Below are 55,928 nucleotides of genomic sequence, written 5' to 3' on the forward strand. Positions count from 1 at the left end.
CGTCTGCTTTTGAGTCTTCACTACTTTGCTTTTGCACTCTACGTTCGCACCTCGAAATAGCGATGATGGTGAAACAGCTTAGTGACGCCACTTTGTATTCCCGAAAAAAATCTGACTGTCCCGCACCAAGTAGCACACCGGCTCATGATACTTAGCGGGCCCGTGGTGACTGAAGTGAAGCGTTGAGCTTTCGCACTAGGTAAGAGTAAGAAACTCTATGGGTGCAGCAGTTAAGCGATGTGCCACTGCCCCGGCAGGTGGCCAGAGAAATCCGTGGGCCTTTTGATATCCAAGTTGCACTCCCCTGAGATGTGCAGCTGGCACCACAGACAAACAGCACGGCTCAGGCCCTCACAGCGCACGTGGACACGGCAGAATGTGTTCACAGATACGTATTCTCCTTAGCAGTCGTCTACAATCACGGCAGTCCCTTATCATTGGCAACAAAATTTCCGGGGTGGCCGAAGAAGCTGCCATAGATTTTGCCATTACACTCACCACTGCCAAATACATAAGCAGCGACTCTAAAACCGCGATTCGAAATTTTGTGCAAAAGCAAGGGTCCACACTGCGGCCATCAAGAGCTTACGAAACTTCGCTTACACCCGCCAGATCCCACATGGCCCAACTACAGTGAACTAGAATATTCTAGGTCACTGTAGCCCAACGTTACTAGAACCAGCTTCAATTTAAAAACCCCGGAGCGCCGCGCGGCGCCGCCGCTGTCTTGCGCGGTGAGTGGCGTTACAGTCGAACCAGGCTTAAAGCCCCTCAATAACCAGGCTTTATCGTGCCGACGCGCGCGCGAGTTCAAAGCGCTGGCTTGACGCCGTGGAACCCTAGCGGCTCCAGAAATAATGAATTTAGTATTACTATTTCCTTAACGTTTTCTTTTTTTAGTTCGATGAGTTAACAGATTCCATTCATGTGGGCGGCCTGGTGCGCAAAGTTGCCACTGCCTCTAATAATGGTGGCGGGAAGGATAGAAAACGAACCACTTTATTATCCCTGCCTGCGAGCTACGTTGAAAGCGTGCGGGTGGCCGTGTGTAAGAGGAGTCCTTTTCATGCTTGAAGGTCCCTCTCTCTCCATGTTACTATGCACACTCAGTCAATGGACGACTAAATCGCGCGCTCAAAGACCCTTTCCGCGCGGACCGGGTATTTTCAGAAAATTCTGAAAAAAGGCAGTGCGCGGTGTGAAGACCTTGAAGGGAAAAAAGAAGACGTACGCAGCACGCTCCTCCACATTTGACCACGCTTCCATCCCTCTCCAAGTTGCCGCGCTTACTGTTTACAGCGCAATGCAACATCAACTTTCCTGGCAGCACGTGAAGTGCAATTAGTGTAGTGAAAATTATTGCAGGGCAATCGTACTCGCTACAAGTTGTCCAAACATACATGACTTGATGTTGTAGCATAACGTCTGCATTTAATTGATGTTAATTAATTACGCTAATCAATAGAAAGGTGCAATTATATTCCTCATAAGCTATCCAACGACATAGGATTTCATGCTGTTGAATGAAGTTAATTTTTTAATCGCGGATAACTAATTAACGACACCTAAATATGTCCTGCAGTCATGCAGTCTAGCGCAAGTATACATTACATGAGCAATCAAACAATATATGACTTAATGATGTAACGTAAAGTATATTCACAATTAAAAAAAAATAAATATAATAAATTTAGAACACAAATAGCGTAAAATATTGTCACAATTACACTAATTAGTAGGTTACAACTGAGAGCTACAATTATTCCAGTGCAATCATATCGGCACAAGCTCTACACAGCCACTGCGGACAAATTGTGTAAGCACATTCCGTGCACAGCTGGTAAGAAACAAGTAATGCTGCTTATAAAAATTGCTTATTGATCATTTTTTCTCACATTACTTAACCAACAACTGGGAATAGTCCCTATTGATTCTGCCGAATTGCACGACCGGCAGTTTTTCGTGCTTATATGTTCATACTTCACTATCGCAATTGCCAAGTGTGGCGGAGAAAACGAGGTTGAATTTTAAAGCGTGATGTAGAAGGTTTTCAACATATGGACAGTTTGTCTTAACTAAAATGTGCAGAAACATCCAGTTGCTCAAAAGCAGGCCTTCTGGCGATTGATCGTTACCACAAATCGCGCAAAATTTACCAGAAAAGTATCGTCTTCCCGGTTGGCGAAAATAAGCCAAACATCCCGCGTGCGCTGCTGTATACACCTTAAAGACTTGAGCTACATGGGAGCGAAAAAGGGAGCGATGCGACAAGGCGGCGCGACGAAAGCGATCATCGTTCTCTCTGTCGCCTACTTGGGAAGATACACATGCACGCGTCAGCGCGAACATACGGCAATGCGAAATGGCGACGACGCTGTGTGTTGCTGGTACGCATCCTTCTATGTAGTACACCGCAAAACTATTTGCAAATGCAACAACAGTCATAACAATTGCAAGAATTGATTTACCTTGCGACCGCATGCGAAACAAAGTGCATTTACAGCTCACCGTATTGAGTTTGAGGCGCTTAACAAGTGCTAACTTATACAAGTGCATGTCACGTGAGTTTTTTTTTCGGGAGGGGTTGAGATTAGACATTCGTTAAATCCAATTGCACCATTGTTGGTACAAAGCTAGAAATTTACGCGGCAAAACACATTCATAAGACAACACTGCAAAAAAAAGAAAAAAAAAAGCGTGCGAAATGAACGGCAGTGGCGTACGCTGAGCGTACATCACTGCTGCGTATCCACTTCATGATTGCCCATGCAATTCCGGGCGAAGGAGCGAAATTTTCTATTTCGGCAGATCCAAGCGACGAGCCAAGCGACACATGCATTTCTGTATGCGCGACGCGTGTCGCCCTAGCGCTCGCGTTAGTTTTTGCATACATGCATGTAGTTCAGCCTTAAGAATGGTTGCTTGCAAAACTTTACATTAGTTCCTAACCTTTTTGCGACTACCAAGGTCGCAGCTGCCGAAAAATAAAAATCCACGTTCGCATTATTGCTTTAGACAAATTAATACTTCGGAAATTCTGCCCATCGCCTACCGCGCGCCAGCTTTCGCTGCTAGGGCGCCTCGATACGGCGGCGCGTTACATCGAGGCACCCTATTCGCTGCCGCTCCACAGCGTCAGTCAGGAGCCAGTTTCGACCGCCGCGCCACCTACCCCGGGAAGCCACCGAGCGCCGCCCGCGATGTACAGCGAGGCGGGGAGTTTTCAAACTGAAGCTGGTTCTAGCAATGTTGACATGGTCTGCGTCCCCGCCCATTCGGACCATCCTGAAAACGAGACGGCGCCCAAATGTGCCTGAGGTTTCGACGCTAACTGGGAAGTGCGCTACCCCGAGCTCAGGCTGGCCAAAAAGCGAGTGAATCCTACGAACTAAATATCACCACCCTATGCAATAAAAACTGACAAATCTTTCCAGAGTCCCGTAGATCTCTAAGTAAAGCACACCAAGTCAGCTGGCGCAGCTCCAAACGGAAACTTTCTTTAATCCGTAGAGAGAGAGACTCTTTAATGAAAAAACAGATAATTTTGCCGGCGTTTAGATTTCGCTGGCATGCTACTCTGTGTGGGTAGGGGAATTCGGGAGGGAAAGATTGAAAAAAGAATGGTGAGGGAAATAATAGAATTGAAGGGGGAGATAAAACACGGCCATTAAATACGTGTTAAGGTGCTTCGTGGAGTAATGATATAAAATCAAATAATGAAATGCATGATCCGACAAATGTGCTCATAGAGTTCACAGCTTGCAAAATGCCTGAGGGAAACATGCGATGTAAATTCAGAGTTTGTCAAGGAGTCCAATGTCTTTCAAATATGTAAATAAAAAGTTCATCGCGAGTCTCTGTTGCCTATAGGGCAGGCTAAGGGACCTAAAACACTGTTCATTGTTAAAGGCAGTGGGGAGAGCTTCTCCATGCTCGTCAGTGCACGCAGTGCACTCAAGTAGGATATGTTCCCCAGTTTCAATCGAGCCACAGTTGTCACAATACGGGCTGTTCATTTCACCGAAACGGTAGCGCAAATCATTTGTGTATGCACAGTTTAGACGAAGTCGGTGGTAAAGAGTTTCTAGTTGGTGAGGATATTTCGGAGGAAGTCTTGATTTTAGATGTGGGTCAATAGAATATAGAAATTGATAGTGATGCGTCGGCAAGCTCCGAAGTCGGTACTTTTTTTCGGAAGCAAATCTTTTAGCCAGTTGGGATGCATCAGATTTCGTGAAGAAGGTCCTAATGTTATCCGTAATTAATCCGTAGATTTACTCCAAATGCTACTCGGGCACCAAAGGGCAGACATGCAACTCATCTTGTACTCCTGTAATCAAGGCAAGCCTCCGGATGGTCTGTAGCTCTCTACCCAATCGCAGTGGGAGGCCGCGCTGCTCACTTGAGACTCAAAGGTTCAACTCTGAGTCACAGAGCGGACCGCGAAGAGGTCGTTGAACGACATCGGTTGGCCACCTGGCGTTTAGCTTAGAAGAGGAATCAACCGCGGGGATGGGAACCCCTCCCCAATGTTGTATCGTTTGTATCAGTTTTAGACGTTGTATCATACTTGAGTAGAACGGCAAGAATGGACAGCCGAGTTGTGAGGAAAACAGTGAACACGCCGCTTTATTTCACTGTATTGTTTATGCCCGAAGGTAGAAAGAGGTTAGTTTTGCACGTTATCTGTGTGCCTTTCACTGTCACGTGCTTTTCCCTTGCCCTCTGTGTGCACTATAACCCCTTTCCACCTTCGGGTATAAATAACACCGTGGAATAAATCAGCGTGTTAACTGTTTTCCTCACAATGTGGCTGTCCATTCTTTTGATTCCATTCGAGAACGATACAACGTCTGAAACCTCTTCCCCAATAAAGGTTTGCTACTCTTACTCCTCCTGTAATGCTAGTGCATTAAAACTCACTCGAAAACCAAAGCGTAATGACCCACAGACGACGGCTCCTAGCTGCCCTCAAGGGAGATCAGAAAGGCGTTTAAACTGGCCAGCGTTTTTTGCTGGTTTATGCTGGTTACACCAGTCAGTGATGATGGGCGCGTACACGAATATAATGGCGCTTTGGCCACATAGCGTGCATTCATGCCATAGTAATTTCAAGCCAAATACTCGGCGAAAATCATGCGCCCACGCTCTCATCCCTTGAAGAGGTCGCGCAGTCATGGAGGCTGCGCGCCTTCGTGTAGCTAGCGCTTGGACTCAGATCTACGTACCCGTAGCCGGTGCCAACCTCTTCAGGACTTTCTGAAGTTTACAGCTTTGTTTCAGTCGCACTCACCTTCGCATAGAAAGTTCGTAATTTTTTAGAGATTTCTTAACTTCAAAATTGTGTCCGCTCGGTCCTCCCCCATCTCCTTCAAGAAACTTTTGGCATGTCTTTTGTCAGGAAAATTAACTGCGATTGACTGACTATTGGTTGATTGATTGGTTAATAGACTCACTGAGTGAAATCAAACACTGCCTCCAGTCTTATCGTTCCTCTCTTCTGGAAATAACTCCATACCAGCAAGCTCACCCTGTATTGGGGGTTCAGCTTGACTAAAACGTAAAATTTTACTAACACGAAGCTAACATCAAAGAAAAACTACGTTTGAGATCAGCAGGCTTATAACAGCACCATACTGTGTCAGCCTTTCGCCACTAGTTTATTCACTCCTACATTATTTATTGCCCTACCGATTGAGGCAGTGCATCGCGTATGGTATTCAGATCCATTTCAAGCTGTTCAAAATCAAGTTGTCTCAATACTAATTTTAAGTCCTTTTAACCAAGGTGTTAATATAATTCTGGCTAACGGGTTTTCGTCAAGTTTACAACTGTAAAGAAGCCACAATTTTGTTTATTTAAACATATGAACAGCAAGGCTTATAATACATTGCAGAACAGTCGTATCTTCTGAAGACAATCACCACTGCGTTTTGCTACATCATATTTGCATCGTATCTACACCACGTACTAGTTGCACTAAGCCAATTCTTAAAATTTCGTCCACATCATTAGGCAATGAACCTGAAAATATCACTGCGGTTCTTAATTTTTCGACAGGAGATAATTGCGGCCGTGGTAGTGTCGCCTTGGAACATAGTTTTTTTTTTTTTTCATTTTTGTTTCAGAGCTGGCACTTTCTTTCTGTGCCTAAGGTGGTGCCCAGTGTCCTTATTGGAAAGCATGCTTCTTACCCTGTTAGGCTTCTTTCGATGACTTCATCGTTTGCAACACAGCAGATTATTTATCCGCACAATGAAATAAAACAGCGCAAGGAACGAGACGAAACACGAAGGAAAGGAAACAAAGACACAGGCGCTGACTAAAAACTGAAATGTTATTCCGAAACAGGACACATATATAAGGTACAAAGAGGGGGGGGGGGGGGGGGGGGCAAATGCGATCCTGCACAATCGCCGAAACAGTGTAGTCACGTCCAAGAGTAAAAACGTACCTCAATATACTTATGTTTTCCACTACCTACAGCGGGACCTCGTGCACCCTATGCTTGCCGCCCTCGTTATCATTAAACATCAGGACAGCCAATTTGTCCTTCCTAAACTTGACAAATAATCTGTCTCCCTCTGTGTTGCAGATGTCTATCAATTCCTGTATATCTTCTCCATTGTCAGCCATTAAAACTAGATCCACGCACATCAGCGCTGGTGATGGCCGTTCAGTTTATTCACTCTGTATTAAAAAAAAAAAAAGGGGGGGGGGGGGGGGAAGGTTAAAGCCGTGTTTGCTCCTCTTCAGATTGGTCTCTAATCCTTGCGGGTACAAGAAGAACACTAAAAGGTGATAGAAGACATCTTTGCATAAGCCGCTGCAGTGTCACTACAAGCTTCAATACATTTTTCCACTCTATGAACAACTGGTTACCTTTAAAAATATCTTTTATAAGATCAGTTACTCCATTTCAGAAACCAAATGCGTACAGAATGTCCCACAAGTCCTCTTGAACTACATTATTGTGACTCCCTTTACATCCAGAAAAGCTACCCATAGGGGCCGGTGTTCCGTTCTCAGCTGTTTAAATAGACTGCGTCAATGAGAACAGATTTTCCTCTAACCGCCTTTGCTTCAGGCACCAATTTTGTAGCTCTCCTAGAACCAACACCTTCGTTTTCGACCTGCGTCTTCAGTGCGTCCTTTATAACCTGCATGACCACCCTGTTAGCCACTGATGTCACTGTTATGGGACGGCAGTTGTTTACGCCAGCCAATTGACCACATTTACTCCTCCTATTTAGTCTCCATTCATTGCGGGCTTTGCCATGGCCGCCCGACGTGACATACAGCCTCCTATAGTGGAGACCAGTGTATTTAGCCATTTTAGCCTAGCCCCTCCCTTTTCCGATGCCATTTCTAGAAAACTGCATTTTTTGTTATTTTTAAAGCGAGAGCTTTACTCAGTGCAAAAGTCGAGCACTTGCAGACTGCGCCTTTTTGACCATTAGCTCAACCTGAATATCAAAGCTTCGAGTCAAGCCATAGCAACACAAGTGTGGTATCGTTATACAGCCAATATCATGTATAACTTAGCTTTACTAATTACACGTCGTAATCAATTACAATGCAATAAGAAAATGTAATTAAGAACTGAATATTATAATACAACGATAAGTCACATATCGTTCATAGCATATATGTTGAGTATAACTGCTCTGCACTAATTGCCAGTCTTAATTCACCAACATCATCAGCTTGAATACACACTGCAGGGTCAAGGCCTCTCCCATGTCCCTCCAATTGACCCGGTTCCGTGCCAGCTTCGTACATCTGATTCCCGCAAACTTTGTAATCTCATCCGTCCAGCTAACTTTCTCCCGCTCCCTGCTACGCCTGCCTTCCTTTGGAATCCAATCTGTCATCCTTAGAGACCACTGTATGAAAGAGAATTGAACAAGGGCCACTGGTTATCTTACTCGCATTACATGACCAGTCATGCCCATCTATTCTGGTTGATTTTTACTAGAATATCACTAACTTGTGTTTGTTCCCTGACCATACAGTACGTAGCTCTCTGAATGGGAACCCAAGGTGGTCGAAGTTTCCGGAACCGTTCCCTACAGCGCCCTCACCGCATGAGTCGCTTTAGGACGGTAAACACTATAAGCTAAACCAAATATAAATCCGCGACTACTCAACAGCCCATACGACGCGCACTCTCAAAACAAGCGCATTGCGAAAGCGTACAGAAACTGGCGGGGAGACGCAGTTGACAGCTGCCCACCTACGCTTCGCAGAGTTCCCGACATTCTATTGTGTGAACATTAAAATGTCCCACATTAACTCTGTCCTGGTCATAGTATTGCAGTAAAATATTGATGTAATGATAACGTCAGTGATTCCGTAATGGTATAATATTCCAGACTAGGATCAGCGAAACGTTTTTTTACCCTCACACGCAGGCTGCTAGAGCCCTCTTTCTCACTACACCAGGCACCATCTGTCGTGCTCGCGCGGCCCAAAGACTGCGGGTGGCGCGGGTGTTTCGCTAGAACTAAAGCTAGAACATGTGTTTGAGCAAGGGTTTTTCAATTCTGTCCTTAACGCGGTCTACCACCCATGTATGTAGGTGTGTACTGTGCATTGCTACTCACATTGTCCCCTGTTCTTAGAGAGTACTACAGCAATTTTAAGTACACTGTTCCCCCGTTAACGCGATATTAGAGGGTAATCCACCATGCAGGCTACGAACTAGAAATCGCCTTGTATACGCACAAATGTACTGGTGTTTTTTTTTTCTTTTTTTTTTTTTTGTGGCTGCCTTTCGGATGTGATAAATGCACCTATGTTTATTTTTAACTTATTTTGGGCATGGGGATATAGATTTGTTTTCTTACTTCATGGTGGGAGATGTAATCGACGAGCTCCGTGCTGAAGATTTCTTAGGCAAAACGAGTGTTTTCGGTCACCAGTGGTTCGTCTTTGGCTTTCTTTTACCGTTCCTTTACGGGAATGTAAGCTCGACCGTCAGCAATCCAAATTGTTATCCCCGTATTTCAGAGAGAAGTCGGCACGGAAAACACCTGAGCGTAGTAGCTTCCTGCTATTAGTATGTGCCTGAAACCCAATAAATAAACACGATTTCATTATCACGATTTCACTATGACGCTTGCTCAAACGGCTGCTCAGCGTTCTCATACACACCAATAGCTTTGAATTAAAATATACTCGTCTTCTGGCTGCAGAAGTCGCGAGAGCTGACTACTCTGTTAATATTTGTTCAAGACTTAATACAAATAGCGAAACGATGTTGCTCCCCACAGCGATGGATCAGTGGTTAGGGCTTTTGACTGTCGAGCCCGAAGACGTGGGTTCGATCACGGCAGCGACAACCACGCTTCGGTGAAGGCGAAGCAGAAGGCTCCTGTGTAATGTGCGATGTCAACGCACGTAATCCCAGCTGGTCGAAATATCCGGAGCACTCCACTACGACGTATACCTCAGCCGATGCCACTTTGGGACGCTAAACTCCATTTACCAAGCGAAAACTTATAGTTATTATGCTCGAACTAGCATACCTTTGCTGCTGTTTCATTCTTTGGAATGTACGACAATGTACGTGCAGGATTTAAAAATATATATATGATGCGTGACATGCAGGTGCAACAGTTTGATAAGCGCTATATAATTTCCATGACATAAAAAGAAACGATCGTAAAGCGGCGATATTGATAAATAAAGCGCAACAAGAGTTGCCTGCGATTAGCTCGACAACTCAGATGGGCACACAGCTATAATTTGTTGATGTGACTGGCGCACCACCAAGTAAACGACAACACCGCCTAATTAGTAAGGTTCGCCATGTCTGACAGGAAGGGTGAAGAGAGCGTTGGAAGTGCAGTTACGTGTGAGCCGTACTCAAGAGTAATGCTTGCAATTGTTCAAAAGCGTTTTCTAGGATGTGGGGGCCCCAAACGGCACCATCAGCACGGCTGTGTGCTGAGTACCAACACAATTAACGTGAATGTCAAACTAAATCCCATAACGCGTCAATATTAACTCTACGACACCACAATTAAACTAATTGCTCCACCACAACCGTGCAGTGAAATTATACTTGGCAATATTCTACAGCACCAGAAGGCTAGCTAATCGTGGCTACAGTGCAGGTGTGGCCACTGAGATAGCGCATCCCCACAGTCTCCGAGGAAACGGCCGCGCGGCGGCGCGCCAGTCGGCAGAAAATGGCCGCGACCCAGAACGGCTAAAAAAATCTGGTCTATATTCTGCTGCACAGTGAACTGGTGCGTGTTGGCTCTGGAACTTTGGCGGCATAGCCAAAAAAAAGTTGTCCCGAGTATAGCTTGCTTCACATACTCCCCTCCGTACCTTCTTCGCCGTGAGCGCGTGCTTGTCCCTGAACCAAGAAGACACCACGTGGCAGCTATGATGCCAGTCATCCGCCGCTGCTGAAATCAAGGTAACCGTGCGCTCGCCTCTGCCTAGTCACGTGACAACCGCGACGTCACTCAATCGCTGCAACGCTGGAGCCGTGGCGCTCGCTCTGTCTGATAGCCTCCACTGCCTCAGCCGGTGTTAACGGATCGCAACAGCTCTCGACAATTTAACGGCAGCAGTCGTCATGGATGATCCAGGCGAGACGCCTCGTGAACTGTTTGCGTCTCAGAGGTTAAGAAGATGACAGGCCGAATCCGATCATCTGGTGGGCGTAGATCGCCGAGAGGATGCCGCAAAGAGACGAGCAGAGGCGGGTCGAGCGAAACGTATACCGCCGTTTTCGCTTTGGTTACTTAGGTTTTACCATGTAGATGGTAAAAACAAAAATAACTATAATTAGTTAACAGCTGCATTTAGTCCAGTGCATTTATCCACGACATAAGCTGTCCAACGAAAGACAACAATATTGTAGCGTAGAATTTATTGATAACAATGAACAAACTCAATATGAGTAATTGCGACACGTAGTTATTACATATCTATTCTTGATATCAAATTATATAACGCATGTGGTGCTGTTATACTCCACGTGATCTACACAACGATATAACACTTGTGCTGCTAAAGCTTGACCCGGATATTCAATATTGGCACAACTGAAGGTGACGCTCACTAAAAGAGCTGAAATTCGTGCAAAGGTGAATTAAACTACATTTTCGCAAAGCCGTTAAAGATTTCTTGTTGGCTTAGGTTAAAATTAATGGGCAAAATAGACTCAGAAATAAGTACAGCGCTGAGTGCGCGTTTGTCTCTTTTCCATCGTCGCCTGCATATGCGCTATAATTATGATATTTGTTTTTCAAGACTTTTCTGGTTAAACTTTAAGGTCGGCCTTCTTATTAAAATTCGAAACTCCACGCTGTAAATGCACGACAGTGGCGTATATAGAAATAGAGCAACAGCCCCTCTAACCAAAAGATATTGCATTTAAAAACCGCGAAAAACCCCGACATATTTTCATCGAAAGTACTAAAGTCATTCCTTGAACTAAACGAGCCACCCCTCTATCCATCCGCTCCTGATTCAAAAATATGAGCGCGGAAAAAGCCTATGCGAATGATCTATAGCTACTCTTTCTTGCCTATGCCAATAGGGCCGCCGCGCTCTCGACCAGGTTTTTCACCTCCGCTCCGCACATGCGCCGGTATAGGTGGCCTCCACTCCAGCATTTCTATTATAACTTGCCGGCTAGGGCCGCATCCGGCAGCGAACCTCTGATGTCACGCCCATCATACCTGCTCCTTCTCTTTGCTTCGCACACATTCCAGAGCGGTTCCACAGCTAAATGCTCGACTGGTAGCCGAATATAGCTCTCGCTACAGAATTGCAGACCAGTCTGCGCACCAGAGAAATTGGAACTTCTGGTTATCAAAGCCGAGAAAGACACCCCCCCACCCCCCCTTCCCCAAGAAAAAGAGGTGAAATTCTTGATCCGGAAATATTTCTTGAGGAAGTTTATCCATCAAGTCGACTCAATCCTCATTCTTGGCCTAAACATTCCGAAAGATGGCTCATGCAGGGTCCGCAACGCTCCTGAAACTTCGGGCTACTGTTACTCAAGTGGCACATCGTACGCCGCGCAGCCAGCAGAAGACAAGGTATAAAACAACTAGATACCATTCGCATCATCCAGGCTCTCAGATCCCAACCCGCATAATGTACGGGGCAACGAATTTGTATTTAAAGAAATCAGAGGGTAACAAGCTTTCTCATCCGTAAGCAAATCCATCAGAATCGTCATTGGCATATTCGAACGCGCATCTACGCAGCGCCTCCTGCACCTATGCTTGCCGAGGCCCATAAAGTTAACCTATTGGAACGTTTAAAACTAACAGAAGTATGACGAAGTTGAAGAAAAAAAAAACAAAGGATACAGAGAAGACGTGGAAGCAAAATGCACCCAGCAGCGCCTCCTGGATGAAATCTGTTCACACATCACCATAGCCTCCCATCCCATGAAATATGCATCTATACATACATAGACGGGCGCCAGCAAAGCGCCAGCCCTTAGCAAAGCGCACGGAACAGATAAGGAAACCAGGTAAATTGGCGCAGCAAGATACCCGGGAAGACAAATTCACTCTATTAACGTCATGGATTATACATTTACAGAGAAGACCCTTGCAACTATTCTAACAAATCACACTGACGAACCAAAAGAGGCTTCCATCGCCTTAGCCCTCTCGACGTGTAAAGTGCGTACATCATCCTCACTGATTCACAGTCTGCATGCAGAAACTACCAACACGAAAGAATTTTCAGCATCGAACTTGATATCATTCGTCGCAGCACATCACAACACCTCCCAGGCGCCTACATCATATTGACTCCGGGATACACCAACTTGGAAATGATATGCAAACCGGGCACGGTAGTAGCAGCTAGAGGGTTTTTGGAGAACCCAGGACGTACCCAAGAAATGTACTCACATTTTCCTGCATTACAGATTTGACAGAAGAAAATGTCCCCACTCCAACCGAAACTAACTAGAGAAAAGCAGGTTACACTCAGAAAAACCAACAGTCACGTCCACGGCACCTTATTACACAGCATTTTTCCCATCTACAGATATGAATGCACATTCTGTAACGTGCCAAAGACCCCACAGTTTATGGTATGGGGATGCAAGGGACCACATGGTACCATAACCACCAAGGACGTAACAGAAGAGCAATGGGAGACCCAGCTGTTAAGCCCCAGCGCGGATGATGAGCGTAGTCTGGTCGACCGGACTCAGGGAATGGCTCGAGTACACGGCTTTCTGAGGAGACTTTCCATGTAGGGCAAATATTTCACTCTAAATTAAACTTTATCCCTCCCCCCTCTAGCCCGTACATTTACAAGAAACACTGCCCCTGGAGGAGACAAAGTCACCTACGCCATGATTAGGAACTTAAGCACCGAACATCTGCAAGACCTAACGAAGTACATCAACGAAGAACTGCGGGAGAAGGGACAGGTCCCATCAGCTTGGAGACACGCGGTGGTGGTGGTGAACTCTTTTATTGCGCCCAAAAACAGGGCGCTGGAAAGCCACCGGCTGTGGAGAGTCTCCGTCCTATCTCCCTCACTTCTTGCCTGGGAAAACTCTATGAAAAAGTAGTCCACCTCAGGCTCCAAAATTACATCGACGAAAACAGCATCTTTCCTTCCTACATGCTGGGCTTCCGCAAGGGACTCTGCACGCAAGATGCTTTCCTCCGGATTAGGGAAGAAGTCATCAACACCATACCCCGAAAAGGCGAAAATTTCATTCTGGCACTAGATCTCAAAGGAGCATTCGACAACATTGGCCACCAAACCATATTGCATGAATTAAACAATATCAACTGCGGGGAGAAAAATCTTCAAATACGTGAAGGCTTTCCTCTCAGATCGCACAGCCACCATAGGAATTGGAGAGATCCGATCATCAAAAGTACCCATGCCGAACAAAGGTACACCGCAGGGTTCTATAATCTCTCCAATGCTATTTAACACAGCAATGATAAATTTAGCAAAAAAACTGTTGACCCGCACTGATATTGGCTTCACTTTATACGCGGACGACATCACCATCTGGGCTACTCAGGGATCCTTGGCGCAAAAAGAAGAAGCTCTGCAAGCCGCTATAGACCTAGTCGAGGAATTTGCCGGGGAGAGCGGTCTTCAATGCTCCCCAGAAAAATCCGAACTTATCAGGCTACACAGAAGAAATTACAAGTCCCCAGGAGAAATTCAGCTCTCTCTAGGAGACCAGACAATTCAAGAGAAGGACGAGATCAGAGTTTTGGGGCTGTGGTTGCAAAGCAATTTGAGAGTGGATTATACAATCAAAACACTCAAAACCACAGTCAACCAAATTTCCAGAATGATTAGAAGGGTGACCTGGCACCGGAAAGGGATGAGGGAGGAGGACACCCTCCGCCTTGTACAAGCCCTAGTCGTTAGCAGGATTACCTACGGGCTCCAATATCACGAAATAGAATCACTGATAAAAGGGCCATTGACACTATCATAAGAGGAGCCTATAAAACGGCCCTAAACGTCCCGCCAACAACATCAACGGAACGTCTTTGGGCACTCGGAGGGCACAACAACTTCGAGGAGCTCAAGGAGGCGGTTCTAGAGAGTCAGAAACAACGCCTAACAACAACGCAGGCGGGTAGGGAAATCCTGTCAAAACTAGGGCTATGGCAGGCACTAAGAACTTCTGAGATCAAATCACAAATTCCGACATCCACAAGAAACAACATCTATGTGAACCCGATACCCAAGCACATGCACCATGAGTTACAGAAGGGTCGAAGGAAAGCCAGAGTCAAATCATTGGAAAAACAATTGTCTAAAGACGCGGAAGTTGTCTACGTGGACATAGGGGCTTACGGCGAGCCTGGCAAGTTCACAATAGCTGCAGTTGACCACCAGAAGAGGCCAATTATTCAGGCTTCCATCTATGCCAAGGATCCTGCGGAAGCGGAATCACTGGCAATAGCCGTAACCATAAAAACACAAGACCACCAAAAGAAGTCATCACACGTAGTGACGGACTCCCAACCAGCCTGCAGGGACTACCTGGCCGGAAAACCTCACAGAAGAGCGTGTGCAATATTACGTTCCATCTCCCAGACGCACACAATTACATGGACACCTGGACACGAAGGCCTAGAAGGAAATGAGGTAGCGAATGATCTATCCCGAGCTCTCACAAACCGGGCGGATCCCCATCCCTACCCCACCCCTCTCCTAGGACCCTACAGCGACAGGCTGGAACACCTACGGTTAGAAAGAAGAATTTTCTCACCACCACACAAACAACTTCCTCCCTCGGACGCTATAGACTGGAGAAAAATACAAACAAACACATTCCCTAATCTTCACATTTTAAATAAGATAAGCCCAACAAAATACAAGAATTACTGTCCTTGGTGCGGTTTCAAGCCCCACACTCTATCACATCTCTTGGGAATGCCAGGAGAAACCTGACCCAACGTTACTAGTGCCATGCCCGACACACGAGCAGTGGGAGGCGGCCCTGACCAGCGACAACCTGGACCAGCAAGCCTGGATTATCCAGCTAGACCGCAAGTCAGCTGCTGCCAGCGGAGCCCTGGACTAGGGGCACCGACCACCCAGCTCCTGCGAATTCTTACTGATTATTATGCTCATTAAAAGTTTTCTCTATCTCTCTTGCTAAAATTAAAGAAAAAACGCAACTCCTTCTAGGAGCGCAACCCAGAATCAACCCTTCCTAGTGCCGCCATTTTTAATAAACTGAAGCGCTTTCTTTGTGTCTTGGAAATAGCCAATAAGTGAGTTGATATGCAAGCTTTACCAGAAAGAATATTTGGTCTAGCGCAAGGCAGTATGGGTACCGTATTGTGCTAGCCCCAGCAAAGAAAACGGAAATAAACGACTGGTTTCCTTAGTTAACAACTTCCTTTCCCTCCTTTCCTGAGATAGTCATTTCTGTGGTTGGTGGGAGGCTCCTGTTTGCAATATGCCATCTGAAATTGCCAACGTGTGAATAAATGTAGCGACCTATATAAATGAGACGAATTAAGACCAAATATTAGAATATTATTTTAAAATAAGTTTACTAAATATAGGATTTCAATTAAAAAATTAAAATGTAGAAAGTAACTCCGCTCTTCATTTCACCCCTTTCTCTTCCTCGAACGTAACTCTCCATGGAAGCACTGCTTGTTTTACTCCGTTTGCGCTGAGGAACAGCTGCCATGCACTCAGCACAAAAGCGCCTATTCTTATCCCTGTCCCACCTAGACTCTAAGTTAAGGCACCACTCTAAATTTATATTTTCTTTCGAGTGTTTGAGTAGTAAGCGTCGAGGGCAATACTCATATGGAATAAACAATTCTTACTGAACTCCTGTCTGGAACCAACGGCAGAAGCCAGCGAATAAGTGTAGCACAGTTCATCGATCTGTCAGTAACAAAATTTCGGTTGCTACATATGAGTGCCATTGTCCCGAGGTGTACCTCTGCATCCTCTACACTCTCTCTTCGGGTGATTCCTTTTGAGTGTGTTACTAAGGGTACATTTGTAGCGTGCTGCTGAACACATATCTAGCCTGCTACAGCACCCGCACTCTCTATACTTTCTATAGATGCGCGGGATGAATAACTCTGCTTATAACTCCGTTCGCAACACACTTTATTTTACCCGGTATTCTAGTGAAGTGCCGCGACGTGGGAATTCGCACCATATGGTAAGAGCGGATAGAGATAATTTTAATGTATTTGATCACAAGCTGAGGGGTAAAGGTCGAGCTTGATTGAAGCCACCCTCGAAGCAGAAAGGATTTCGTAGCTCCAGAATCAGTTCAGGCGTCGCTGCCCATGGTCTGCAGGCCTGAGCCCTGGCACGTGGATGAGCGTGAGTCCGACCGCGATGCCGGCGGCGTGGCCCAGGAGCCAGGAGCGGGCTGTGTACATGTACAGGTGGGCTACCTCGGTGATGAGGCCAAACCAATGCGGCACGGCCATCTGGAACGAGGCGAAGTCGTAGTCGGCCTCCGGTCGCTCCTTGTACAGCAGCATCTTGAGCGTGAGCAGTGCACCCGTGAAGCCGCTGAAGCAGCTGTCACGTAGCGACGGAGGCAGCAGAGGCTCGAGCAGCTTGAGCGAGTGGCGTGAAAGGATCCAAGTAATCAGGCAGTGTGCCGAGTTCACGCTGAGGGTCACAAACAGAACGAGCAGCAGGAAGTTGTCGTGGCCGTACCGGGGCTCCAACTGGCGGCCAAGGCTGAGCAGCGAGAGCACCACGTAGACGAGGTGGTAGGAGCTGAAGGTGTACAGTGACGGCAAAAGCAGCTGCAGCCAGCGTCTCTGCTCGAATACCGCCCGGAAGCTGACGCAAGGGTCCATGCCGGGCCAGAAGAAGTGGGTTGCGAGAAGCATGCCCATAAGGCTGTATGTGGCTGGCAGGAAGGGCGCCTTGAAGAACGACCGAGCTCCGATGGCCTGCCTGGCACTGCGCAAAAGTACCGCGCATGGTTTGAGCACAAACAACAAAGTTTTTTCGGCAGCTTTTATTCAGCACGCGGAACGCATTAACCAAGAAAATGAAGTTCTATTTGTGAATCATTCTGCTTTTTACGTTTAACATACCAGACAGCAACTAAAACGACGACTGACTGAAGAAAATGAGTGTGCTTAATGGCCCACTTGCGAATAACGCTGTCATGGGCCAAGTGTAGGTTTGGTTTTGTTTGGGGAGGTTTCCCTTTCCATAGCAGCTCGGGCTATGAGGAGCGGCGTAGTGGAGGGCTCCAGATAATATCCACCACGTCGGGTTCCTTAAGGCGCACTGACATTGCGAAGTACGCGGACGCCTTGCATTTCGCCTCATTCAAAAGGCAGCCGCAGAAACCAGGATCGCACCTGGGTTCCTCGACTCACTAGTAGAGCGTCCTAACCATTGAGTCACCGCGGAAGGGCCGAAACGTAGGTTAAGTGTACTTGTTTTGCGTAAGAAAGAAAACAAACTTTTTAAATAATATAACTGTTTGACTGGTGGTTAACATGTTAGTTGGCTTTGTTTTGCGAGAATAAGATGGCGTATAAGGTGCGTTCCCAATGCGAAGACAACATAAAACCACTTCTATGAAATGTTTTCCTCCGTTCTCCTAAGATAAACTTTACCAGGAGTACCTTGTTATTTACTTCTTTATACCATGCAGTCTGCCGTTTATCTCTTAATTTGTTATGTGCTAACTTCATGTAACCTCTATAGGGCATATCCACTTTCTCAATTTCCTTGTTGTGAGCTTGTGTAGCGCACATACTATCTCTCACTGCCAATCTGACGTGGATCGGGACCCAGCAAAGTTTTACGTTAGTACTTATGATTTTGACAGCGCTTAAAGTCAGAGGGGTCTCGGGGGTCTGAGATCCCCCCACCAGTATTTAAGGGGGTCTGAGATCCCCTGAACTTCAACGTATAAGGACTGCACGAGTACGAAGCAGGCTGTCATTTTTTAATTTTTGTTTTTTAAACCATTTCTTCTAAATTGTTTCCGCAGTTTCTATGAGGTTCAATAAGAACCACTAAGATATTTTCTAAATACCGACAGAGAACAAATCCCCCCTCCCCCCCCCCCCACCAGCTTTGTAAAATGATGTGCAAAGCAGGCCACCAGTCGCTTTCTATCTCTATGTCTATTTTTATTTACACCTGTGTTCGAATCACTATAGAGACCCCCCTCCCGTGGAGCCATACTTTAAGCACCGGGTGTGGCTCTATTTATATCATTAATGATATGTTCAAGTAACGGTTGCATTTACACAGTTAAATGCTGGGAGCACGAGAATCAGTGTAAACAATTCTCTTCTCACTTGGCTCATATTTAACTTTTCCGGCAACGACACAAATGCATTGAGGGTAGACAGCACAAAAAAGACGAGGACACAAGAGGTACACAAACGAGCTCTGTCTACCCTCAATGGATTAACAACTTTCCCAAGCGTCTGTTTTAGACACAGATGACACGGCATGAGTCAGTAAAAATTACTGCGTACTACGGAATGCTTTCTGTTTTTTTTTTTCTTCAATGTTTTGTGCTGCTGCGCTTCCAAGATCAAAACTGTGACTGTGAATTAGTTGTAATCATGCTGAGATGGAATGTTGCCTCGGTTTCTGTGCTACACAAGCTATGATTCTGGCAGTTAAAAGTATAGAAACCGAAAAATTGCAGTGCCATTTAGGCCTTGTAGGCTGCCAGTGAAGGCACCCAGGGTCGCTATGTGCCATTTATTGTGGCCATTAATAAGCTCTAAGTAGCTCTAAAGCTCATACCTTTCAGTGAAACTATAATTTTATTGACTATATAACTCGCACTTATTTTTAATTCTAATTTGGACTCGTGGCTCATTGCACGTTCAAGTCGCTTCTTGTGCGGGAGCATGACTGCATTATACTTGACGTAAGGCAAGAAATTTAAATCTTTAAAATCTTGAAACCTGTGGCTGAGAAAAAGTGAATGACAAGGCCACAGTTCCATGACTTTGTCACGTGAAGCCTAAAGTTGTAATTAATTATCTGAATTTTGGACACTGAGTAAGCAAGGCAGCCAAGTTCGTCGGCCTTAATTGTATCAGTCTTGTAGATTTTTATAATTTATTAAAATACGTGATTACATTTTGTGAAGTGTTGTCAGTAATCGCTTACTAATAATCTGTTAAAAAACAAGCAGCAACAAGCGGTACAACGTTGGGAACTGAACTCGGTAGGAAATACTTGTTCATCACTGAATTCCCTCGTCTCATAGAGGCAAGGTTCGAGTTGCAGAGAAGCCTGGCACGCGAGGGCGTCCGCATATGCAAGCCCGAACGGCCTTGCAGTTGTCAAACCCCGTATTCCGCGCTTCGTATTTCGTATTTCCCCACGACCGCACAATGGAATGTCACGTTTAGTGAGCATGGACTTCGTCCAAGCTAAAAAGCGAAGCGCGGAGCTTTGCGTAGCTTCGAAGGAGCGTGCAATGTCTTCTTATCTTAAAGCAGGGCACATTCCTTTCGCGTACATGAATATACTATTCAGTGTTGCTAATGGTGTGTTCACAAGGAAACGTGAATAAAGTACCAGCATTGTTCTGTAACAAACTATAGATAGCCTTCTCGTCCTTTTATATCTGTGCTTACTCTAAAAAAATGATGGGCGAAAAATAACTTAATATAAATCGATCACTTCTCTGTAATTTATCACTTTCCTGTTTTACATTTCAGATGAAGTAACTGCAGCTGCAATCAGTTATTTTTTTTTTCTGTGACGTGCACAAGACTGATACTGTACTAGCTATGAGCCGTTCCGGGAAGACCTCGTGAATAGCGTAAATGTTTAAGCTACCAGTACCTGGCAATCCCTTCTGCCAAGAAGAGCCCGACCAGGAGGCCGCTGAGCATAGTAGTCAGGCTCCGTGCCGCGGCCAGATGGAGGGCGATCAGCTCCAGCCAAGCGATTTTGGGCGGTGGCAGCTCCACCTCGACCGCGCCCCAGCGGAACGTGGTGAAGTCATGGCGCTGCTCGTTGATGACCTTGAGGGCGACCAGCACGCCCGAGAAGGTGTACATGCACGCGGTGTCGTACTCGTCACTGTTCAGCACCAGACTGGCCGCAAGGTTGAGCAGGGTGTTGGTCACGCCTACCAGCAAAACCAGCTTGGCCATTGCTACGGCAAAGATCGGCGTGCCGATGGACATCTCGAGCCGAGATCCCTTCCATAGCAAAGACCCCAAGTTCACGACTAGCTGCCAACGGTCCTCGTGGTGGAACGCAGCCGACACGACGCGGCTCCAGTGGCCGTCCTCCAGAATAGTGGCGAGGCTCGCACAGCGGCTTTGGTCATGCCGGTACGCAGCCTGCCAGTGCAGGTGCAGCTGCAAGGCAGCCATCATCACCGTGGCCAAGGGCCAGTGGCGGCAGGGTGTCTCCCTGATCGCCGCCGCAGCCGCATCGCCGTCTGTCGCGCCTTCGCCGACTCCACCAGTCTGCTCTTCTGGCGACGGGGGGCTCGGCGTCAAGGGAGGCGTCGGTGTTAATAGGGGCTTCGACGACGACATCACGGCGGCCGCTCCTTCAGCCTGGCGCCTCTTTCTCCTCTTTGCCGACTGATTTGTGGCGCGTGCCACACGGCACACGACTGAAGGTCCAAAAGTGTGCGGCCAGCACACTAATAAGGGAGCGAAAACTACCACTCGCTTCCAGTTGAAACGATGAAGAGGCTAACGATTTTTAATCGCTAACGATTTTTAGTCAGGACATTAATGACCTAATCACATTGGTTCTTGAAAATAATCTAATGGCGTAATCCAACCTGCGATATTGAGCAGCTCTCCCGGGATATCCGAAGCACGATATCTGAACTGAAGACCTCAATTCGAACCCCCCTTCGCTCCTCAGTTTTCCGAGGCAACAATATTAGCTCCGCATCGCCGACTGAAATATGAAACAAGGAAAGGAAGGCGAATAATTCTCAACCCTCTGGTCAAAGTCGTAGAAACGTTTTACAGCCCAACTCCACACATTCCCGTTTTTTGGGGCGTCTGAACTATGATTTCCCGTCGTCGTCGTGTACCTATAGCCGCCATGCTTGCCGCTCTCTGCCTAACATTTGTGGCCGTTACGTTTGACACAAAAGCGAAAATCAACCACGCAGTTCTAAGTAGCGCTTTTAAAGTTATATTCGCTTCGATTTTGCCCTCATCTCGGAAGGGCGATGCGCTTTTACTATATCAGTTGTATTAGCCCATTTCGCTAGCTTTGGTATTATCGTCGCTGAGCCCCATTGCACAGGATAAATATAGGCAACTATATATGTATGTGGAAAGCAGATGACACGGGAACAAAGCCCTTAGTTTTGGTCCTCCGACGAAGGCCAACCTGGGCAACTGAAATGGAACCGGAGGCCGCATCGCACACTTCGATGAAGAGTACACTTTTGGTCAGCCATATTCGTGCCCAACTGTTCACAAGCTGCTATAGGGCTTTGTTATTTTATATCAAATTTAGTTAGAAGTTAGCGCTTGCCCGTGTCCTCTCTTGTCCCGGTCTTCCGCGCTTTGCGTTCGCTATGTACTACCAACCAGCCCGGACCTCACTTCACTATGCTAGGTCTGTTTGTTTTGTGGTAGTTCAGTGACAATGATGGATGAGATCATTATCAGTGCCAACCATGCGTGGCGTCCTCATTGAGCTAACGTCCTATGGGGACCAAAAGTGGAACTGTATGAAATGCAATTTTAGTGGATCACCTTTAAAGCTGATACCGGCAGGCGACCATTATGCGAAGCATGGACCTATGACCATCGCTTGAAAGCTACCAACGTGGCACAAATATAAGCTCCCAAATTATGTAACAGAAATGTACATCGGCAGTCTAGTCGGAGTTGTGCTGAAACGTAGAAAAATAAAATTGGCTTGCGAAATTTTAACACAACCTCAAAAGTGTTCACAAAGTTACTGCATGAATCTTTGCCTTATCACATTCTAACTGGAATGACAGGTTCGCTCAGGTTTGTCATATGCTCAAAAATATCAGAATGGATACTCATAAACAATGAAAACAATAAAAAAAATGCTTAGTGTGTTTAATCAGCTCATTTAATGGTCCGTCACACTAGCACGACACGACGCCGATTCGGTCGGCCAACATCATGTATTCGTGATGTGTGTGTCTATGTCTCACTGCGCCGACGGAAACAGTCAGCCGACAGTCGGCGTCGGCGCCGTTTCGCTTGCAAGACGGCTCTCGGCCGACGGTCGCCCAGCTCCTATGTCACACTAGCCACACAACGTGACAAACCTGCTTCCGACTCAGCCCTCTCGTTCTTTGGTATTATACTGTTCTTCTTAATATTTTTTTTTCTGTCGGGCGAAATTCTCGTTGTTAGAGTTATTCTTTTTTTTTTTACTTGGCTTAATCCCATTATTGTTAAGTATCATAGTTAGGGATGCTTTATTTCTTAATTCTGTTGCATAAATTCGACTATACCAAAACAAGCGCTTCACCACACGTATGAGCCGATATTGAATGCTGCTCAGTATTTCAAAGCAGTGGTTGCTGGGTCAGAAAAGCTGTGTTCGAAAAATAAAAGCAGTTCGTGCAAATATTGCCAGTAGCTATTAAAAAAAAACAAAAAAAAAAACAGAAAAATAAAAAAAAATATTACTTTGTATGGGGAATCGCACCTGCCCTCCTGTTTTATAGCCAACTGCGATAACCAGTGCACCACGGAAGCTATAAGCGTAACCACAAGTTAAACCTCACTTTAATATGACATCATCACCCTTCATTCACACCCTAACTTTCCTTTAACTTCCTCCTCCCTCCTTCCCCAGTGTGTAGTAGCAGGCCAGGGTCTCTTTACCACCGGCCGACCTCTTCACCTTTCTTCTCCTTAAATTACTCTCTCTCTCGAATTTTTGAGACGTCGAGATATGGTTTTATCTGATAAGCTGTCTCTGTGAAAATTCCGAAGAAAATAGGGGCGGTAGGAGTTTACTGCTTAACTCCAGACTGTCAAACTTGGTGAGAGTAAATTGCTGATATTTTGAATCAAGCCATGCAGGGCAGTAGCAGAAAACCTTCATCAGATTGCACAGGGCCGTCCGCGGGACCAAACGGCTGCTGTTCGTTCTGTGAGTTCTGCTCTCTTCGCGCACATAATTCTTGAAACGCATGAAATTCTGGCGCAAAAATTTCTTACGTGATGCGTAACGTAGCGTTGAGGTTGGCTTTCGAAGCAGCGACGCATATAATTCCAAAACGACTAGATGTTATGAATTTAAACATACTCCGATCGAAGTGCAGGAGGATGAGCGGCTCTACTATTATTATTTGAAACTTTATTGCCGCCGATACAGGAGGCTCTCCTACTCCCCCACCCAGCTACGCAGACACGAATAGGGGCTGGGATTCCGCGACTAGAAGCGCGCAAGGATACATTGATTCTTCGCGTACTCAGCCGCCAGGCGGACGACTTCTTTTTGGGTATCAAGGGTTTCGCTTTGGAGAAGGGATTCCCAAGCTTCCGTGTCATGAATGTTGGCCACTGGCCCAGGAAAAAAGGGGCATTGCCAGATTATGTGATCTTCCGCAGTGTTTACAGTTTTCGTGTTGTATGTAATCTACTTTTAAATGGTGCAGCCATACCTGGTTGGGGTAATTTCCGGCCTGTAGTCTGCGAAGACGTTGTTTAGCTCTTTATGTGGAGTGGAGAATGTTTTTCTGTTTAGTTTGTAGTATTCACAGGCGGCTCTAGATTGGTTCCAGGAAAATAATCGCTTCTTCGTCATTTCTTTGTCACCTGCTTTGTTCATTTTGCACTGTTCTGTGATTGGACCTCGAGGAACAACGAGCCCTCGTCGAAAGAGCACGGGCAGCGGCTTTTACCAACGGTGTCCCGGACGCGTATTGACAAACCATATCCCGTAGGAGCACTCGAGCAGACGACGCTCTGACGCGCAAGCACGTGACACAACGTCACTTCCGTGAGTAGCAGCGACGTTGTTTCCCCCTAGCGCCTTGTGATGAGACTCCTCATGGTTTCAGTTTCGTTTCGCGCAGGGCTCGCATTTACGTTTTTTCCCCACTGGTGTTTGTCAAAGGTACGCATGTTTCGGTCTCGTTTTCGAGCAGGGCTCGTATTTCCGCGCGGCTGTCAGCTGAAGTTCACGTAAAAGTCACGCAAATTGCCGTCGGCTAAAAGTTCGGTCACGCGATCACGTTAATTTCGGTCCAGTGACCACTGTGCGGGCATTTTCCTCTGGTGTTCTGTAAACGTCGGTCGGTTACCGGTTACGTGTCACGTAAATTTCAGTCCAGTGGTCACTTGCGAGGCTGTTCTTGTTCTGGTATGTTCTGGAATCGTCGCTCGGCTCGGCTACACCCCGAAGTTCGCACTTCTCCCCATCCGCATAGCTCTGCGCAGTTCGTCCGGTGCTTCTGGGTTGTACGCCCGTGCACATGGTTCATCCGTTGCGCGCTGCGCTAGCCGGGGTGATTTTGTGCTTGGCGACCTTGTGCGTCAATTGCGGATAACTAGAGATGATGGAAAAGCTCCCAGAGCCGCTTGAGCTCGCAAAAGATGAGCTCGCGTCAAAAGGGCACGAATCGGTGTATCGCGCGAACCTGGCAAACGAGGCAGCCGTCAACGAATGGCTGGAAGCCTACAGCGTTGAAACCAACAAGTCTTGGAGCGTGGAAAAGGTTCAAAAGGATGGAGAAAGGTACGTACATTGCCGATCAGCCCGTATTGCTCTTAGCAGTATATTTCAATCATTGTCAAATAATTTATACTCGGCTAGCGCTATATGTGGGCTGGATTTTAGTCAGTTTAATAAAAAGCGGAGCTACGCTTCTCGCTTATACTGGAGTCGAAAGTACACGAACGCAATATATTAGGCGATAGTTTCCATGTAGACCTATGCAGTTAGCTGGCAAGCTCAAGAGAAGAGACTTTTGAAGGAAGTCATCACCTCGAAGCTTAATGACTAATTGTAGAAATGATGACACAAAGTGCTAGTCACATGCCATCAATCTGAAAACTTTCCCTTGTAAACGTTCGTAAAATCAGTTTACAAAAAAAAAAATCTTAGCCAAAGAACTTATACTCAGTGAACATCCAGTGAATATCTGCCGCAAATGTTAATAATACATCATTATAGTATACATTATAATGTCCACGTTGAAGAGAGTAGAAAGTGGACATGTACCGAATACCCACATATGCCCACACATCTCTTGATGAGATATTAAATGATATTCTGTAGATATGTAGCCAACATCTTTTTAGGGGTTGTGAGCTGTGTAGTAAGAGTACAGCACTTTATAAGAGCAATCAGAGCAATTGCTGAAAAATGCCAAAGAACATAATTGTTTATCCAAGGTAAAAATTTCCTACTGGTTTCTTGCTAGGATCCTACTAGTTCCAGTAGTACTGGTTTATTAACACATTCCTCATAGCCACTGGAATCTGTAGTGGCTGGGTCTCCCTGCAGAAGGTCGGTTGGGTGCATTGGTTCTGGTGGGCCTGTTGACCTATGAAAATCTTGGTGCAGCAGCTGCCTAGGGCCGCACTATCAAAAAGAAGACAAGGGCAAAGGTTTCATAAGTATGAATCATACTTTATTATTTTCCATGTCTACAAAAGTTCTGCAATCTGCATGGACACTTTTGTCTTGCTGTCTGGTACTGCTGCAGGTGTTCCAGCTTCGATCAGATGTTGCAATGAAGTTAGCTGCACAGAAAGATTTTTTCAGAAAACCATGCTAGCAACACCACACTACTTTAACAGTCAAACCATTCCATATGTGACACACCACAAATTGTTAGTGCTGTGCTTCGCATGTCTATACAGCTGCTTACAGTGCAATCCATCATGTTTCTGTCTAGTTTGAGCTTTTTCAGAATCAGTGCGTGGCGAGCCTGTGTATGCATTTGGACCAGAATATGAGAGTGAAAGTGTGTAGCTGCGCGGGGTATGTGTGCAATGACAACTGGTCCATGTGGAGAACATGCACTTCATGATGCGAGACGAGTGCAATCCACTGTGTGCGTGGTCTCCTCTGTAACTCGAACCAATTCACTGCACTACAACATTGTCATCAACCATTTGTATCATCATTCTCCTTTTATTTCCCTTTTCTCCCTTATCTAGTGTTGAGCAGCACGCTAGGGTCATATTGCTGCTGGCCGAACTCTCCACCTTTCTTTTCACTGAATTATTTTCATCGCTATCTTGCTTATTCACTGTGCTTTGGGCCTCCTTACAAACACAAATGTGGCTATTTGCAATTCAAAGTAGTTTCTTTGATGGCTTCATGGCTGCCCAGTGTCATTTGTAGAACTGAAGTCACATCTGCCACTTTTTCCTGCCAAATGTTGAAGGCATTTGCCAGTAAAACAAACTGCTTCTGCATAAATGGTTTACAATGTATTGCTTGCCGTGCATTTACTAAACAGCAAAGGCATTGTTTCACCTCAATTTAGAAGCAGTGCATTTCAGTTTTGTTTAGTATAGTGTCCTAATTTGACTTAGGCTCTGCAGGATTCTGTAGTGTAGGTCTCCAGCTCATTTCTGACCAATATTTTTTTTTTTTAACATGCACTGACATCACACAGTAAATGGGTGCCTTACATTTTCCTCTATCAAAACATGGTCGCTATGGCTGGGATCGAACTCGGGTTCCTCAAATTTAAATGCCTAAATCTAGTTGTTTCATACTATTCCCTAGACGACTTTCATCGGGGTAGCCTTGTAGTACCTAATTTACTATAGCCACAAGTCCTTGTAGTACCTAATTTTCTATAAACACACTTGTGACACATGATGATGACATTAACCAGCATTTCTTGAAAAGTTGGATTGCTAGCTGACCAGTGTGCAAACCATAAGGGAGTGATGTCAAAATACTCTGGTTCTCCCCTCTTCACGTGTTGATATAATTTGTGAGCTTAATGCTTTAATTTTGTAGCAATGCTTCCTTCTTCAAAAAAATTGGTAGGCATAATGGTGCAAGTACAATATGTCACCTAATTCAGAAGCTTTTGAAGCGGCTGTAAGATAGTTTGGAATTCAAGTTAGCCAAGGTCACTTTGAGATGTATACAAGGAATAAACAGTTGTCGTGAAAGCCAGCACTTATTTATTTGACTCAATATTGAGCTGCACCATCCTGCGTAAGCATGTTATGAGGTGCCCACGACTGCAAAAATAAACACTCTTGTTTTTTGCCATGACAATTGAGCAGAATACCGATCACATACATAAAGAGTTACAAAAAACAAATTACACAGCATGCTATGCCACTGCCTCTGCTTAACAGGTGCAGTTAAGTTAGCTACTGCGCTCAACAAATGCCTATTCAACGCAGTGCTCTCAAACAAGCGTGAGTACTTTAAGAGGGTGGAAATTCTGGCTGGTTGGTGCATGATCTGTGGCTAAAAACAGCGCTAACACGAGACGAAGCAGACGAAACAGCATCGTGTCCCCTCTGCTTCGTCTCTTGTCAGCGCTGTTTTTAGCCACAGAAGCGTGAGTACTTGGTTATCGAATTCACCTAATATCCCACTACTTTCAGAATCAATAGTTTGACGTCGCCAGATTATGGGCTTCAGAAAAGGGCGGTTGCCGCTATGAACAAGACGCCGTAATCATGCGTGCGTTCACAAAACGAGAACATGTTTTCATTTCAAGGATTATTACCGCTTATTTCAGAAAACTGGCTCCGCTGTCCCAGCATGCTGCCATATAGAAACATTTCCGTATTTTTTTTACGCCATCTTTCTTTGGCGTAAAAAAAAAATAGAAACAAGCAAAAAAAAACTTAAAGGAAGTGACGTCGTGTCACGTGCTTGCGCGTCAGAGCGTCGTCTGCTCGAGTGCTCCTACGGGATATCGTTTGTCAATACGCGTCCCGGACTAGGGGCCCGATCAGCGTTCCCTTAATCTAAGCCAATGTGGCTTTCAATAAGCGTTTTCGTCATCATCATCACTGTTCTGTGCATTTCGGAAATGCGGAAAGGTAGCTCGCATTGGTCGGCGGCTCCGACGCGCAATGCAAATCTACAGTTTACTCGCCCCGACTGGAAAATGCTGCCGTTAACATCCCTCACGTATTCGGCGGTCCTACGTATTTTGGCGATTCGCGCTCACGTGTAGGTGAGGAATTATGCGTCAATTATATTTTTTATGCATATTAGGGCTGAAAGGTATTCGCTGTCGACGTGGTGTTGGCTTCGCGTTTCGAGAATGTTTTTGCTCGGCGGCCGACCTCACGAAGACTAGGTCACCGACAGTCGACAGGCTGGTTTTGTCGGTGTCCCCGGACTCGAAACCTGTCACACTGCTAAGACGTCTGGTTTTCTGTCGTGTTGGTGTCGTTGGATCGGTCTCGTGTGACAGCTTAGCTTGCAGCAGACATAGTCTGCCGACCAGTTGGCCGACCGTCGGCGTCGTGTCGTGCTAGTGTGACAGGCCCATTCTCAGTCACGTCATTCGCCAAAACAGAAGCGCAGAAGTAAGACAACGCGGCTAAATTAATCTTTATTCCTGCTGTCCGGGAAAGAAAATAAAATAGGCGGTTTAAAAATGAGCTCCAATAAACTCGTTGGAACCATCCTGAGAGTTTATTTTGTTAGGGAGATTTACAATCTAGGGGTTCACTCCGAAACCAAAAATCAACCAGAAAGATAGTTTCATTGCTTAGTGAAAAGTTCATTTTCCCGTCAGCAAACCAAGGCAAAGTCTTGGAATTCGTCGCGCCCGCGCGCAGGAGCTAGTCACATATTTTTGCTATGATGCATGCCCGACATTGACATGTAAAAGTGTAAATCAGTTTATAGGAAAGGAAAGGCTCAGTATCTGCCATACTTCTTCACTGGCACCTGAACCGCGCCACAAGGAAAGGAAAAAGGCGGAATTTAAAGATGAAACAGAGAAGAGGTGCCGTTGTGGAGGGCTCCGGAGTAATTTCGACCACCTGGGATTCTTTAACGTGCACCGACATCGCACAACACACGGACGCCTCTTCGTTTCGCCTCCATCAAAACTCGGTCGTCGCGGTCGGGTTCGAACCCAGGTACTGCGGTTCAGTAGCCGAACGTCTTAACACTTTGCTGGCATTTGCTGAGAACCTATACTCCAGAAATTTCTTTTTTTGTCGGCTTAGCTTACGTGCAATATATCCTGGCCATTTTCAAGCGTCGATGCGAATTTTATTTTACTTTTGGCATAACAATAAGCATTTAACTGAAACCTAAAGTAAAATTTTCTACAAAATGAGGTTTGCTGCCTGCACAGTTTTTGCTATGAGATTTCACTGTACAAGTGAAGCACCAAAAGTATTTCTGCTGGAATAGTGATCAAAGCGATTGCTACAAATTTGCGACTACGCGTTCTTAACATCTACTTTAAGGTCTATGAAAAATATTGACACTAATACCAATGTACAGGCATAAAAAGATGAAAATATTTTTGCTGATGTCAGTTGGTACTGCCGCGTTTTTGTATACTTATTAATTTATTGACCACGATGGACTTCACTTTGATCATTTTTAAATAAATCGTCACTTCAAAACCTTCTCTACATTTCCAGTATATGATTAATGTCAACTAGCCATTCCAAGTGCGAGCTGTTCTTGTTTGATTATTTGGTAGTGCGGCTACCTCGGACAGTCGATCCTCCCTGGTTGAAGCCTGAAACTACAATGAATTTTTCCTGAGCTGTGAATTTCGTTTACGTTCGTTTAGCTAGAACGTATAGATTCGTGTAGATGGACGTCAAAGTGGTGGTTACTCCGATCACAGAAATATACGTTTCGCTGTGATGAATTCCCTTGAAAGATGTACTTCCACGTTTGTTGTTGGCGCTTTGAAATCTATAAACGGCAGCAAAAATGATAAATGTATTTGCGCGTGCGATTTGAAGTGCCGCGAAATGATTGTGCAGCTTCCTCCGTAATTTACACGGCGCCAGTTTTGAGGCCTAAACGAGAACAATAAGAGAGAAGAAAAAAGAAGCGCTGTTTCAGGATCACAAATATATGGTCCAAAATCGGCTTAAAACAGCCGGTTTGTCTTAACTATAGTTTTATTTTATACTTACATTATCGCCACGTGCGCCTCGCGTAGTGTCCTGCTCGCGGCTCCAAGGGCACGTAGTTTAGACCAACGTATAATATTTGCCCGTTCATTTTATCGCAGCACAATCAACCATTTCGGCGTATACGTTTGTATTACAGCGTCATCTAGAAAATTTATCCCCCTCCCCCCTCGGTCAAGCTCTTGTTCTGAGGTTGAAAAAAGAGAAACGCTGTTTTTCGCAACTGATAAATGAAATGTGTGCAAGGCTTCAGTAGCTTAGCACAGCTTATCATACCTTTTTGTCAATTCCAGATGCAAGGTCTTACAGACTGTTGGAGACATTGGTGTAGAAGGGAGGATTCACATGGAAGAAAAAAAAACTGCAACACCGGAACGATAGCAGTAAAGAGTTATTTTATTGACTAAGAAATGTCACTATCAAACGTGATCACGAAAGATGTGGTTGCAAACTCAATAACGCACGTAAAAACACTCATTCGCACAGACACAAAAATACAAGGGCGAGAGAGCGCAACTTCTACTTCATCTTGAAACAAATCAGGAATATTAGCAGCACAGTTTTCTTTTTTTTTTTCCTTGAGATGAATGCTAATCATTTACAATCTGTAACGCCCGTTTTAAAATATAGATATAAGGTGGAGCAGAAATGGTGTGAGACGGAATAAAACATTTTATTTTGTATTGAATCTCGTAGCCGCTCTAACTACGATTCGCAAAGACTATCGGTGACAATGGGGAATGTGAAAAAGATTACTGCTGAAGACGTTTGTGCATGTCGCACGAGGACAAACTCTACAAAGTTGGAAGGGTGCGCATTCACTCCGAGACAGTCTTGTTGTAGGACAAAAAAAAACTGCTTAAAATATATTAAATAATCAAGAATAAAACATGCCCAACGGTAAAGAAATGCTGCAAGAAAGTAACAACCTTTCCTTTCATTATTTGGTTAAGTCGAAAAAAAAAACAAAAACAGGCATACACAAAGCCGCGAAGATACGCGCATGAACTGTATTTATACTGAAACCAGCCATATGGGTTATGTACAAGTATTTACAGCCTAGTAATTCGCGAAAAATTCACCTGAGTGACAATGTGACGACGACACACGTGCGCGTGTTGAAAGGCGCCACTCCATAGAGAAACAAATTGCAGGCGCACTCGGCAATGAGGTACAGAACAATGCAGGTTCCTCGCATTCGAACAGCGCCGAGGTGCCGCCAGACACTCACAGGGTCAGATCGGTGGTGTGAAACGTGCGCTGAGGATGTAACGTGTCCCTCCGCCTTTGCCCTAACCTTCTAGGCTGCTCAAGGCGCGGAGCAGCCTAAAGTCGGCGCGGAAATATTTGCAGGGAGCTGCAAATGCCGCTCACGGTGTATCCACGTCGGCTAACGTTAAGGTGTTATTCGACAGCCGAGTGCCGGGCGGGCAGCGCTTGTTCGACACAGGCACCACCTCGATCCCTGTCAGAAAGCACGATCATTTAAGCTGCGACGTTGTAACCAGAGAAACCATCAGCAGCTCGTGTTGGCGGCTAAGAAGCGCCTGTGTGGAGAAACTCCAGCGCCTGTCATCTCCCTCTCTTGACTCTCGCCTTTCGCACTCTTTTACATTTCACTATCGCACGTCATTCAACAGACCAGTTTGCCTTGGCTCATATTACTTGAAGCTACAACGAGCGAGCTGTGGCGGATTAGTGACAGTCCTTCCCCCACCCCGATCCCCGTATCAGGCCACCTAAATATACCGCAGCGTTTCCGCGCCATTATCGGCGGCGCCCTGGAAAATTTTCCCAGTGACTGTATGGGGCGGACCCTAGGCGAGCCGCCGGCCGAGCATCGAGGCCTTAGGAGCGTCCGGGAGGTCACCACCAGCCATCGTAGTCACCGTGTCCACCGTAGCCGAATCCGCCCAAGCCGTGGCCATATTCAGCGAAGAAGCCGTGTCCGTGTCCGTGTCCGTGGCCATGACCAAATCCGTGATCGGCGTAACCGAAGTCAACCAGGCCGTGCTGGTGGTGGTGCTCGTGGTGCGTGTGCACGGGGTATCTGCGAGTCGCGAAAGTGGGGACACCGTTAGCCGCCAGAGGTCGCTAGCGTCTCGGAGTGAATGCGCCACTGAAACGCCTGCGTGCTTAGAATACATTAGTGTGGGCCACGTGAGTAATAGCCCTGTTCATGGTCTGGCGCGCGTTTTCGGTGTTTCTCCAAGTCTACGCTTGACACATTTTGATGGCACTCTTAGAACGGTGGTGGTCGGATTATGGTTTGAGCGCATGAATAGAAAAATCGTATAATAGACCTTCAAGGTGCAAGCTGTGCGCTTCGCGACTCATTTGAAACCACTGCTTTTTCTTTCCTCTACTTTGATATCTTCCCGCCATGCACCAAATTGACTCGAATGCTATGCTAATCTGGAACAATCTTCCTTCTCCAATCCCGTTGCTATCCAATCCTCCCATTATCCGTCCCCCTCTTACCTAGCGTGCAGGGCCTCACTGGCTTCGAAACAGCTGAGGGGCCAGAGTCACAAAGTTCAGGACTTTAGTGATCTTTGATTTTTCTCTCTTTCTCCTCTCTCCGTCTCCGATTTGTTACAAATACTTTCGCCTAGTGGGCCAAGCTGCAGAATGCGTTGAAGCTTCAGAACATTACGGCCAGAAATAACACCAACGCTTAGCACAGCTCCCCCCGCATGCCATTAAACTCATCCTACTGCACCAGCCAAATGCACCACACTTATACACGACTGAGAATCGACAACTTCATTGATCTCCAACACAGCATTCATTTGCAAGGCGCCCGTGCGCAGTTCGATGTCAGGACGCATTAGAGAGCCTGAGGTGGTCGCAGTTATCCGGAGCCTTCAACTACGGCGTACCTCACCACCTCAGTTGCTTTGGCATATTAAACTTCATTAACCAAACTAATCGGATCATTTTCAATACAGCGCACAAGTAGAGCAACGCACCTAAGGGTGCGCTCTGGACTAATTTCGACCATTAGGTTTTCCTTCTCATCGCGCAATGCGCGAACGATCTTTTTTAATTGCGCCTCCCTCAGTTATGGCCACTGCAGCGTGGGTTTGATCCCGCGACCTTTCAACCGCCAGCATCCGATCGCCAAACACATTAAGCCGCCGGCAGGAGTAGAATGCCATCTGGAATTATTTGCCAGTGCTTCTGCGTGCATTATAGAGCGCGCTACAGAGACTACATTTGCAAATGTTAATTAGCTAGTCTTGTACAATAAAGTGCCGTACGAATGCAACTACTCTTTAATTGTCGCTAGACCACCACTTCCCCGCTTGTTCACATAGTTCCTTTGAGATGGTGGCAGCGGAAGCTCTTTAAGGAAGTTAATCTTTGAGATCGGTGCATACAAGAATAGGAAAATGGGTTAGGGACGACGTGTGGAGAGAAGAGCTTCTATGTATAACTTTCCGGTACTCGTTAAGCCATTCACGAAAGCCTACAGCCCGCAAGGAGTGCGTCAAAAATAGTTGGGCTATGCAGGCCGGTTTCCCGCTCTTGATGCGGCACTTTTCGGAACCGGCGATAAGGTGCACTTCGCGCTTACGATTACAGAGCGGGTTCTATTTTAACGCTCCGCGGAAGCAGGTGAAGTACGGAGGGGTAAGCAAGGACCACCGTTTAGCCTGCGTGTCATACGTTATGATTTCAGAAACTCACTTTTTTGGAACGAGCTGGTGGAAATACCACGAATTTGATCCCTTGCCGTGACTTAGTGGCTGGGGCTTCGTCTACTGAGTCCAAGGTCGCGGGGTCGAACCCACGGGGTCGAACGGCGGCAGCTTTTAATAACGGTGTAAGGGAAATACGCCTGTCTGCTGGTGGAAAGGAACGCAGATGCCCGAGATTACCCTGGAACCTTCCACCAAAGGCATTTCTCCATATACAAAAATTTTGTACAAATTAGGGGAAAGTGTCCCTAAACGTAATTTTCTCACATATATTTTACAACTTCACAATAACAGCCTGTACATACGCGAGTCCTTTCTCGATTGGCTCGCAGTTGTTTGCGATTTATTTTCGCAAACACACCCCATTGATTTTGTATGAAAGTACTAACTGCTCTTTGAGAGTACGATACAAGCTCGCGAAGCATAATTTTACTACACGTTGGAAGCTTCAACCCTTCCTATCACGATGTTCGCAAAAGTAACTCACAATATTCTACAGTGGCCTCATAATGATGCGCAGCTCATTAGTTTTCTATAGCCGTTTTAAGTACTCGGTGCCTGCACAGGAAAAGAAAGATTGGCAGGTGTTATCTTTGTTAGAGATTTTAGTGCAAGAGCGCGGGAAGAAGCTGCAGTTTAAGTTGTACACGTAATGTCATCTGAGAGCCGCCGGCGGAGTTGTAACCCTGTGCTTTGTTATCCGCTGCAGCTCAGCGGTGCGCTTGATCTCGGAGGCCACGAGTTTAACCTTACTTGTGGCGCCGTCTGGATTCCGCCCTCTCACATAGAGGATATTAAACCTGATTTTAACGAGCGACAGCACCTGCTGCGGTGACTCAGTGGTTATGACGCCCGACTACTGAATCCGAGTACCTGGGTTTTGGACACTACTGTTTCTAATCCGCTTCGATGCTTTTTTTTTTTTTTGTCTTACTGTGAAAGTACCACAAGAGGTCATGGTTAGTCAATGTTCACTAATGGCCTCCGTCACTCTCTCCGTTGGCTGACGAACTCAAAGACTGGTTAGGGAGACTCGCAGGTTTGAGCCGCTATACAAGACTGACTTTGATTTGTCCGCGCGAGGCCACGTAGTTGTAACCTCCCGAAACATATCAGCCAATCAGAGTGACGGCACAAAAATTGGACAAGATTCTTGGTCTGTGGTGGGGAGCGTATGAATGCTTTCGCAACAAAAACTACATAAGCATACCGTATCGTAATTTAGACCATATCTATATGAGTATGTTTATAACAATACCTTGCAATATTCCACAGCTACTTGATAATTATTTTGAAAACCGCTGCCCCTTGGCTTTCTGTTGCGGTTCTAATCACAGTACATAAGCACAGGATAGCCTTTAAGAGCAAGGTTTTGCTACTCACCGAAATCTTAGACAATTCCCATCAACATATGCACAACAGTATATCTTACAATATCCCACACTTGCCTCACAATTACATGGTGTCCAGGAAGCTGGAGTTCACATAGCCCGCGTACAGTTTCGGAGAGTTAAACCCCACAAATCATATCCAATGTCAATAATTTTCTAGCTGCATACGAGACAAATGATTCTCAGCACATGTTCCTTTATTCTGTGCAGGAAACTTCGCCTGCAATCGGAGCAGTTTGATTGCCGAGCTTTTTTTCTGTCGTAGACTATACGAAATTAAAAACAGCGACAAAAATTTTCCTCTGAAAAATGAATAATAAACGCTTTTCCTGTTGCCGGTCGCCTGAAAATTTACCTGAGATAGGAAGGAAACCCAATTTGAAGGAAACCCAACGGACATAAAAATAAAGAGGAGAAACCAAACGTGGCTGCCTTATCTTTGTCCAGCGATAGCTCCATGACTTAATCAATTTGAAAACGCCGAAAACTCATCAAATATAATGAGCAGTGGTGCTATATTTGCCTCAATACATTTATCGTTCGCGCCGGCCGCATGTTACAGGTACCGTTTCCCGAAATAGCTGCAAACACGATGTTACTATTTTCAGTGGCTCGCTCCGATGTTCTCTTCCTTATCCGAGAATGTAAATGAAAACGCAGAGCATTTAACGCGAGGAAATAAAAAAAAAAAAAACACGCCATAGAACACGCAGCTTGCAGCTGAACGCAAGGGGAAAGCCGCGACAGCAACGCTTTCGCCCGGGGCCACGACGGGCCGCTTCTCACGCTCACTTCCGAACGCGGAAAGCTGGCTTCCCCAGTGGTACGCGCTGCCGGTGGCGAAGAGAGCTTACCGGAAAGGCATCGTGGGAAGGCCGCGCCCGCCCGATTCCACTGCCATTCCTTTCTCGCCTAGGAAGCTAGTGACATGCTTGCAAGCGATGTCCCCGCAGGGAAAGGGACCTTGATGCGGTTCGTCGGCCAACGGCGAATGATTTCGCACACCGCGTTTTTTTTTTTTTTTTTTTTTTTGACACTGTATTTACTGTATTCCTACTCCCATCCCCTCCGTCCGCTGCCCCTCTTCCCTTCCCAACCCTATTTCTCAGCTAACTTGTTACTAAAGCTGGTTTTACATTTTTTTTTGTCTTAAAGAGGCACGGAAATAAAAATAGTAAAAATTACCACCCTGCTAATATCCTATCACGGCGTTACGCGGCGTACTCGAGAATTTACTACAATGTTTGTCGGGCCTTTGTCAGTTCTCCCGTACCAAAGTTATTGCAAATGAGAGAAGAAATAATGTGGAGCAAAGCCGCAACAGCAATTGCGAAAATGCTCGACTTTAGCAAACAACGTTGCGTAGATTATCGCCATTTCAACTCCTAAAAGGAGCGCGAAGGGTCACTATTCTAAAGCAACCGTTAAAATTGCTCTGCAGCGACAGAAGCTGAATTTTTATCGGCCTTTTAGCAAAACAATTTTTATTCAAAGATATACTCTTATACCAGCAAAAAGTCGTACATATACTTTTTATAATCTTATGAACTGTTTAGTGTGACTAGCTTGTTTTGGCTGCCTCACACAGAATCTTGAGCTAGTTATGATTTGGGCTAGTTGGTAATGCAGTGACAGATGTAAAAATACATTTTACGAAACAAGGACGAAAATAAAATACCGAAGGTCTCGAGCATTACATTGTATACACTCCTCGCGGTCGATATTGTGCTTACGTGCCCCTTTACAAATGATAAAATAGCGCGTTTTAGAATCCAGGTGGCATGCAGCACATTAGTAGGCGCGTGTGCGGAGTGTTATATAGAAATTTATATCAGTTGTTTTGTTTGGTTCTGCAGGAATTAAAGAGTACCGAGCACAGAGTATGCGAAAGCTACGTGCCGATAACAGTTCGTGGAAAGTCCGTTCAGGGAAACGTAGTCATTTGTTAGCATGTTAGGTGCAAGCAACCCTTGGAAAGTTCCAATTGATTTGAAAGAGGGTGAGTATTGCACCAATTTACCATTTTTCGCCATTTGGGAAGTGTGCGATAGCGTACTTAAAGGGGGGTGATCCTTTAACGTTTTTTATTATGTGTGCGCGTTTTAAAGCACTCCTCAGAATATTCTGTCGCTACTGCGCAGTCTGTGCTTGCTCAATAGAGAGGGATTCATATTTCGAACGGCTTTTTATTCTCCTTCATTGCCATGCACACTTAATATTAAACACATATCTAGCTGTTGTATGCATCGCTTTCCCAAAAGCCATATGCATTTTTCTTTTCTTTGAACACTCTTCACAGTGTCAGAATGGAAGAACAAGATGACTCTCAAAGCTCCACCTTAGTGCCGTATCGGGAGCAGCATTCTGCGTTTATGCGTTGCTGACATGAGATACCCACCGGATGGTCAGCCTGGAAAAAGTTCTGATCGAAAGGACCTCGACTGCTACAAACTGCACACGGCAACGCATTCTGCTCTCAGCTTTTTTACGGGTGTTCCTGAAACAGATTTCAAGCTTTGCTATGGGGTCGTTCTGTTGCTGGCTGTTGCGGAGCGTGGGCAGACATTTTCCAAGAATTTCATGCAATACGTCCACCATTACATTTCCGTAAGCCATATATCAAATGAATCCCTGTAGATATCTGTCTTCTGTTTTGCTCAGCTCTGGCCCCGTATCAGAAGTAGCTCGCAACGAGTCACTATGTTTCCTAGGCCCTCCCAAAGGAGAACCAGTGCTGCCACACTGCAGACGCTAATAATGGTTGACTCGGCCTTTTGTCAATGCCTGGCTTAGACAAATAAAGACGATGCGAAAAGCCGATCGCGGTCGTACCAGGTCTGGAAGCGCGCTCGCTAAAGAGCCCATGGTCAGGCTAAGGTCAAGCATATTACGATCATGTCTCATTTTCTGACTCGGCTATGAGCTGAGAGAGCATGAAAGGGGAGGCCACCGTACCACGCCACTCACGGGAGGGGGATGGGCACGTGGTGCGAGTGATGTACTGGGATGAAGTGATGGTGGTGGTGGTAGCCGCCGTGGTGGTGGTGGTGCGAGTTGATAAGGTGCGACACGGCCGCGCTGCCCACGAGCGAGGCGCCCGCGGCTCCGCCAGCGATGGCAAACGGCGTGATCTTGCCCACGGCCGCAGCGGCCGCGGCGGCACCCAACTTGAGAGCCTTGAGCTTCTTGCTCTGTTCCGTGGGCGGCACCAGGTAGGCCACGAGGAGCACGGTCAGGGCCACGGCCGCCAGCCGCAACTGCGAAGACATGCTGCGCGCCGGAGACAAGCGTGTGTCAGGAAAGCCCACTCTGCTGTCATTCCACCCCAATTGGGAAGCAGATACAAATTGCGCTTGACGATGCATCAGCGCCCCAATGAAGCACTTCGGGTAACTCTGCCTTTTTGCTCATACTTTTAGTTAGGAGGAACAAGGCTACACTGAAACTTTCATTTCAGAACGGCGTTAGTGACAACGTGAGCCTTGAAATGATTTCGACTGCACGGCCCAGTTATGCTCCTCGGCAGTATTATAGAAGGTACACAGATAACACGCAGTGGCTACAGTCCACAGAAAACGGAGAGTGCTACCGTATTTTAGGCTTACTTCATGGTTGTTGACTTTTCGTCTCGCATTAATCTACGCAACAAGGAGAGTCTCACAACATTAATGGTCTCATCGTTAATTTTCACGCCTGAACAACCTCAGAAAAAAATTTAGTGGCATACCAATCGCGTCACATCATCACATCATCATATCATCCTGAGAAAGCAGCTCTGCCCACGCCTTTACGGGCATGAAGCACTTCAGGCGGAAGGGAGAGCTCTGGCCTAGGATTTCACAGCACGCAGCGATTCAAAAGAGTTAGCGTCTAATCGCATCTGCCAGCTAGGCCCTTGCATTGTATGCAAGGCTCGTCGTTTGTAGCGAAACAAGAGAGCCCCATGTACACGCGAAGATCGCAATCGCACTTCCTGGCTGGAAAACGAGAGCGCTCGCCCAAACGTCGCATCCCGGTCAGGTGGAATGTCGACGATTCAGCCGAGTGCCCTTTCTTATCGTATTTGCTCTACCCCGCGAATAGTCATCTCGCAGAGCCGCTGGCCTCGTGACATGAAAAGCTTGACACACACACGTACTGCGCGCGCCTGATGCCGACTCTGACGGTCACGTAGGGGATATACGTCTTCGAGGCAAAGCTGTCCTCGTGCCTGCACAAACCTCGCAGTATGAACTAATTGTACGAAGAGGCTGTCACCTAAAGGACAGTTCACCTCAGCTTCTACCCTTTCTCGGCACTCGCGTTTGGTTAACTCGATTTACTCCACGAGCTAGCCAAGTAGGCTTTAGTTCGGGCATTCCCGGTGAGAGTCCATTTGCCGATGATTTCCCTTTCGCACAGCATGGTGCCGCGTAGTCCGTTCGGCAATCGGTGACGTAGCGCACTCGCGGCGTTCGTCTCGCGCATCCCGTCGATACATGGGGGGACGGCGGGGGCGTGCCCGCGGCACCGGGCCTGACGGGCGAGCTCCGGGTTGCCCGTCAGTCGCGGTGCGGCCGGCGCCGGCGACTCACCCGGCGTCTGCTTTTGGTCGCGGTATATCCACTGGGAGGAGTAGAAGCGAAGGTGTGCGTGTGTCCGGTGATGCGGCCGGATGTGGCCTTTTATACGTTCTCCCCGGGTCCACGTGCTCGACGGTGGCGGAGAGGGGGACGACGGGGGAGCCCCAGTCCAGGCTTCTGGGTCACTACGCCGGGCCTGTCCTCGAGGCTACCGAGGCCCAGCAGCAGCGAGCGAGCGGAGAAAGCGGCAAGGAGAGAGCCCCGCTCTCGCCTAATAGGCGGACGGAAATCGAACAAGAGCACGCCGCGGCGGCCCTCGAGTCGCCGCCACAGCAGCAGTACGCAAAAATAAACGGGTGGAGCGGTGTTCGCGCCGGCCGCTGCCACCGCGCGCGCCTAGCTAAGTTTAGCATCGAGAGTGCGCGCACGGCATCGCGTCTTCCGGATAACGCCGCCGCTGGGACAAGCTACAAGCTCGGTCCGGCTTACTTTCCGGTTTTCGGGAGCCCGACGTAATCGCTTTCGACTGCTCTTTGTTCCTTTTGGCCGCCCCCTCTGTCTCGCCACGCTCTTTTCTCTCAAGCGCCGAGGAGGTGATGTCTAACTGGCAAACACCGGAGGATTATATGCGGGAAACACGTAACACCGTCGCCCAGCGCTGGACGACAGGCCGCCGCGCGCGCGTGCCAGCTCTTCGGACGAGAGCCGCGCCACGCTTTCGTGAGCGCCGGCGGAGACAATGCGGTTTTGTTTTCCTGTTTGCTTTCCCACGTTCGATAATTGTCGGGCTGGCGGGAAAACTCTCGCGTGATGCTTCCTTCGCTTCGCCGAGTGCAATGCGTTTTACCGGTCGGCTTGTGTTTTTCGTCTTTGGGCCTACAGTTTTTGTTAATATTGTAAAGTGCGAGCTCACAGTAAGAACTGCCACTGGTCGGCTTAATCATATGCTCCTATTGCAAGTTTCCCAGAGAGAATGACAAAAAAACGAGGCGTCGACTGCAATTGTGCCCTAATTGCGTTCCTCTCCGCTCAAATATCTGGGCAATTCGTTCAGCGCACTTAAGCAGCTCCAGTTTTGGAATGGACGCAGTAGACCGAGCGCATGTCACGAAGAGCAGTAAAGTGTTCTTAAAGGGTAGCACTGCCAACTATAAAAACAGCTGGGGTAATTTACAACCTTGGCACCGAATGCGTCGGCCTTTCGTAGTCTCGGCTGAAAGCAGTATGTTAGATTGAGCCCTTCTTTGGCACAGATGCATTGCTTCGTGCGAGGGATCACACCCTAAATGAGAACAAAAGCAGACATGTGCGCCCTGTCAGATAACGTTTTCTGTATAGGGCGCATTTGGAAAGGAAGTTTAATGAAAGACCAGTTATAAAAGGGTAAACAATTAAGCGGTGGTTTAGCTTGGCTAAGCCCTCATATGCGCAAAACATTATTTAGCACTCGTTTAGCTAAGTTTTGCTTAGTTCAGCTTTGCTTTGCCACGTCTCACTATGTTTAGCATTTAAGGTGTGATCTATTTTATTAAGATGAAGGAGGCCTAATTAGGGTATTTGGTGCAACTTTCCAGAAGAAATTATACGACGACGACATCCGAAGCGCTGCGTGAGAGACTTGCAGCTTCGCAAGTGGCTAATGCGAGTTTTTTTTCTTTTTTTGTGTGTGTATTTCGCAAACTTGCCACAAGACATACCATAGGTAACCCTGTAAAGCATTCTCTTGCAGGAACCGGAGAAGGCACCTACTCCTATTTTTGTCGATCAGCCACTTGGTGAAATCCTCTTCCCTTGTCGCCATTAGTTCCATTTCATGTAGTATCTGTGTCCTTGACGCCTTTCTCTCTGCACATGTCCCCAGAGGGTGGCGAACATCCACCTCTGCAGCCAGTGTGGAACACTTCGGGCAGCTGGCGGGTCCTAGGTCTTTTTTGAGTGTCCCATCGGCACGTAACCGACAGGATAAGGGCTACCCCAGCCCATATTTTTTTAAGGGATACCTCCTCCAATCTCCTTAAGTTATGAGGGAGGGGAAAAGCTCATAGGGGAAATGAGGGCACGTGCACTTTTCCTTAAAGAGGATGCTAGGATGGGGAAAGCAGAGCGAGCATCAAAAAGAAACCTGAGGGAATGGAGGGGGGATGCATTATTGTTTGGAACTTGATGGTAAGGCTGTAAACTGTTCTCTGCTCAGTGTTTTTAACGTTGTCTTGATCCGAATGCGTATATTTGTTTTCATACTGAGTGGATGGATCTCCTTGTTACACACAATAGTCTCTCTGTCACTCTTTTCAGTTGTTTTATGGCGGCTAAGGGGTCAGTATACCACTACCCGTGGATGCCTTCCCCACTTCCTTCCGTCGCCTCCTCAGACTTTATAAGTGGGCCTCGTATAGTATTCTGGGCTGTAGCGCCGACTGTACAAGACCTCTTGCCATCACCGTTCGTGCTCCTGCTCCCCTAGACGAAATGCATTTTATCAAGTTCAAGAAGTCGTGGCTGTTGTTGTTTTTTTTTTATCCTATGAAATCACTGTGCTACTTTGCCAGAGTTATGAATATCTAAGCCAAGGACTTTTAACTCACCCACCTCCTATAATGCCTGATTTCAAAACTTTAGCGTGACTCTTTCGTTGCCAATTGTTTTCTTCCATTCTTGTTTGCAACATGAAATTAGCTGGACATTTAGGCTTACCTAATGTACATAAAACCTTTTGCAGATTAAGATTTTGTGCCTCAAAATATTTATGAGCAGACCAAATCGTGCCATCGTCTGCGTAAATAATATACTCAACCTCTGGCATTTCAGCTAATTTCCACGCCAGTGGGGTGAGGGCGATATTAAATAGCAAAGGTGCTAAAACAGACCTTGTGGCACTCCTCTGTTTGATTTGTAATTGCCAATTTGTTGTCCGTTTACCCGCGCAGAAAGCGCCTTGTCACCTTGTCACTAAGTAGATTATGTGTCACTTGTTTTATCTGCAAGAAAATGCCTATTTTATAAATTACCTTGGCATGTAACACGTTGTAGTATGTCTTCACTACGTCGATAGCCACCATGGTGCGTACAAGGTGGTTATGAGGCGACACATAGACGACCTCTCCAACCAGTATAGCGAACCCATTTTCTGTGTCAAGGCTTGTACGGAACCCAGTTTGTCGAGTATGGTACTTTTGTTGACTCCAATCACAATGACAGGCGGGTGGTTACCATCTCTTCATAAATCTTGCAAATTGTGGGCGTTAGCGAAATAGGCCGCAAAGATCGTAGGCTTGCAGGAGGTTTTAAAGTATTTGGTATTGGGGCTAGCATCTAGTGCTTCCAGCCGAGGGGAATTTCTCTTTTGCCATACCTTATTTAACACATCCAACATGTTGTCAATCGGGTCTCTTTCTAAATTCTTGAATACCTCATAAAAAACATCGTCGTGTCAAGCTCAGTTTTACCACGCTTTCGACAGCAGCCAATAACTCCAATAACTACAATTTAGTCAATGGTGATGTTATTATCCGTTTTATCAGCCACGTCCTTTGTCGCTGGACAGGCCGAATACTCTGACTCGGGAAGAAAAGGACTGCAGCCTGATCTGCAAGTTCTTCGTGCGTGAGCTGTAATGCGAGTCCAATAGTTTCTGCTTGATCTTTGATCTGCTGCTCCTAGTGTATGCCACGGAAAGTCCTCCGGAAGGCCCTGTTGGCCGTTCCTGAGCCCAATTAAACGCCTGCACCAGTGTCCCACCTCCTATGTCTTTCCTGGAAAAGCAAAACAAGATCAAATGTGACAGCCTAGCGCACGAGTCGTTTACTGTGAATGGATACAAAATTTGATGCAAAATTATGAGACAGCTGAAGCGGGACTGGGATGATGGCACTAAGCAGAAGCTTACTGCTACCGGTTTCTGCCAGTGCAGACCGACGTGCTCTCCGTCAATTCCCCCCCCCCCCCCCCCATCAAAAACAAAAAAAAAGCATATACGAACAGTTTAGCACCGCTACCAAATCGAATACGCTCTGAATAGCGATAGCAGCGACTCGAACACAGATGGAATATTCGTACGAAACGATCACTATAGTGTTCAAAATTGAAGCGCGAACTCAGGCGCTGCATTTAGGTGCAATAAACTACGTAGTTAAAGCTATAGCCGTTAAAAGACGCGAAACTGATTTCTACACAGTGGCCGCTACATAATTCAATATTCTCTACGAGCCCTAACTTATACGCGCGGAAAAGTTACGTTTTTTCTAATTGGTATTACAAAAAAAAAAAAAAAAATGGGCCCTACCTCAGCTTCATACGAGTAGGAGGAAGAAAATTTACTCGAGCCATGGCCTCCGTGATAATGACTCAAGGCAGAGTTTACTGAACTTGCTTCAGCTCTGTTGCGTCATCCAACGCAGTGGCCCTGCATCAGCGTTATGAACGCCTGAACACGAACAGCCCGCCTAGCGGCGCTGAACGGTTGATCCCGAGTGTACCGTTCGCAGTAGGATGGTGTGCTGCGTGTCTATGTGGACCCTGTTTCCCAGGCATCTCTCAAGCTATCGTTGTAGCTTTTCGCCCGAGGCCTATTTCCTGTATATTACTGGAAATAATTTCTTTTTTTCAATTTTTCAATTTCGAACACTGTCGCGGAAGAAAAGTACTACTGAGGGCCTTATGCGGACCTTGTGCCAATTATTCGAAAAATATTAGGAAACGTTGACTGCACAATCGATTCATTTCGAGTAATATTGAAGACACATTTGATTCGTTCGAATAGTAGAATAGGAGGATATTTGAAGCGTTACCGGGACTTATCGAACACTCGCACACCCCTTACTTTCTGGGCATATTAGTATTTCTAGAAGGTTGTTGACCAAACCCACCGTCGCGGTAAAAATATAATCACAATCGCGTCGAAAAAGAGTAGCGACACTTAGCGTTTATCTGGGATCAATAATGGGCGAGGAGGGGAGCCAGCAAGAAAGTAGATGACGCCACATTTATTATACTGATGGACTATAGCTGAGCTGCACCTTATACGCGTTTCCAACCAGCGTCAATGTACTGCGGACGATTACGAGCAAAGCACGAACATACATCTTGTCGGAACATATTTAAAATTCATCGATCATTCGGATGAGCAGCAACACAAGTAAAATACTGCTTGGTCTTCTTCGTCGTAATAACTACCGCCACACCGGTCCTCGCTGATGTAATATCGTAATGTTTTTATTACTTTTCTCTCATTTTTTGCATTACTGAGAAAATTCTCCTACTAACCTTATGACTGCCAACATTTCGACGCTGGGAACACGAAGGAAAATAACTTTGCTATTAGTATACAGAATGTTAAAAAGACAATCTAAACCTTAGCACTCCGCTATGAGTGAAGCATCTCAGCACTTGACGAGCACGTTATGACAGCGATCCCTCTCTTAGGCAAATTTTTGCGAAAACAAAACATTTTATGCTCAGTTTTTATCTGCTGACAATTTATTATTCTATTTGCCTTCCAGAAAGCTTATTACTTACGCAAACATCGGTCAGGCGCTGCAGCAATATTCATGTAGTTATCCGTAGGGTAAATTGATTTGCTGTATTTGTAGCTTTCATGTACTGGTGGTGACATTATGCTCACATTGATGTAAACATTACTGTCTGGCTTCATTTTTTTTTCCTTGGCTGCTTTTGGGCTACTGAATCCATGTCATTGCATTGTCTCTATTGGTCCGTCTTCAAGTGTATTGTCATTGTTTTATTCTATATATGCCACTCCTGCTAGGGCCAGAACCTTGACCTGCAGTAATTTGAAATAATAATAACTAAATGGTAATGACACTGAGGAGCAACCAAGCGGGGCTCCCACCTCCCGCTGCTGCCTCGAGCTGGTCTATTCTGGCTCTCAAAGCAACATATCGGTCACTCACATTTCTGACACTAAATCACCGATTGCCATCCTGGTGCAGTGCTCAAACCTGTAAACACATCAAATGGACGGACGGACGGAAATGGATGAACGAGCCGCATTACGAAAGGCGCAGGAGCGCTTCTGGTGGCCCAAGATGAGCAGCAGCGTTTGTGCGTACGTTGCAAGCTATGACAGCTGTCAGCAGAGCAGGCGCCTTCCGGTGTGTCAGCCAGGGCTTCTCATGACCATTTCATTTCAGGAAGCTATGCTCGACCCATACAGTAGGGACCTACCGCTTTGGGCCACTTCCAACTACGCCAGAGAGCAACCGGTATTAATTGCCTGCCCGTTGCTTATCTCTCAAAGTTCTCAGTGGGTGTCGTGGCTCCCTCTCTCGCTGCTAATTACGTCGTTTACTTTTTGCAAGAACGACTCGAATGGAGACTGATGTACCCGAAAAACTTATATCGGATCGTTCAAGCACCTTCGCGTATTTGGTACCTATTTGCGCCAAGCGGGGATTTAGCGCCACTTTGTACCATCGTATCTCCCGCAAACGAATGAACATACGCAACGTACGAATCGAACAGTCCAGTATCGATTGGCTCTATACTCCGATTGGCGAGGATAACGATGTGATGGAGCCTGTCCACAGTCCTGGCCGAGTGTGGAGCAGCAGTGAAGAGTTTTTGTATGATGCAGTAGCAAGGGAAGACGAAGGCGAATACAGTCTTTCCGTTTGACAACGCTCGAAAATTCGAGGGATACACCGCTCAGACTTTCCCTTCTATTTTTATTTCGCCACATACTACAGAAGTTCGCTTTCACTGGGTCTCTGGTCACTGTAGCATTACACCTAATGAAAGGGCTGATTTCTTTGCAAAATCCACCCTTGGTGGACCTATTGTCTCGTTCGTCTCAAACACAGTCTACCTAACTGTAACACGTTTTCAACAATTCCAACATCTCCACTACTTGGGACATGCGCCATTCCTTGCTGCAGTGGATTGCCAACACCTGATTTCACCTAGAGTGTGCAGTTCAAGGCAATGTGAGGTGTCTCTCTTGCTTTGCAGAATACCGCCACTGAATCTTTATTTATGCTGTTCAGGGCTCTCTTGACCAACCTTTGTGAATCTTGCGGCAAAATTGAGTCCATAAACCACTTTTTCTTCTTCTGCCGACGGTTCGCTTCTGTTCATAGAAATTTCTTGGAGATCCCCCTCTCTCGTCTAGGGCGTCCTCTATTTATTCTGATTCTCCTGTCCTCGGGGCGAGTGCCAATTGATACGTTCCGAAACCAATGTGCGATTGCGTTCACGGCTATATAATCACACCGGGAAGCTTCCTCTGCTAAAGTCAGAATTAATCGCTTTTTCTCTTTCTTTTGAATTTTTGTTCAAATTCTCCTTTAAGGCTCAAAATGATCAAAATGCTCCACTCACTGTCCACGATTCTCTTGTACCTGCAATGCCCCCGGGTCAATCCTCCGCCATGGGTATGTGCTATTACGACTGAGGACACCATCATCATCCTTCGAACAAATGACCGTGTTCATCTACTTCATCTACTAATTGCAAAATGAGAAAATAAGCAACCAAAAATGTATAGTCTTCTTCAAGTTTGTTCATGCGTACGTCTCGAGTTAATTTTTCTGGAATGTTTCAAGCAAGCTTCATCCTGGTTTGGTTGCATCAAGTAATCTCCAAAAGAGAAGTGTTGTATAAGTATGTGGATACATAATAAGTGCTCACTGAGTCTTTTTACACGAAGGGGTTTCTAATTGCGTTCTGAAGTAATAATACAATAGAAACAGTTGTCACGTGGGGCATGGCAGAATCTGGAACATGCCGATCATTAATCCGTTCCTCTACAACCTGCAGGGGAAGAAAAATTACAGAAAATGTTTGCGTTCTGATGACCCGTTCCTCTTGGTGCTGCCGTGCCCGCGGCTTCGTTGCCTGCTTTATGCATATATGTTTCCCTTGAGGAAACTGCTCTTGCTTGGGGGAGACATAGAGTCGAATCCAGGCCCTGATATGGCACAAATTTCAAATCAGCTGAAAGATATTGCATCATCATCATCATCATCATCATCATCATCATCAGCTTGACTATACCCACTGCAGGGCGAAGGCCTCTCCCATATTTTTCCACTTAACCCGGTTCTGTGCTAGCTGCATCCACTTGACCCCTGCGAACTTCTTAACCTCATCCGCCCACCTAACTTTCTGCCGCCCCCTGCTACGCTTTCCTTCCCTTGGAATCCAGTTTGTTACCCTCAGCGACCATCGATTATCCTCTCTTCGCACTACATGTCCTGCCCATGTCTATTTCTTCTTAATTTCCGCTAGAATGTCAGTAACATGAGTTATTTCTCTGACCCACTCTGCACGCTTCCTAATGTTACCCCTACCATTTTTCGTTCCATAGCCCTCTGAGTTGTCCTCAACTTAAGTAGAACTCTCTTGGTTAGCCTCCACGTTTCAGCCCCATAGGTGAGTCCAGGCAAGATGCAACTGTTGTATACTTTCCTCTTGAGTGATACCGGTAAGCTGCTAGTCATAATCTACGAGTGCTTGCCGAATGCATCTGATATCAAAGGCATCTGATATCAAAGGCATTAAATAAAGTCGTTTATCGATATAGAGAAGAAATTCGATGCATTATTGAAGCTTGAAGACAGAGTCCCGTCCTATCAGAACCTTTTTGACCACATGAATAATAGGATTCAAAAGCTTGAGGCTAAAATAGATGAGCTGAAGAATCATAGAAGAAGATCAAATATAATCATTTAGGGTATTCCGGAAACAAATGAGGAAACAAGCGAATCGTTGGTAACGACGGTGAACGAAGACATTTTCCATTGTATTCTAGAACTCGACCCTGTGCTTATTGAGAGCATTCACAGACTAGAAAAATCGACTGAAAACAATACGCGGCCGGTTATTCTAAAGCTCTTAGACACTAGAAAAAAAAGTCGAGATACTCAATAGAGGGTATAAACTGAAGGGTAAAATTTTTTCAATTGGTGAGGACTTTTCCGGAAAAGTGCGTGACATCAGAAAGAAACTGTGGAGAAGCGCGACAGCAAACCGCAAGAAAAAAAAAAGACGGTGTTCGCTGGCATTTCATAAGTTGTACATCAATAAAGTGGCTTATGCCTGGGACAGCGAAAATAATCACAAAGTGCCGCTCTAAAAAAACTACGACGATGCAAAAGTAAGCCGATCAACGACCTGAAGTCAGACGCAGTCGCAAAACCCCTCTTTGTTGGGAACGTGAGAAATGAGGATAAAACTGCAACCTCTCTGTGCACTGAAATTCACAGCTCGATACGCAACGGTGATAAAGTGAAATATAAAGAAAAGTGCTTGAGAATTGTCGATATTAATGCATGCAGTGTTCTGAACAAAAAAGATTTACTTGAATTTAAATTATTGAAGTAGCGGGTGGCGGTGTGGCCGCTCTTTTGAAGGGGTCTATCGACTGCGTTCTCGTGCATGAAGTGCCTGACCTCGAATGTGTCTGCATGATATTATCTTGTTGGGGTCATTTTTTATCCTCTATGCAGGCTATAGGCCACCGGATATGCGGCTCTTAAATGCTTAATACAACTACTAAGTCATATGTCTCGTATCCAAAATAAAAAAAATCTTTACTGATTGGTGACTTCAATCTACACAGTATAGGCTGGGACCGTTTTCAGGCATCCAATAAATCTAGAAGCAACGCTGACATTATGTTTGATATCATGCTTACGCATGATCTTGTTCAAGTTGTTATCGAACCTACTCGCATGCAAGGCTCATCATCTTCTATCTTAGGTCTAGTTTTTTTTTAACCATGATTATTCTACATACAGTATAATAATTAAAAAAGGCCTTTCACATCACCACATAGTAAGTGTTGCATTACCCCTCGCCAAGAATGCTTCTCGTAACAAAGAACTGAGCCAGTTGCACTTGATTAAAGGTTATTTTAGGGCTGCTGATACTGCTGTTACAAATTATACAAGGACTTGTTCTTTTTTTTTTTTTTAGATTTTGATTAAAGTGAGGGTATCAGCGAACTGTGGGCACGGTTCATTACCATGTGTCGATATTGTCTAAACTCTTTCGTACCAAATAAGCGCAAAAAAGTGCATAAACAGACGCCTTGATGACGCGAAAGATTATTCTCTTTAAGCGAAAATTAAAAGGAGCGAAAAAAAATGAGCCGCCAGCCTAATCTCATCCAAACGCTAAAAAAGATCCTTTGGTGCGCTGTACGTGCATGGAACGATAACTACTTAAACGCGACGTTACTGAGTTTTCTAAAAAATGACCCCAGCAAGTTTTGGAACTACCTGAACGATAGGAAAATGTACATTCCAGATATATCAGTTGATGGAAACATAGTTACCGGCGCAGGAAGTATTGCGCAGGAAATCAATGCATACTTTCATAGTGTGTTTTCTGAAACAAAACTATAACCAACGCAAAACACAGCACATTCAACAATCGGAAGTCAACTTTATCCGTGCAGTGGAGTGTTTTTCATGCTTCTGGATTTCAAGACTAAAAAAAAACTCCAGGCCCAGATAATTTATCCAATGTCTTTCTTCGATGGTATGCTGAAATCATAGCTAAGTTTCTTGTTGTGCTATTTCGTAAATCTTTAATGTCATCAAAACTTCCGTCTGACTAGAAGGCAGCTCGAGTTGTTCCAGTCTTTAAGAAAGACGACTGTTTAATAATACAAAACTATCGCCCTATATCTTTAACTTCTACATGCTGTAATTTGCTCGAACATGTCATTGCAAAATATATTAATGAACTTCTTGAACAACACTCTGTAATCAGTAACTGTGGCTTTACAAAGGGTTTTTCTACAGTGACACAGTTAGTTACAATGGTTCATACATTTTCAAAATCCTTACATAAAAATGGTCAAATTGATGCAGTTTTCATGGACTTCCGCAAAGCATTCGATAAAGTTAGTCATGTAAAACGTATCCAAAGACGAAGAGACATTAACCTCCCGGATATTTTGATTTTATGGATTGCCAATTACCTCATTAATAGGCACAGTTTGTTTCAGTTGGTGGCAGCAGCTCCAGTGCCTTCCAGTCACTTCAGAAGTTCAGGTGTGCCCCCAGAGAAGTCTCCTGGGGTCACTGCTTTCTGTACATAAATAATATTGTTACCGTGGTTACCCAGGAACACTAATTCGACTGTATGCGGACGATTGTGTGTCGTTTCGACGAATTTCGTGTGCAGGTGATCAATATGAACTTGACTCGAGTCTAGACAACGTGCTTGAGTGGTTCAATGTTTTTTTTTCAATGTCGGTTAACACCTAATAAACTGCATTCCTTCAGATAATGCATAAAAATAATCCGGTAATGCACACGTATAAACTTGGATTATCGCCACTAAAACAAGTTAATAGCTACAAGTATTTAGGTGTGACAATAACTAACGATCTTTCTTGGAACTTGTGCATAGACAACATATGTTCCTCAGCATTCCGTAAACTATGTTTTCTAAAACATAAGCTTAGAAATGCTCCCCCAAATGTAAAACTCCTCTCATATTACTCATATATCAGACCGAAACTCGAATATTCATCCATAGTATGGAACCCTTTTACTAAACAAAACATCAACAAACTTGAAAAAATTCAAAAAATGGCTGTTAGGTTCACTTACTCTAAATTCAAAATGTCAGATTCTCTTACTGTCCTCATGGCGACCAACAATATTGAACCACTTGAAGTACGAAGAAGGAGCTGCCGTCTTGATTTCCTGTATTCCCTACTTAATTATTCGCAAACTATACACCCTGCCTGATACTTGACTCCGCTTACCACACGACATACCCGACATGGTCACAAACATTCACTAACGTCATATTTTGCAAAAACTGACTGTTATAAACTTCCTTTTTTCCTGCCCACGGTATCTGACTGGAATAACTTTACAGTTACAGGTATGTCAGAGCTTAAGTGGGGGCATGAACTATTTCTTATTTTGCCATATAGGCGCAATTGTTCTGTTTTGTATTGTTGTTCCTGAACATTTATTTAGCTGTGCCTGTCCTGCTTGGACCTTGCCGCGGTCTGCAGTGCGCACTAAATAAATAACAAATAATAAATAAACCCCGCGGTTTGTTTCAAGCAATTAAAAATATCTAGCTCTGTAAGGCTTGGCGAGCACTCCAAATTACACAATCGTATTCTGACTCTGACTTCACAAAAGTGATGTAGACTGAAAACTTCATTACCAGATTAGCCAGAGGCAATATTCGGTCAAGAGTCGTAGAACGAGCTGCATATAGAAGTACTTGCTGTGGGGCTAGCTGGTTCATGCTATTAATAGGAACGGCGCAAGGACACGCTGCATGGGCAAGTTCTATGCGTAATCAGCTGCTATGTCTACAACAAGATAGTTAAAGTGTGGGTCACTTTAAATGGGCTCGTATCTGGAGTTCAGTGTTAACGCCGACTACACGTGCGGAATACGAAACAGTGGTAGCGTCACCATTTCAATTATCCTAAATGAAGCCAGATATCGGACGGTAAGTCGTCCGCCAACACATGGATGTATGGTTTCATTTTGCAGTGTGTTATATGCACGTTAACTTGCACATAATCAAGGGAGCACCCTAAGGTGAGGACCATTGTGCTGGTCCCAGCTTGCTTTATGCTACGTGTCAGATGTATTCGTAAGCTAGCTCTAAAAGGTGTTTTTATAGTGGCATTAGAGAGAAGCTAAATGCATTCTTTCGGCACATTCTGTGCCACTTCTTACCGTATGAATCATTGTATGAAACCCAAAACAGCCGCGTGCACAGACGATATTCTACGGGGAAGGCTCAACCTGACACAGCAAAAAAATTATGAACTCTCTTTTGCTTGGAGTGGCGGCTCATTACTGGCCGCTTGCTACAGCAAGCGGGCGTTCAAGATACATTCCGATGCTACCAGTGCAAGTCAAGAGTGGCCAACAGCGAATGCTGTTTTATTGTTTCGATAGCTTCAAATTTGAAGTTTCCTCACGCATACTCACGTTTGTGGCTCATTCCGGACACCGTCGTATTGCTGACAGCAAGGCACAAAGCACTGTCGACTGCTCGCCTAAAGTGCTCGCTTACCGCTGTAGTAACTTCTTTTCGAACGAACATTGACTGATTGCGACTGAACATTTGACCTACTATTTTTGCATAAGGATTGTCTTGATGCAACTGATAAGGGTGCAGAACCATAACCGAAACCGGAAGTGGAACTTTATCGGGGTATTTTTTCCCGTAAGCGGCACCGAACCAAACATATATATAATATATTATAACCTGGCTTAGAACTGAACCCAACCGGGAACCAGCACATATTTTCCTTCGTTGTCTTGCAGCTGTAACCGACCCGGAAAGAATGGAGCAAGAGCGATCCGAATCGGCGGGGGCACGGTTCAGCAGGCTTTTAGGCAAGACGCTCCACATAATTTAAAAACAAAATGTTACCGCGTAGGTTTGTCAGCAAGGGCTGCGTTTAGAGGCTCAAAGTAACACCTAACCCTTTGCTGACTTAAGTGACAGCAGGGCGACATGAAAGAAACAAACTGCGCGCACCCTAAATGCTCATTAGGCAATCTGGAAGCATTTAACACAAGAAAAATTTCTAACCCTGCAACTTCTCACTTATTTAGCGCCGCTGTAGTGACTCAGTGGTTGCGGCGCTCGACTGCTGCGCCCAAGGAAGCGAAATCTATTCCCAGCCGCCGCGGCCCCTTTTCGATGGAGGCAAAAAGCAAGGCGGTCGTGTACCGGGCGATGTCAGTGCATGTTAAAGAACCCCAGGTGGTCGAAATTACCGGAGTCCCCTACTACAGCCTCTCTCATAGCATGGGTCGCTTTGGGACGTTAAACCCCATAAACCAAACCAAACCAAACCAAACCAAACCACCTGCTCAATTATTTGAAAGTCATTTTATTGGTCTGGTTTGAACTCTTCAAAGTCATAACGCGCCGAGTGAGGATCCGTTAGGGGGACAATATGTTGAGCCGGACAAGACCTTAGCTTCCATAAAGCCACCTCAATGGCGATATTTTTAGGTCATTCTGGAAAACACGACTCCAATAAAGTATGTAGCCCAGGCAGCATTCTAGGAAGGAATTCAAAAAGCTGCTGCGCTAGCCCCCCGATCCTGTCCAAGTAACAATCTGTAAAGATACTCTAAAGGTGAACTTGGGCTCCAAAAGCTTTTTCTTCTGGTGTATTCTGTCCCCGTGGCCCAAGTGAAACGCTTGTCGTCCTCAAACCTGGATCCGGGAAGGGAAATGGCGATGAAAATCAAGCGGGGCTAAGACAGAGTGCCAAGGCAGAGAATATTAGTGTACGACTAACACGACCGACTTGTCAGATGACTGTGTACTTGTCAAAAGCTTATTTATAACACGACCAACGTTTCAGATGACCGTATACTTGTCACACTGGATGTCACGGCACTCTGCACTAATATTTCTATCGATGAAGGTGTCGACGCCCTTTCTCAAGTATTATTCAACAACCCTCACCCGCACGCGTCTGGAGTTTACCGATCGCTCCTTAAACTAGTCCTAACTTTAAATTACTTCAAGTATGATTCATGCTATTATCTGCAGATATTCGGAACCAACATGGGCGTTCCATTCGTGCCGACTTAAGCGAATATATTCGTGCGAGTTCTCGAATCCAAAGTACTAAATTCCATTCCGGAAAAGCCACTCATATAACTTCGCTATATTGACAACACCTTCAGGATATGGCAGCATGTATCAAAATTACTCCAATCGTTTGCCTTCCATCTTAATTATTATCACAGTAGCATTAAATGTACTTGTCAGTCTTAGTAACTGAAAGTTGATTTTCTCGACATCACGGTGTCGATGTCGGTGGAAAATGGAAAACTTAAAACATCCTTCTACAGAAAACCAGCGGATCAGCAACAATGATTTCACCAGTCATCATCCGAGACATTATAAGCAAGGAATAATTGTACGGCTCAGAAGAATATGTAGCGATGATAATGATGCTTGAACGAACTACATTCACTGAAAGCAACACTAATTCGAAGAGACTATCCTTGTAATTCCCTTAATATGGCCCTCGAGAAAGCAACCCCTTTAAACCGCAAATATTTGCTCACGAAACGACCAAAAGCAGCGTTCTTTTGTAACGAAATACTTCAGTACCCTTCAAAACAAACAATATTCTGCAGATATATCACTCCATGCTAACGTCTAACGAACGCCTGAAGAAAATATTCCTGGAGGCACCAAGAGTAACATGCAAATATAAGACAAACCTCAGAGATATTCTAGTACATTCTAAACTCCACGAGAGGCGTCCAATACAACCACATCCTTGCTCTCGACCCATGATGTAAGACGTGCAATTATTTACAAAAAGACACCACGGTTAATTTGACTGGAAGCGATTTCATTTTTCACATAAAATCAGGCTTTAATTGCACATCGTCAAAGTTATCTACCTTCTAGAATGCTCCTTCTATCATAAACAGTATATCGGAATGGCAGAGCAATCAATGAACGTAAGGCTTTATGGCTATTGGAGACACAAGGGCAAAAACCTCCCGAAAGCAGTTTCCCAGCATTTCAATCAGAAAGACTATACGTTCGAAGGAATTGAAATTATTTACTCTCCAGTCAGGCTTTAAATTTTCAAGGGACAGAAAATATAGGGAGGCATATTTAATCCATAAATTTAGAAGATTTAGATAGAGTCTACTGTGAGCGGCACTTGAGTCATCCAAGTGCTACTCATAGCATGAG

The 55,928-nt window shown here is 45.6% G+C and overlaps 2 protein-coding genes across 2 annotated transcripts; both read right to left on the minus strand.

Moving 5' to 3' along the window:
• Positions 1-16,787: 16,787 nt before the first annotated feature.
• On the minus strand, positions 16,788-21,029 carry LOC146205299 (uncharacterized). The gene is made up of 2 exons (XM_084606661.1): positions 20,323-21,029; positions 16,788-17,442 (listed from the first exon to the last, which is right to left on the minus strand). The coding sequence occupies exons 1-2, from the start codon at positions 21,027-21,029 to the stop codon at positions 16,788-16,790; spliced, it is 1,362 nt and encodes a 453-aa protein (XP_084462787.1).
• Positions 21,030-32,385: 11,356 nt separating this feature from the next.
• On the minus strand, positions 32,386-38,937 carry LOC146205300 (uncharacterized). The gene is made up of 2 exons (XM_084586902.1): positions 38,635-38,937; positions 32,386-32,622 (listed from the first exon to the last, which is right to left on the minus strand). Exons 1-2 carry the CDS (start codon positions 38,934-38,936, stop codon positions 32,439-32,441), a joined length of 486 nt encoding a protein of 161 aa, XP_084443028.1. The 5' UTR covers position 38,937; the 3' UTR covers positions 32,386-32,438.
• Between the last annotated feature and the right edge of the window lie 16,991 nt (positions 38,938-55,928).

This window comes from Amblyomma maculatum, chromosome 1 (assembly GCF_055883805.1).
Source record: "Amblyomma maculatum isolate TAMU_Amacu chromosome 1, ASM5588380v1, whole genome shotgun sequence".
In the NCBI taxonomy this organism is placed as follows: domain Eukaryota; kingdom Metazoa; phylum Arthropoda; class Arachnida; order Ixodida; family Ixodidae; genus Amblyomma; species Amblyomma maculatum.

Bases quoted from the DNA above. Each gene is read 5' to 3' on its own strand.
- LOC146205299 (XM_084606661.1), bottom strand. From the start codon at position 21,029: ATGTCGTCGTCGAAGCCCCTATTAACACCGACGCCTCCCTTGACGCCG. The intron at 17,443-20,322 runs GTACTGGTAGCT...ACTTTTGCGCAG, and splicing joins TTGGCAGAAGGGATTGCCAG to TGCCAGGCAGGCCATCGGAG.
- LOC146205300 (XM_084586902.1), bottom strand. From the start codon at position 38,936: ATGTCTTCGCAGTTGCGGCTGGCGGCCGTGGCCCTGACCGTGCTCCTC. The intron at 32,623-38,634 runs GTGAGTGGCGTG...CGCGACTCGCAG, and splicing joins CACGTGCCCATCCCCCTCCC to ATACCCCGTGCACACGCACC.